The 72,089-nt window shown below is 37.9% G+C and overlaps 1 protein-coding gene and 2 long non-coding RNA genes across 4 annotated transcripts; 1 reads left to right on the top strand and 2 right to left on the bottom strand.

Annotated features, from left to right (window-relative positions):
- Window positions 1-4,724: 4,724 nt before the first annotated feature.
- On the top strand, window positions 4,725-14,006 carry LOC107306166. 2 transcript variants are annotated; one of them, XR_004305688.1, is made up of 8 exons: window positions 4,725-4,883; window positions 5,702-5,815; window positions 6,736-6,851; window positions 6,979-7,041; window positions 8,093-8,238; window positions 9,796-9,866; window positions 10,405-10,477; window positions 11,503-14,006. It is a non-coding gene; the product is annotated as an uncharacterized LOC107306166 (long non-coding RNA). The 2 variants fall into 2 exon arrangements; XR_004305687.1 differs by lacking the exons at window positions 4,725-4,883; window positions 5,702-5,815; window positions 6,736-6,851; window positions 6,979-7,041; window positions 8,093-8,238 and having other exon boundaries at window positions 8,255-9,866.
- Window positions 14,007-17,003: 2,997 nt separating this feature from the next.
- LOC116652537 lies at window positions 17,004-29,211 on the bottom strand. The gene is made up of 3 exons (XR_004305684.1): window positions 27,724-29,211; window positions 22,533-22,617; window positions 17,004-18,283 (listed from the first exon to the last, which is right to left on the bottom strand). It is a non-coding gene; the product is annotated as an uncharacterized LOC116652537 (long non-coding RNA).
- A 20,864-nt stretch (window positions 29,212-50,075) lies between these two features.
- CRLF2 (cytokine receptor like factor 2) lies at window positions 50,076-65,939 on the bottom strand. The gene is given in 11 exon segments (XM_032441488.1): window positions 50,076-50,679; window positions 52,974-53,058; window positions 53,532-53,646; window positions 55,753-55,915; window positions 56,641-56,780; window positions 58,089-58,184; window positions 58,187-58,251; window positions 59,283-59,394; window positions 64,719-64,814; window positions 65,424-65,640; window positions 65,840-65,939. Coding segments are annotated over 9 exon segments (939 nt in total). The 5' UTR covers window positions 64,795-64,814; window positions 65,424-65,640; window positions 65,840-65,939; the 3' UTR covers window positions 50,076-50,592.
- Window positions 65,940-72,089: the final 6,150 nt, after the last annotated feature.

Here is a 72,089-nt window from a genome sequence, read left to right as displayed (position 1 = left end):
GCATGAATTACCCTGTATACAGGGGCTTTCCTATATGTAATGGGAAATTACAGTGTATCTCTCACTCTCTCTCTTCATCCTTCTGCTGGACTCATAATCCACAGCATCTTGTATGTGCATTTGTCAGTACCATCTCCTGGTATGAGGCTTACTGGAGTATGCATGAGAACCTTAAAGTGTAAGAACTTTCTGAAAAGAAGATATAAACTCACTTTGGACATGATTGGCAGCTAATGGGATATTTTCCATTACTTCAGGTTTTGCAGGTGTCTTTTGGAGAAGAGCCTCTGATGACCATCAAAAAGATCTATTCTGCTGTAAATCAATGTAGTTTCATAAGAAATATAATTCCATGGTGCAGAAGCAATAGGTATTGATGCCAGGTTCTAGGTGTGAGCACTGCTGACATTTTTACCTTTTTCCTGAATGACTAGCCCAGCTAAATTTACGTTAACAGCAACATTTCCTCAGCAATTCAATTATCTGCAGGAAAATAATAAGGATTTCGAACAACATTGATGTAGAATATAGATTGACAGCCCATGAGGGTTTTTGTTACTATGAGAACCTATGAAGCTTTCCAACTTTTGTGTGGGCACATCTGTTAGTCTCCACTCCATGTGGTAGATTCTGAGTCAGCACAACTCAAGCCATCCACTGCCAAAAGCCACATAACTGCATGAATGCAGTGCTGAGCTTGACCTTACAGGCCCAGCTGGCTTGTGGGTTCCTTGGAGGATATTTTTATCCTAACACTGATATTTGTTTTCTTTCAGTATATAAATCTCTCCATGTGCAGTCCTTACTTACACTGATGGTCATTATATTATCATAATGTATAGTGTTATTAGCTTGGCCTCTTCTCTGTTATTCAGTATTACAACTTTGAACTGAAGATGGCTCTTCTCCCACTGGCTTGGAGCACAAAAATATGCATGAATGTCTCTCCACAGACAGCTGTCTAGGCATGAGCTGAACCTACAGACAAAGAAGCCAGTGGAATTACCAATTTAAGCTTATTTCAATTTTGATCACATTCCTCTTTCATATCTTCTGTGACTGTGAGGTACAATGTAGAAATCTAACTCACACCAATCTTTTATGATGACACCATAAGCATAGCATCTAATGCATGTTTATTTCTCAGTAGTAAAGAGTTACACGGTTTTAAAAAAACAAAGCCACTGCTCTCAAATCATTTACTATGAGTGAAAAAAAAAACATTTTTCTTTATCATATAATCTTATTTCTTACCCCTTCTACAACTCAACTGCATGAGTTCTTCTCAGCAACAGTGTTTTGGTAGCACATCACTACAAATGAACCCAAAGCCTTGTACCTATTCTGCTCTCTATGACCTATGGAAGAAAAAATAAATACTTCACCTATATTTTTAATCAATTAATTAATTTAGTAAGAAATGTTGATGAGGCAAACTCTTCGCATATTCAAGATGTAAGGAAGAGTTTAATGTTTGGGAAAGGGTGTGTTCCAATGCATATCACTGGAAAGCTGCCAGGAGCAGCCTGGAGCCAGTGAGGAGACAAGTGTTTATTGTGGTCAGTGTGGTAAGATAGAGGACAGCAGGGTCAGACAAGGAGACTGAAACCATAGCAGCTGAATGTGGAAAGTGCATAATCTAATGATGAGCCTATGACAAGGCAGGTGTGAAGAGGAGATGCTTGATCACTGGAAAGGCTCAGGTAACTAATTTCAGACACTTGATGGAGACAGAGCAGTTGCTGTGGCCTGAGCAGAGATTTGTTCCTGACCTTCACACTAACATCAGAGGAAGGGGAAAAGGCACCTATCCTGACACCTCCATAGTTGCTTAAAAACTCTGACCTCAGTGTCTTCTCATTTCTGACTGAAGCTGTACCTGACAGCAAGCATAGCTGCTCTTCTGTGCTATCCCTGCAAAAGGGTTTTACAGTTATTTTTCTGCTTCCTTGTAGTTTCTTTTCCTTTTTTTTTTTTTCCTCTTTTTTTTCTCCCTGTCTTATTTTCCCCTTCGTAATGGAAGGAAAAAAGGTTAGATTAGAAAACTTCAATTAAGCCTTTAAAAAGACCATCTGCTGAATGCTGACTGGGGTTTCATGTAAACAAAATGCCTGTGCTGGTTACAAACAAATGATCTTATCTATTGTATTGTGTTACAAATTAAAATTAGATTAAGCCACCTACATGGTACCGCCGCTGAATCTTAAATTTCTTATGGAAACTGAATGTTTGCTGCAAGTATTCATTCGGCCTGATGAGAGCCTCATTATTTTTGTACCAGCAGTACACACTGGGTATAGCATAATCAAAGCCTGGGGGTACGTATTAATTATCCTTTTGAATAGTGATGAAATTTTAAAAAGATCTCCTTTAGGCTCACATCATCAGCAGATGAAACAAAGCTTTGCACAGCTTGTGAGCAGTGGCTCACATGTGTTTTTACATCTGTTCAGGATATTTCAATTTGAAGCGCAACAAGCCAAGTCTGGGATTAAAGACCCGGAGAAAGAGGGGGGAAAAATCTGCAACAATAACCAGACCCCACCCCTTCCTGTCTGCAGCGGAGAGGGAGAGTGTATCCTCAGTTAAAAAAAAAAAAAAAGCTAACTCCATCTTGCTTTTCATTTTGGATATAGCCATGCTATTCAGAAGATGAGTGCAATGCTGTGAGCTGACCACACTGCCTGCAGGTACCAGGACTGATTGCCTGGTCACCTGTCCTTGCAGCCCATAACATCATCTAGAGAGGTGCTAGTTTGTGCTGTTAGTGCTGGAGGTGCTCATGGGAGTTCACTGCTGCTTCCCTCTCCAGGATGGTAAAAGAGAGGAGATGGTTGACAGAAACTGCACATCCTGTTGCTGCGAAGAGTAAAAACAACAGTGGTCAGTCAGAGTGCAGATGTATTAACTTTCAGATGGAAAGGACTGCTGTAGCTCGGAGCTCCATCAAAGGGCTGGATTTGCAGGCAGCCATAAAGCTAGAACCACTCTGAAGTCCACGTGAGCTCTGTCTTGATAGATACTCAAAGATCAAGCTGATCGTGTTTACAAGTCAGTAAACATATTGCTATTTGGTGGACCTTTGTTTCATTTATTTATTTATTTTTCACTGCATTTCTTAAGAGAGAGTCAATGGCCATTCAGCCTAATTAAAATAACAAAGGCAAGGGCAGAACATGAGTAGAATCTGTGCTGTTGAATATATGTAAACAAAGGTGTTAGGTGTTGTTTAGGTTAGATGTCATTCCTTTTAAACAAAAAGAGGTTAAATCATTTTTACATAACACAAGGCAAATTCTGCAAACACCCATGCTACTTTCTAAAGAGGAATGATGGTTGTAGCACAGAACAGCACACAGAGCTTAATCTTATGACTGGACCTGAGTAAAAGTGGTATCAAACTGGTTGCAAATAATCTCTTTTACAGATTAGAGCACAAACCTTCATTCTTTATCATAAATAAATTTTAGCTAATTGCTTAGAAATATACCAAGGCACCATTAAAGGTGAACTGTAAAAGCTATTTAGTATTCTTATTTCCTTGGTCATGTACAGTGTTTCTGAAGCATAATAATCTTATAAGAGGACGTAGCTTATAATTCATGTGGTGAACTGAGACTGGAAGAGTCATCTCCCTCTAGAAATCCATTTTGAAATACCATTAGTATCTCTGTTGGCATGCACTGCAAAACAAACAGGTCTCAAGGAGGCATCCAGACCCACTGAAGCATCTTTATCCTCTGGGCCAGTGCAAAAGTCAGGGAAAGCTGCACAGACTGTGAGAGACAATGATTTTCTTCACAAGTTAGAAGTGAAGGATGTGAGCCCTTTCCCACTGACAGGACAACACTGACTTAACTTTGTCTAAGACAGGCTCTTTCTAATTAAGAACTGGAGATAGAAGGACCTGTGGTCTACTTTTCAGGCAACAAATGAATGTTGTCATTATTAAAAATTAATTATGCTAATGTGTTGAAGACTACACTCCAAGTTGTGCGCTTGTTGTAAACTAACAGCTGTTGCAGTTCTTTCTCTTTGCTCAAGCCTGCATGGCCTGTCATTTACTATTCCTTACAGAGTCCGGAGTATGGATCATAACAATATAAATATGGATATATGCTTAAAAACATGATTAAAAATAGTTACTGCTCATGGACAGTAGCCAATTTGCCAACATGAATAAAAGCAACTCTATTTTTAAAAATGCATCGTGACACATAATGGACAAGCCTGAAAAATTTAAATAATGAATTTTATTTTTTATTTTTTCAGAGGTAGAAATGAGTGAGTGCTAAAATCTTCTTTCCAACAAAATAAAAAGTGACCAAAATGGTTTTTTTGTTGTTTTTTTTTTCTTCATATTTATAAAAAAGTGCTTGCAGGCTGAGACTTAGCATGCCAAGTTTCAGCCTAGAGCGAATTTTTACAGCTGAGTTATAAACCCCTGAAAATAGGGTTTATAATGGAAGTGCTGACACAACCTTAACTATCACAATGAGAATGGCACAGCTATAATCAAAAGTACATAGTGTACTTTGCCTTTGACTAACATAAATAGTTGTCAGGATGGACTCCAATAGAGCTCTCCATGTTATTTTGACTCCAGCACAATGGAAGTAATTCCTTATTATGGTGAGTAGAGACAAATTATCTAAAATTATAGAGTCACTGGATTTGTCTACAAATAGCAACCAAACACCCTCACATGTTGCTGTCAAGTGGCACCAAGAGCTCCAGCTGTTCTAAGAGATCATATCTTGACTCCGTCCCATGGAACTAAATTGCTTCTTTTCCTGCTTCACTTCATTAGGTGGGTGATCAGTGGGTTTCCACTGGAGTATGAAGATAATATCCTCCAACTAGACCAAGCCTTTGATGCTGAGGTACCTTTAAATTGCTGGATACTGCTGTGGCTTCTTGTTTTTGTGGTGACTTTTATATTTAATAATACGTTATTGAATAGGTGCTATGTAATTAAACTTTTCCGACAAGACTTCGTGTTTCTTTTTCCAACCCTTCTGTTACATTTCTAGGAAAAAAAGAGGCGTATTTATATATTTCATGACACTCTTAGCTTTTGTCTGTTAAGTCACCTTGTTGGTTGGTTTTCTCTCCCACCTCTTTTTCCTGTTTCTCTTTTCTCCCAGTGCACATTACTGCTCTTCTGTCTCTCTTTACCCTCATCTCACATTGTAGGGCTCCTTTTCCCATCTGTTTCTTTCCCCTCATACTTTGTATATGTGTCTGGCTTTTTCTAGTGGGGCTTAATTCGGAGGTTCCTGTACATTCAGCTCAATGAAGTCACTATTCTGAGTCAGTGACTGCCTCAGAATTCTGTCTCTCCTTCCCTAAGGCCCTTAAGGAGTTTATGGCTAATGGATGAAATAAATAAATAAAGTCAAGCACCTTATTTTGCAAACAGTTCCACATGTATAGCTCCATGTGAGTTGTGGCTGTTAAAGCTTGAGTTGGAGAGGCTGAAGCTGAGGCACAGCTTTGTGAAATACCACTCGACTGCTTTGCAGCACCAAGTATTCCTTTGTCCTGGTATAACTGTTGAGATATACCACCATCTCCATAGGCTACAAAGGTTGGCTTTAAACATGAATTCTGCCTAAAAAGGAGATTCCTTCCACTGAACGCGCTTGCAGTGCACCTCTCCTAATGCAAATAGGAATGACTCATTTTGTTTCTCTTCCAGGATATTTAACTGATTTTACTGTTGCTGTAGAAATTGAACCAGGAGGAATGTTTCAGAGACAAACGTGGGATACACATTGCTTATGGTCAGGTGACAAAAGACAGAAAACAGACAGTAAGAAAAATAATAACATATCTGACAAGAGAAACATGAAACAACTTCCTTTTACTAAGTAAAGTGCTCTGTAGCTAGGATGAAAGCTTTATTTTTAAGAGCCATACATTTTCTTAAGCTAAAAAAGAAATACAGGAAAGAAAGAAAAAAAAAAAAGCAGAATTGTATTTAGGTGAACTTGAAACTGAAATGTTGGTAATTTTAATTCTATCTTCTGTGAGTTTAGTTTAGAAATTTAGGTAGAAATTGTAAACTATTTCCAAAATATAAATGTAAATATTTGTGAAAATAGTGAAAATAGGATATTAGGAGACTGTTCATTCTAAATTGGTATATATAAATCAATATATATATATATATATATAATTTACATATATATAAATATAAAACTTTTAAGCCTTAAGAGGGAAAATTTAAATGAAGATTAAACATGAGATGTATTGCTTCTTGTATGACAAAATGGCAGATATTTTTAACTTTCTGTGTTTCTGCCTTATTCTTTCTTTTCGTTCAGTTCCACAGAATAATGTTAAAAAACACCGTGTTCTGGGACAGCTCCCACCTTCAGGTGGCTCTTGCTCTTGGTTTTCGGCCTCGTGCCTAACACAACTCACCTGAGGCATGGTGATATCCCAGCATAACACAAACCTTGTCATGTCTTATTCCTTAAATAACACAATAAGGAAATTAAACGGCTTGCTGGTTATGATTTTCATTGTTAGGGCTTAGGAAGTCTTGAAGAATTTCAGGAAATTGATTACCCCGGGAGGGGTGATGGGGGTGGTTGATACCTATGGCTGAGGAAAATAGAAAAAGAAAAAGAAAGAAAGGAATAAAAAAAGCACATATATAAAAAGAAATGTTCTGAGTAAACTCCTTTGAAATTCATACAATATACGTACACTCGTCCATGTCCGCAGATCATACTCGGACCGTGCATGCCGCCGCCTGGTGCCGTAACGGGGTCTGACGGATCGGCGTGGGCTGAATGCCCTCTACCGGGGGAACCCGGGGGTTACCCACGGCCGCACCATCGGTGAGCAAGGAGGGCTAGGGGTGGGTGCCACCTGCGTCACCTGCGTTGTCTTTGCATCAAAACACAATGAGGGGTAAGGGGGAAAAAAAAAAAAGCTAAACTCTAAATAATGCCGACGTTCTTTCAGGAGGGAGCAGTGGGAAGGAAATCAGTGGTGCTCTTCGCAGCTCTGATGCTTCTGAGAGGAAAGGTGGGAAAGCATGCCAGGCTTGTCTTCATCCTTTATGGCCCTGACAGTGCCCCCAGCACTGCTCCTGGTGTTGCCCCTGGATGCTCTGCCACGTTTTGCAGAAAACACGTAGCCAGCACCAGGTCACACAGGGGTGTGTGAGGGAGCTCTGTGTTGGGATCTCTGAGTTTAATAACATCCCTGAGTTTGACTCTCAGGAAAGGAAGGGAGGGGAGGAGAAAAAAAGGAAGAGAAGGGAAAGGGAAGGGGAAGGGGAAGGGGAAGGGGAAGGGGAAGGGAAGGGAAGGGAAGGGAAGGGAAGGGAAGGTTGATTTCTCCTTGAACAGTCTATGAAGGGTGACAAAAATGTGGACAGGAGAACACTGTGGAGCTGCCCACTGTGTCTGTGCTGGGTCTGCCCTGCCCTGGTCAGCTGCTCAGGGCCATGGAACTTCCTATTCCATCACCACATCCCAGATGGATATTCAGGGAAGGCAGAGCTGCTGGATTCTGAAGGTGTAGCGGTTCTAGCCTCAAACCAGACCCAGACTAGGAGGCTGTTCTCAAGGTACATGCAGAGAGCACCTCTTGCCAGAGCAGGGCGGCCTGAGGTCTTCTGCAGGGCAGGATGGGCAGTGTAGTGGTGCAATGAGAAATATGAGAAATAAGGGGTAAAAAAAAAAATAAATCAGTGTTTTCATTCAACGCTGCTTGATGAGGATGTTTCCATTATCCCAGCTTCCCCTCTTGCCCTAAGAGACCATCTCGGCCATGGCTGCCCTGCTTGCACGTAGCAGTGCCCCTACGTCCCCTGCTGCCAGGTTTCTCCAGCTGTGTGAGCAGTCTGCTTTAGAGCCACATAGGCAAAAAAAAAAAAAAAAGTTGGTCTTCTTGAAGGAATGCTCTTCCAAAGTCAGCAGCCAGTACAGTGAGTACTGCCAGCACACAACTGGGTGGGATGAGGCTGCTCCAGCTTTACCCCAGGATCCGATCACTTACAAAGACTTCAATTAGATCCATCATGTTATCTGAATGGTTATTTTGTGATTTAATTCCCCCTGCTTTTTCACAGTGGTAATTAAACGAGCAAGGAAAAAGAGACAGATTAATTGATTGAACTGGTTCCAGGAGAAACCATTAGTCCTGTTCCTCTTCTGCTCTATATGGTGTTTAAACAACTCTGAAATGGAGCCCGGTGAATTCTGCCAACATATTTCTGTAAGCGTTGCTTTGATTTTCAAATGAATTGTCTTCATCTGCTTTTATACCCCCATTGCCTTAGCTTTATAGGAAAATTTGCACAATCTTATTGCTTATGAAAAAGCAAGAAAAAAAGCTAATATGTTTCAATATGATTGAAGATGGGTTTTTCTTCTGTGAGCTCAAGAGTTATGTGGCAACAGGACCAAAATAATGTCATGCAACAGACCAATAATCACTAATGACATTGTTCAAATATGCCACCGTGCAAATGAACTACACTATGTTGTGGATCGAATATAGGAAAATTATGTAACTTATATCACAAACAACAAACTCTGTAGGAAAAAAAAAAAAAAAAGAGAGGGAAATGTACCAAATACTGCAGTTTCTGCCAGTTATTTTATTGAAACAATTAAGAATATTTTTCTTTTAAATTGCATTCAGTTAATGTGCATTTATGAATGTGATGTCAGTAAGAATAGAGTGTATTAGTCAAATCTGTGTTCGAGGAATATGAATAGTATTTATTAACCATAAAATTCCCATGATGTTAATAGATATACTAGCATAGTTTTTTAAGTATTTTGAAAAGAAGGAAAAAAAAATTATGAAGGAGTGACTTCTAAGTGAATTTTACAAAAAAAAATCAACATTAAATAAATGCAATTTTTCATCTGGATCTAATCTAAAGTTTCATGAAATTTTTCTGTTGAACAATTATTCAGAGAGAGGTTGAATAAATATAGTGGTAAAAGCCACAATGAAGTTTTCCCGATGATTTGAAAAATAAGCAGAAAAGACACTTCTATCTCCATCTATAAGAAAGATTACTAATTTCGTTTGTATTAGTGTTCCACTTTTCTTTTTAATTTCTTTTATGGAACATTTCAGATTATATAAGACTGCAGAAGGGCTGAAATTTTCAAAGCTACTTTTTGAATTTATTGTCATTATTATTATTATTTTAATGAGCAGATCTGAAGTTTGGAACAATTCATTTTCCTAAATTACAAGTCTTTGGTGTGATAATGAGTATGGGGATTCCTGTTCCAGCCCAGATAACTGTTCACCTCAGGAATGCGCTATAGATCCTCTGCCCTCCCAGGAAGACCTACATGTTTAGAGAATGCACAGTTAATTTAAATCTATGAGGAAGAACACAAAAGGCAGATGATGATGATAAAGAAATAGTAGAGGGGAGAAGAGAGGTTTCTTGCAATTCTTTCACCCAAGATGTAACTGTGTTTACACATAATATATGCTAAAATCTCAGTTTTAATAAATATCTGGCTTCTAATGATGTAGAAAACAAGATGCACCGTGCCAGTATTTTACAGCGTGTGAATGTTTTATGTAGTTGTCTATAAAATGTAACCAGAGAGTTACAAAAACTCATTATGGGTATGAGCTGAAGGGAAAAAAACGTGGTTTAATTTTGGGATGTGCTAATGTGAACGGAAGTCACAAGAGTAGTTGTTTTACTATATAAGAAAGGGTTTTTTTTGTTTGTTTGGTTGGTTGTTGGTTTTTTGTTGTTGTTGTTGTTGTTGTTTGTTTGTTTTTGTTTTGCAGTGTCATCTCATACACACCTGTTGGAGAATGATATAGCCAAAGAGAAGAAAGCCAAAGAGGAGAGTTCTGTGGTCAGTCCATAATCTTCCATCTCTGGCACCACTCTGTCCACTCTCAGCCCCAACTCCACATGGGTCCTTCCCACAACACCATCCTTCTTGACTCCCTGTGGGCTTCCCACAGTTTTCAGCCTTCCCAGCACTGCCCCACTGCTCCCATCCTCTGCTCACCAGAGGATTCCCCTGCAGCTCTTCTGCTACCAGAACCTCACCATGTAAGATCAGTATAGCATGGCACCCACCCGGGCCTGGCTGTGGCACTGGAGCTATGTGATGAAGCCATCAGCTCTCCAAGGTGCTTATTCAGTGGCAAACCTATGAGGTCTCTGGTGACACCCAACAGCCAGGTTTCTTTAATTAAACATTTTGAAGGTTTCTCATTTGTAGCAAATACATGTTTGTTAATATATATATATTAATATATATTATACATATATATTTATTTTTGTATTTATCTCCACAAGAAGATTGAAGTGTTTCACTTGTTTTTCTTTTTTTCTTCTTTAAAGAAAAATAAACATTGAAAATGTGTCTGTCTTCCTCTCCACAGATAAATAAATCACCCAGCCCCACTGATTGGACTCAAGTGGGAAGGCATCATGGTAGTTGGCACTGTGTAGGAGGTGAGCAGAGAAGATGTGGGTTTCCCATCCCTGGAGGCATTCAAGCCCAGGTTGGATGGGTTGTCATAGGCAGCCTGAGGTGGTGGAGGACAGTTGGGTTGTCCATCCAACTGGACAGGCTTTGGTATCCCTCCCAGCTCTAGCCATTTTATAATTCGATGATTCTATGAATTAAAAAGTGCCGTTTGGAAGTACCTGGTAGCTTTCTGACTATCTTTGTACATGAGAGCTAATAAAGTTATTGTCACACAGCAGCACTTGACTGCAACCTAATGGCTAGAACAGTTTCCCAGCCAAAAAGCAAGGAAAAATGTGGCAGAGCACAGCTACATACATGGAGAAAATAGTTGTTATTTCAGGTGCTCAGGTTCCCAGTAGAAAATAAGTTTAATTAATTTATTTATTTTTCTAATTTGTGAAAATATGCCTACAGTGACCTCTAGGAACACGTGCAAAAGCCATAAAACCAGATTCATTCATTAACCATCTGACACGATGTCAATTGTAGATAGTCAAATAAACAAATAACATGTGAGGAAAACTCAAACCTCTCCATTCCAGCTTTCCATAGGAAAAAGCCTTGGAGAGCGAACACACTTGGCAGCATGCCTTGGGATCCTCACTTAGTGCCTTTTTTGGGTGACAGAGAAAATGGAATCTGAACTGTAGTGACAAACACTCTCATTTTTTATTTAATATTCATGCCTTTCAATTAAAATCCACAAATGTTTATACTTTTTTTCCATCTTTATTTTTTTTTCTTTTGAATATGTTACACTGGCAATAGGAATGAGCTACAAAATTGAATGTGTGAAGTGTTTTCATCTCTGGGATGGGCAGAGAACTGGAAATTAGGGTTTCTGGCTCCTCCTCCAACCTCTGCCACTCTTCTGCAATCTGATCCTGGGGCACCTACTCATCCAGAGTGGTTAGATGTGCAAAATTCATTACACTGGGCTTGTCAGCTCCTTGTGATTCAGCATGTTGCTCTTGTTCTGATCTTTGAAATTCTCTTGTTGCTGTAGGATGCTTTCAACAGTGAAACTATTTGAGGAAAAAGCAGGTGCACTGCAGTAATGTAATGACAAAAGTAATGGAAGGAGCCCAGCCTCTCCTTGAAGCAGCAGAGACTGTCAGCCTCCTATGGCCAAGTGACAGCAGCACTGAGATCTTGGTGCTTTATGCCTCCTCCAACACTTCCATGTGATTGAAGTGACTTTGTCCTTGCTGGTGCCTTCAGTCCCTGAAGGAAGGTACCTTTTGGGACCTGAAATGCTGTCTTTGCTGCAATGCCACCAGCAGCTACAGTTTTCCTCCTGCTAAATCCTTGTGAAACAATATGTGTTATGTTTTGCTTTATAAATAATCAGTTTTCGTAAACTTATATGTCAGCTGTTTGACAAGCACATTGTTCCACGGTAATAAATACAAGTCTGTGTCCAAACATCACAAGTAAAAAAAATAAATCCTTTGGGGCTACAACTTCATGTTCAGCAGATGAGGTTCTGTTCAACCTGGAGCTCTGTAACTGTGATGAACACAGAACAGCAGAGGAGGAAATCTTCCCTCTACTTTGCCCCCCTCGACAACGTTTTCAAGAAAAGATCAGACAGTTTTTTAATGCCTGGGGAAAAACAGAACGTGACCCACAGTCTATTTAGGCAGTTCCATTTCTGCTTGCTATTTTTAAAAGCATACACAATATTTAAAAATAATTAGCTCAAGCCCATTTGTGTGCAATGTATATATTGCACATATGTCTAGACAGAACAAGAAACAACATAATCACAACCTTACTACACTAAAGGCCTTGGCATAAGAACCACTGAGAGAGTGAAAGCCAAAGAGATTGTACCTGTCATATGTATTTCCCTCATCTAAATGTATTAAAACAAAACAAAAACAAACTTTTATTTTGCTCAGAGTTTAACCCTGTGTACATAGTAGTTATTTCAGTCTTTACTACAGTTATTAATGTTCACGTACAGTAAAACATGAGACAGAAAACTGTATGTCTTCTTTTTCTGCAACTTCAAATTTCATCTGTTCCTTGTGGAAAGGAAATGTATCTTCAGATAAGCACACACATTTTTTTCCCTGAATGTCTCTGTGTGGCAAGGAAGGCTGTATGGAGCAAAAGTGGGTTTTATTCTGCAAATGTGAGCATGTGTATCTGCAGTCTTCTGTCCCTTTAAAATTTAATTACACAGTATAATAAGGTTGCTATGTATGTATAATATTATCATATTTAGTGAATCATAGGGCTGGATATAAGGAAGAATCTCTATTGAGTCAAAATCTCCCAGAGGCGTTACTAGAGCTTGGACTGGCACATGGCTAATGCTTTTCTATTTCTTTTCATTCAACACCAAGGCTAACTATACTTGCAAAGAAAAAGATCCAGTTGAATAAAATCCATAAGAAGCCTGCTGTAATTACATAATTTGAGTAAATTTATGCCTTAGGACTTCCTTAAGAATAGAAATTTTCTGAACAGAAACAGTGTATTTCTAGGGAGTGCAAGTAAGGAGCTTCAAAGCACTCCTTATCTCAGTGATCTTGCAGGAGTTGGGTTAGATTTTCCCTGCTATAGAGTACACTTCTTCACTTTGCAGCACACTGTAAACACACTTTTCATGGCAATGTCTTGTTTTGTTTAGTTTCACAGAATATGCATTGGTAATTTGTGCATCACATGCTGGCAAGCAGTATCGCAGTGCACACTTGCTAATGTGAGACAGAAACCTCAGTGTATTCTAGCCCTCTTCTCATATCTTGTTAGCATCTGTTATTGGTAGGCTGAGGTGATGAGGTGCTAATATGATACAGCAAAGGAAGTGTAATCCATGAACATTTTTGTGTCACATTTGTGTAATATATTACACTAATCTGACCAGACTTTCATGTGCTCTTACCCAAGGAATGCCATTCCACCCTCCTCCCTTCCCCCATCAATACCTTTGAAGGTTTGTGAACGATTTCCTGTACACAGCCCGTGTAAGAATGTGCACACATTCTTTCCATGGTTGAGGAAGGAGTGCTTTTTATTCCTGCTTGCTCTCAGTGTAACAATGTTCATGAACAAATTGCACTAAAGAGCAAAGCATGTTCAATTATATTCTTTCACAGCTGAGAGGTAAATGAAGTAGAAGGTGCATTCTTTCCAATAAACTTCAGATCCATTCAGCATGCTTCATGCAGTGTCTAGGGGCAATTTTTTAGCATAACTTTTATAAGGCAACAGTGTGCAGGTTGTAGAGCAAAACAAGTGGGATATGTGAACTGGCAGCCATTGTGTTTTTTTTCTAAGAGATACAGTCAACCTGTGGCATCTTGCAGACCTTATTACCTATCCTTAGACAATTTGCCAGGTCTGTTTTTCAGATCCATGATTAGTTTTGCCCTAGACTATCCATTCTTCAGCAATAGCTGTCTCTTCCTATGCATCTACACAGCTTTAACACATTGGTCTCCTACTCCCAACTGAAACTACTTGTCAGTACTGCAATCAAAACAAATGCAGTAAAAAAATAAACTCTTTTTTTTTTTTTTTTTTTTTTTGCACTATGACTACAATATAAAATGTGTTTCTTCCTGCTGATCTGAGTTCATCAACGGCCTGATCGAAAGATATGTAATAGGAAAATTGTTTTGGCAAGTTGTTGAATATGTCTCTTCTTTGTGAATCCTCGGTTTAACATAAAATTTATAAAAAACAGTGAAAAGAAGCTACCTAATACTGAAATTTGACTGCATAGGGGAACTCAAATATCTGTAGCCTTCTGGGTGTTCATCTGAGATGAGAACGTCCTTAAATCCATCAGATGGTGTAACCAGTCATCCTATAACCTTTCAAGAGCTGCACATGACACAGGACCTTAGCTTGACTGTCTGTGTGGTAGACAATGCAACAGATGCTCGTTCCATTATATTAGGATCAGTTTTACTGTCTGGTATTTGCAGTTTTTGCTTGTTAGAGGGGTTAGAACTTCAGGAAACATCAGCTCAACAGTCCTGGCAGTGGTGGAAAGACTATTCCTGTGCAGAAAACATGATGGAAAGAAGACTCCGTATGTTCTAATAAAACAATCAACTTTTCATAATACCAAAACACAGTCTCATATACTGCCCTGACAAGATACTAGATTTCTCTTATGCTAAAGAACAGCCCCAAAACAACAATCACAAAATCGAGTTGGAGGACCTACCCAGTCCAAGAGGGTTAGCACACTTCAGCTTTGGATTAGAAGTAGTTTTCTGAACTCCTTTCCTGGTATTCATATTTAATTTGCTTTCTATTTCTAGGTTCTAGTGACTTTAGATGACATTAGTTTATTGCCAAGTGTGAGTTCATTTAGGGATGTTACACCATTAGCATCTCACAGTGTCATTTGGCATAATTACAAGTCAGAAGAAACCTTAAAGGCTATGCCTAAACTGCATAGGCCTAAACTGCTTTCTCTGCTGCTTCTCCTTAAAACACTCTGACCTGCAATTTGTTTAGAATGACTCCCAGATACTCATAATCTTTTACTGAACATTTTGACTTGCTTTGGTTTTGTTGTGGTTTTGCTTTGATTTGTTGGGTATTTTTTTTGTTTGTGGAGGTGAGAAAGAGGCATGATGTTTCATCTGAATCAGCTAGTGACCAGGACTTCCATTCTACGCTTTAGTGCAGCTCACAGGATCTGGAACAGGCATGTCATTCAAAGGGAAGCCATGATGCTCTCTTGCCTAAATGAGTAAACCATATAGAGTAGTATTTTGGCATAATGAAACATAACATTGGTGAACTAGTCTCAAGAGTAAAAGGACTGAGACCCCAGGTAAAGTGTTTTTGGATTATACTGATGTCTAAAAAGAAGTCAGTATGTATTAACTGGTTTCTGAAATAAGGAAAAATAATGTATTCTTATTTCATGTACTGACTTCTTATGGGTATGCTAATGTTTTGAGCACAGCTAGTTTACTGAATGTCTTGCTAAAGCAAACATAAATTAAAGATAAAGAATGTATAAATTGAAAAGCAGGAAATAAAAGGATTAGAAGCTTTTAAATTACATGAGTATGTTTTTAAAATGATTTCTTCTGGTGCCTCTTTTCACTCATTTTGCAGAAGATTTGAGAGAAATAAGGATCTTGGTAGGTCAGAACTTGTGTTAGTAAGAATATAAGGACTTCATGGTTTCACAGAGAGCACTTCCAAAGCCATGTATCACGTGTGAGGGAGAGGTACAAGGGTAAGAAGACTCTTTTCAGGGTAGAGAAATGCTGGAAGGGTTGCAGACAGTAAGTGGAAATTGCTTGTGAGAATTGGGCTGTTCTCTCTTACGTACCAAAGAGATGTTATGATGGCTGCCCAACTGAGTGTTGCAGCAGGGCTGGACAGCTTGCAGGAGGTTAATTCAGTATTTGTAAATGCTTTGAAAGGAACAGAACATTTATTTTGCTTCTGAACATAAAGAAGAATTTCAACTGAACAGGGAGAGAATGGCTGTATGATTTGGAGTACCAGAAATAACTATCCTTCGATTCTGCCCAGTTAATTATTTAAGTGGGGGAAGCTATTAAAAAACACTAATTTCCATGTTGCTTTCAGGCAAAATTTGTTCGCAAACTGTTATTTTGAATCTTGTGTTAGTAATATGTACCTACAAGAGAGAATGTGGATAGCTGTGTACTACTTTTGCGTATTAAGATCTGGGTTTCTTAAGGATGTCTCTGTTCTATGGCACCTAGCAAGAAATAGTAGAATTAGTGTATCATATCCACAAAGTCTTTTCTGTTACGGAAAACACGTTAAGTTCTCTTTTAAAGATTAGGCAAATGTCAGTATAGTTGTGGTTGACAGCATATAGTCAGTTCTGTCTGCTAGGAGAAGAGAGCTTTGGATATATTCCCTTGTCATTTATAACATTTAAGCATACTTTAGGAAAGGAATTTATGAAAGATGTTTATTAGTCTTACTGTCAACACAGAGTAAGTGATTTGCTTAACCAGTCAAACACTAAGTAATTAGTATTAGAGTATAACAAGTAGAAAGTTTTCAATTTCATTTCTATAAATATGTGAAAGACATAGGAAATTGGTCTTTTGGGGCACCTTCTAAAATAGAGCAGTCCAGTTAACTGAGTTTGTGCAGTAAATGAAATATAGTATATAGGGTTTGGTCTGCAACATATGCAGTCTTCATTGCTGTAGACTGGTGTCTGAATGAATAACAATTGATAATCCAGCATGATGTATAAGAAATCTTATGAGACAGACTTAAGGAGTTCAAATAAGACATCATTAGACTTCTTATGATGTTGAAAATAAGTGCAAAATTAAAAAACAAATAATAATTAATTAAATTAATTAAAAACAAACAAACAAACAAAAAAAAACACCAGTAAGGAGTGAAGAAAATGTAATTTCCCACCAGAAAATGTAAGACGAAAACTATTTTGAAATAAAATTCAAAACCCATTAGAATTTCAAAAATAAACCCTAAACTAAATATGTCTTCATGTAAAATTTGATCAAACTCAATATTATTAACAGAAGACAGATTATATCTCTTTTTATCAGATATCCTAAAACCTGAAAAAATGTCCAATTCCATGCACAAGCAATAAACTATTTATTTATTTTTTTAAGAATAGAAAGAATGTTCAATTTTTATAGATGAAATGAGCTTAGAAACATCTGTATCCATAAAATAATATAATTTGTTGTTTTATATTGTTCACAGTGGTTCCCTTGTGCAACTGAGGAAATGTACTGGAGAAAACTGTTGAATGAGTAGCCAATATGGGGATTGTACAACACTGCCATAAAAGTGAAACAGCTTCTCAGTCAGTTGAACTAATGCACTGTCTTTCATATGAAGAATGTTGGCCCAATTATGAAGTGAGTCCAGGCCAGATGAACTATTTATTTGCATAATTTTCTACTGGGGTCCTTATTTTATATCCCCAGGAAAACACTCTTCTGAAATGACAAAATAAATTTCAGCTTATAGCATCAGAGACAGAAATGAAGATCAAATTGAAAACTATAGTTTACTTGCTGAAACTAATATGGTTTACATTAATTCACATGTAAATTGTAATGTGTCTTAGCCAGTGAAAAATTTAGCCAAAGCTATTTGGCTTCAGTGGAAACAGAATCCTCACAAAGGGCCTGTGACCAAGTTTCTATAAGAGAGAACTATAATTTATTTGTTGTGGTTTTAATAAGGATCTTCCTTGTGATCTTTCCTCACTTTTACATTTGGTATTGTTGGAACTGAGCAGCAGAGTTCTTGAGCAAAAGGTACCAGATTAAAATTTAAACCATTCCCACTTGTCCTATCACTATCAACACATGTAAACAGTCATTCCCCCTCCTTTAAGTACTGGAAGGGTTCTTCTTAGAGCATTTCCTTCCTCATATTTCTATCCTAAGAGTTTTTTACTGCAGTAAAATCTGCCCAAGTTGTATGAATGTATAACCTGCACAGTATTTTTATACAGACAACCTAATCTCTTTGTGGACATTATTTTATATTCCCAGTCAGATGGGCATTGTGCTGTTCTTTCTTTTCTCTGACCATATCTAAACATATTTATTTACACATTTTTATAACAACTTCATACAATTTTCATAACAGTTCCACTCAGATACAATTTCAAAAGCTTTGTACCAGTCTTCTTGTTGTATAGGTTGCAAGAGGATCCGTCATCTCAGCTAGCTTCCCTGCCATGAGCCATTTATCACAACAAAAGGCACTGTGTTAACGACATGGCTCATCAACAGTCAGTCCCAGTGCAAAAGATGTCAGATCTGCTGATGGAGAACAAGGATAATTTGGATTTAGCTTTTTGAAATGGAAAAGTGGCAGGGGCTGTGAAAAAAAATCACCTGTAAATTGGATGACAATTGACAATTTTCTACTTCTTTTTATATAAATATAAATTTTGGACTTCTTTCTCTATCCCTCCCCCCCCTTCTTTTTTCTCTTTCTTTTCCTTTCTTTTCTTTTTTATTTTCTATTCTCTTTTCCTTTTTCTTTTCCCCTTTCTTTTCCTTTTGCTCTCTCTTCTCTTTCTCTTCTCTTCTCTTCTCTTCTCTTCTCTTCTCTTCTCTTCTCTTCTCTTCTCTTCTCTTCTCTTCTCTTCTCTTCTCTTCTCTTCTCTTCTCTTCTCTTCTCTTCTCTTCTCCTTTCTCTTCTCTTCCATTCTTCTCCTACCTCCTCCTCTCCTCTCCTCTTCCTCTCCTCTCCTCTCCTCGTCCTCGTCCTACAATCTCTCCTCTTCTCTCCTCTCTCTTCTCCTCTACGGTAACGGACATGTCCGTACTCACTCATCCCTCTCCTCTCCTCTCCTCTCCTCTCCTCTCCTCTCCTCCTCCTCTCCTCTCCTCTCCTCTCCTCTCCGGATACAGAGCTCGCGTTGACGGTCCCTCTACCTCTCCTTCTCCTCTCCTCTCCTCTCCTCTCCTCTCCTCTCCTCTCCTCTCCTGTTGTTTCTGTCTCCTCTGTATTTTTTTTCTCTCTCTTTCTCTCACTCTTTTTTTATCATTAGTATTTTGCCTTTGTAAGACACTCTAAGTTTATCAGCCTCAACAATTCCACTTACTCTGAGATCTTAAATATGAAGGACTGAGAGATCAGTACTAAGGAAATTGAAAATATGTTTGTTGAAGTCTCTAGAAAACAATAATTCAGCCAGCCACAGACATATATCTTTTAGTGTGTTGGTCTCCCTTTTGATAAGTTTAAAAGCAGTGTTGGCAAGAATGCTGCCATATGTTCTGATAAAACAACACCAGTTTTTCAAGTAATTGAGCTGGAAATAATTGTATAGGACTTTCAAATTGTTGGGTTTTTTTCGTTGTGGTTGTTTGTTTGTTTGTTTGTTTTCTCAGCCCAATGTTTATTTTCCAGGATTTTCAAAATACTTGATTACTGAAATGTCAGATTATCTCTATCTCTTTTAATGCTGCATTCTTTTTGGTCTGTTTTTTTCTTTGAATGTACTTCTAAGAAAAATTAAAACCTGCCTATCACCAAGGATTTCAGTACAATATACGGCTGTTTGAATTGAACTTTTGAGGAGTACTATTTTTGGAGATAAAGAACTGAAGCACCATAAGACCCCAGATTTAAGGTAACCATTTTTGAGCCAGGTATTTAAGCTAGCAGCTTGCAAGCACATGCGTAACTCATTTAACTGCAAGTAGTGTTTACTTGTGCTTACTTTAAACACATGCTAAAAATTAAACATGATCATTAGTGCTGGAAGAATCAAGGCCTCTACAGATAAAAAGAAAAGTGAAACATGTAAGTTATTTGCATTCAGCTAAAGCATTCAAGATGGAGTCTCATGAAAGTTGGAGTAAAATATTAATTCAGTTTGGTTTGAATCTACATGCTCTTCTGTGGTTTGCCAAGTGTTCAAAGGAGCATAGTAAACAGTTAAGTAGCAAGTATCAAACTAGGTTAAGGTGTCTAGTGAGGTACCACAGGGATCTCTATTAGGGTTTATTTATTTAAGTGTCATTAAGAACTAGGAGAGGGATTCTGTTAGTGAGGCATATAAATTGAATGTTAATGACCAAAGTTTAATTAAATTCAAGGTTGACATTATATTGGAAAGAAATTGCAAGCATTAGGAAAATAATAAAGATGGAGATAATCGTATAGACAGGAGAAAATAAGCTGAGGATCAGTTTAAGAAAACTGATACAAGTGGGGAAAATTATTGTAGTGGAAGGCAGATGTTACATAGATGACACCAAGCTGGGACGTAGTGTGGATTTGCCTGAGAATAGGGAGGCCCTTAAGAGGGATGTAGATAAGCTGGACTGGTGGGCTGAGGTGAATGGGTTGAGGTTCAACAAGACCAAGTGCCGGGCCCTGCACTTTGTCCACAAAAACCCCATGCAGCACCATAGGCTTGGGGCTGAGTGGCTGGATGACTGTGAAGAGGAAAGGGACCTGGGGATGTTGGTTGATGCTCAGCTGAACATGAGTCGACAGTATGCTCAGGTGGCCAAGAAGGCCAATGCCATCCTGGCCTGCATTGGAAATAGTGTTGTCAGCAGGAGCAGGGAGGTTATCATGCACCTGTACTCAGCAGTGGTGAGGCTGTACCTTGAGTACTGTGTTCAGTTTTGGGCCCCTCCCTACAAGAAAGACATTGAGGCCCTGGAACATGTCCAAAAAGGGCAACAAAACTGGTGAGGGGTCTGGAGTACAAGTCTTATGAGGAGCGGCTGAGGGAGCTGGGATTGCTTAATCTGGAGAAGAGGAGGATCGAGGGAGACCTCATTGTACTCTACATCTTCCTTCAGGGAGGTTGTGATGAGGAGGGGTTTAGCCTCTTCTCCCAGGCAACAAACAGGACCCAAGGAAATGGTCACAAGTTGTACCAGAAGAGGTTTAGATTAAACATAACGAAAAACTTTTTCTCTCAGAGAGTGGTCAGACACTGGAATGGCTGCCCAGGGATGTGGTGGAGTCACCATCCCTGGCAGTGTTCAAGAGGCATCTGGATGAGGAGCTATAAGAGATGTGTTTGCAGTAGCAGATGGTTGGACAAGATGATCTTGTAGGACATTTTCAACCTTGTGATTCTATGATTCTGTTTTCCTGGGATGAAGAAGCAATGCAGAGAATCCTAGGAGTGACAGTCAACAGTCAAATGTTCCACATAACTTTTTCATCTGAGTCTGTATTCAGAAGGTATTCCGTCATGGAGTAGCTTTCCATACTACTTCTGAGCACATTTTAATGACTTCTTTTTCATTTGATGACATACTTTTATAGGGAAGATGTTTATTGATATGCTTAATGGACTATAAAGTAGAACAGCACTGTTTGAGATTCTTGAAAGACACAAGAATAGAAGGGCAAGCAGTCACCTGAGACTATGAATACCTGAAGACATAATGGATTTTATATTTTGAATAGTAAAGAACATCTTCTCTACTGGTAAAAGGCTGAAAGTATAACAAAATCATCTGATGTATGTTTCCTTATACAGTGGTAATACGGGTGTCAGCTATGAGGCTCTTCTTGGACATTTGAAAAATATAATCTGTAGAACTGACAGTGATTCTACCTGACTGAGAGACATTACCCTATTTAAAAAGTAGTGCTAGCAGTGCTTGACAGAAGATAACTCTGCAAGTAAACCTTTTCTGATTCTGATTCTTAAGTTTCTATGACAAAAATTGTTCCTTCTAGTAACATGCTGCTGAGGAATCTGTAGTGCCTACTTTATGTGCCTCAATACTCTGTCAGGAGACAAGTTTTCCAAACGTTTAATCAGTTTGCCTTTGTTAGTCAATGATGTGTTCTCCAGCACTTTTAGCTGCCTCACTCATTTGGGATATGCAAAGGTGCACCTCACAAACTTTGAAAACTCTGGCAGAGACGTGATTGTTTTCCTTATTCTGCAGCTTTCAACATAAAAGAATTCATTTGTTATTTTCTGCATCTTACCAATGTCCATTCCTTCCATAGGCCCCTCTGATTTATCATCCTAACGCTACAGAATGGCTGTAGTTGATGTTCTGTCAAAGCTGCAAAAGGAATAGCTAACAGCTGTGTGTGGATTGTATTGAAAAAAAACCCACACATCCTATGATTTTACTTGTTCCTTTCTAGTTGCAGTTGGAAATGGCACTAACAGATGCAGTTTAGTAGTCTGTGCAGTTTAAGAGTTTTTTGCTTCAACCATAACTTTTGTCCAAAAGAATATTTCAACCTGATGGTTAATACGAGATAGTTAAGCCTAAATTTATGAGCTGAAATGTATCTGATGTTATGTAATTAGCTCTGTGTTTACTAGACAGTCTATTTCTATTTTATTTCTCCATTTGCTTCTAGAAGTCATGAGTCTTGTATGTGTGGATATATCTCAACATGTTTTCCTTCCTTTTTCTTTGGAAGGGTGGAAGACCCAGCTTCCAAAATGAAATGCTAGCCAATTAAAGTTAATTTAAAAATGATTAAAGATGTTAACTCAGCCACTCGAGCTCTGAAAATACTTCAGATTTTTCTTACTGAAGAAAAAACAGGAAGCACCTTGGTCTTGACAGCCCAGCTTAGCTCCATCTCTCACCAAAGTCTGAGCAGGATTCAGGGGGTAGTCTGCTTTTGCTGAAGGCACCTGCAGCAGGCAAGTAAGAATGTTAACAGTAAGCACAATGAAATCACCTGGAAAAAATTCATCACAGATCACAGAGTGGCCATAACGGGAGATGGTTTGTATTCGTCATATAGCAAGAGTTACATAAAAGCATTTTATTATTACATGGAAGGTACAGATTCAATTTTGGTTTACTTCTCCATATTGACTGCATGAAAAGGTTGCCCTCTTTAAGTATTTTAGCTAACAACAGATTCAGGTAAAAGCACACAAGTAGTCCTTTATATCAAGCAATCACTGATCAAAATGTAAATAAGTAGTTTTAGGTTCTCAGACTGGAGTCCAAGACTTTTTCTCTCTCTTTTCCTTTCTTGTTACTGATACAAAAGGTTGGATGGAGTTTCCCATAGGTGAAATTCAGTTTTAACTTCTTGAAAGATTTGTTATGAAAAGCAAAGATGGAATGCCTGCTATTTTATATTTTATGTGGTTTTATGTAGTTTTGGCCCTGGGCAACCTCATCTAGTGCCTGATTTAGTGGTTGGCAACCCTGCCCATATCAGAAGGCTGGAACTAGATGGTCTTTAAGATCCTTTCCAACCTAAGTCATTCTGTGATTCTGACTCCATGATAAAGATGAAGTCACTTATATATTTATTGACTCCATTGCTGATCTAGTGAAAGTGCTTAAAAAATATGTCCTTTCTTATGAAATTTCAAGAGCCAAATTTACTGAACCCTCTGCTAACGGTAGTACTACATCTATATTCACACAGGTTTAATCAGCTGAGGACTTAAGAACACTCTGGAGAGCCTTATAGAGAGTATGCTGAACTCCCTTCTGTCACAGTTAGACAGCTACTGGTAATGGAATAATCTGGTTTGAAGTTAGTTCAGAGTTACTACTTTGGATCCTCTTATTCAGACGTTTGGATTACAAATTTAGAGATGGGACTTTCTGCAGGCAGTAGGCTGTCAGTTGCTTTGTTGGGAAGATGTTGCTAGCTTTGGGGCTGTGGAGTAATTCTTGTACACTGATGTTCTTTAACAAGAGCACAGTCATATCTCCTCCCAGAAAAATATGTGCTACGATGAGCCATTTTCGAAGTTTACCTTGAGGGATTTTCCATAAATTCTTCTTGCAGAAGCATAAAAGAGTAAATTTAATAGCATTTAACAGAAGTGAGGAGGTAGAGAAAGTTGCCTACTATGCCCACAAGGCATTGCTGTAGACAGCCAGTGAGGTGGATTTCCTTTACTTTCGCATTTCCTTTTGTTCCCTGATTACATAGACAAACATCCTTCCTCCTAACCATCCAATACAGAGGACATCACATCTGTGAACTCCCTGGGGGTGCACCCAGCACTGATGCATGGACCTGTCACACACCTACTGAATTTTAAATGAAGCAGTCTCTAAAAATGACTGAAGACTTCATAAGAAACAACAAATTTACAAACAGCAGTAGGTATAAAACCCGATTCAGTCCTTTAGATTTTACTTAAACTTCCATATGAAAAAGTACAATGGAGTACAAGGGAACACTTCACACCTCAATTTAAACCATTGTTTTTCAAAGGAAATATAACTTACCATGTATTTCTTACCAAGTGGAAAAAAGTGTTATGCAAACAGAGTCATGTGTGAAAGTAATCCTTATCTTGCTTCCTGGACTACTTGGAGAATAAAATAAAATAAATCTAAATCGGGTCCAAATAGTCAACAGAACTCGAACCTCTGTTGAAAATGCTGTAAATCAGGGGAAGTCAGTTGACTGCAATAGGAAACATTCTCTCCTTGCGCACACTTGTAGATCAGGACTAACAACTGCACTATTTAAAGCAACATTCTTACTTCATTTTTAAGGACTGTTTGCAGATCAAAGTGCTCTCATTATGAATGTGGATGTCATGTTTAGTCTCTGCTTTACTACCATATAAAGTACTCTCAAAATATTTCCTTTTTTACTGTGAAGTAAAACATTCTTGGCACTGCTAGTTCTCTCCTGCTTTAAGTATTGCTCCTAGTAGTACAAAAATGCATATATAAATTTTTTTTACTGTAGCTAATGTCATCTCAGGTGATCATCAGAAAAAGTCTTAGTTATGTCTTCTGGTTGTTTAGGACAGCTTCTGAACCTATTATAGTACTTAGACAATATTGTGAACTATAGATAGTTTCCTGAATTTAGCAAGAGTTTATACAGGGGTAGCAGCATTAATAAGAAAACTAATATGAGTCTGCAGTACTTCACAGGTGGATCTTCCTTTGCCTGAAGTCAGTGTCTCCATTTAACTGAAATCAGGAAATGCACCATCTTCTCCTGCTCCTATTCCATGTAATATGTCTTCAGCCAAACTTTTTCCTAAGTGCCTTCCCACTCAATCCACTACAGGCTGTATGGCTGTACAGGTTGTAAGCTATCACATGCAAAGGAGCTCGGAGCTCTTGAACCATAAATCAGTAAAAGCTGTGAATTTATTGCCCAATATACAGTTATCCATATTTTTTTTTCTTTTTTCCATTTTATGATCTTTTAGAAGATATTGGACTGATTGGACATTCGATCTGATGTGCTCAGACATTCTTAGTTTGTGGTGTTTTTCTTTGTCTGTCCAGCCCTCATTGATGTACAGCTCATCTTACCAAGCCCGACAGTTTTGTGACATGCTCAGTTGCACAGTGTTTTGCTTCTAAATAACCTAGTGCTGAGGTACAAACAGCAGTAGTAATAGCAAAGTTATTTGCTATTGAAAATTTATTATTGAAATGCAATAACAAAGCTCTTCCTACCAATGTTGTTCTGTGTAGTCTTTCCCCTCCAGAAAATGTGCTTCAGAATCAGCGGACTTAGCTGTGTGTTTCAAAGGTGGATGCACACAGAACTGTGTGAACTAAGACAGGAAACAGATCACTCAGTTGGGCCATCTGGTGAAATCTATCTTTTGTCACTTGACACTTCGGCATGAGGTTGTAGCTCAACTATCACAGTTTGGAAGAGGTAAGCAGTCAGGACTTTCTGGGTTTTCCACAATTTAGAAATAAATAATATTTGAACTGTTGTTGGACCATTAAATCATCCCATTTCAAGAGAATATTTGATAGTAATGCTTTCCTGACATTTGAAGCCTCAAATCTTCTGTTTTTCAGAGTTGGTTGTATCAGAGCTATCTTTAGTCTGTGGTGTTTAAGATTTGTATAGTAGATGTCATTCCATGCATTTCAGAGTATTTCTAGTACATTTTACCTGCCAAAAACACCAGAGACAATTATATTAACTGAGATCAAGAACTTGAAAAGTTTAATTTTAACTGCAGTTATTCTCTACTGTAAATCTACATCAGGAAAAATGGGGCTGGAGTCAATATAGTGATGCATGTTTAAAAACTGCATAACATGAACAAGCATGAGGCTGACCTACAAGGTATTTCCGCCAACGTAAACTATGATGCTTTCTCTCATGACTAATTTGAGTTTTTCTTTTATTTTGTTCTTTGTGATTGTCTTAGTTACTCAATGGTGATATAAGCACAAGTATATTTCTCTTGTCACTTGTAAGATGCACTGTGGTGAATAGGTTTTTTAACAACTGAAATCACAAAAGCGGCCAAGCAGAGTTTAGTCAAACTTAATAAGCAAATATTTAGGTCTAGATAATGCTGTATTTATCTACAGATAATACCAACAGTCAGCTCAGGTCATGACCAGTTCAGAAATGTAAACAGAAATGCTTTCATGCCATAATAATAATGCAAGGGAAATCAGAATCCTTTGGAACTATGAAACATCTTGGAAAAAAGGCGCGCAGGAAAAACTGGCCATTGTTCTTACTAAGAGGGGCAAAGTTCCCATCAGTTTTGAGTTGACAGTATCTCACAGAGTCTGTCCTTCACACCTGCTTGTGGTTTCTTTCATCCTCCAAAGTATGGACGGCGAACTTTCATATCCTAAAACCTATTTTTATTCCCAGCCAGATGTTATGGGGCCAAACAAATATAGACATATTGTTACAGTGCTGCTCCAACTGGACAGATCAAATCTAGATCTGCACCATCTCCATCTTACAACGTGATATAGGAACAGGCCAATTGCTGATGGGCCAGTATTCTCCTGAAGCCAAAAAAATGTCCTAATAGGTTGAGTCCTGGCCCTCAGCCATCTGTTGACTAGTTTGGCACAAGGATATTCCAAATTTCTTCCCTTTATTCTTCCTGCTTCATGGATCTAAGTGATTAGACTCCAATCTCCTTTCCAAACCAGTTTTTTACAATGCTGGCACTGTTTCCACTAGTGACGTCCCCTTCCTACAAAATCATCTTCTTCCTGCAAATTGTTCTAAAAGGGTTTGTAATATTATTCTGGCATAGCTCCTCTAAACATTATTCTTTGAAACCTTTGCAAAAAATCACTCATTTCATTATATTCCTCTTTTTTTTTTTTCTTTTTCTTTCTTTCTTTCTTTCTTTCTTTTTTTTTTTTTTTTTCCTTGCCAATGATTGGGCTTTTTGTATTTTCCTTCATTTCAACTCAGATGACATTAGAAAATGTCTTTCTGAACTATCTCTCTCTCTCCTAGGAAAAAGGCAAACCAATTTTAATATCAATAGCTACAAAGTGTAGCTTTGTAGTCTTCTTTATTATTATGCCAGAGTAAATCAAAATAACCATTAAAAAAACTGACATTGCAATTAAATTGAATGAAAGGATTGAGAATCATAGAATCACCAAGGTTGGAAAAGACCTCCAAGATCATCTAGTCCAACTGTCCACCTACCACCAGTATTTCCCCACTAAACCATGTCCCTTAGTACCACAAAACAGAAGTGTCTGCTTCTGGTTACAGGAGTGGAGGGCTGTGCAGCATAACTTCACCAGCTGTACTGGTGATGATCTCAAAGATACCAACTGGATTTCAAAGGAGAATGAGGGGAGGCAGTGATCCCTCAATATGACAAGCTGGAAGTCCTTCAAGGAAAAGACAACTCTTAACTTGCTGATGTGCCTTGTCACTGCCCATTATGATTTATTTCTCTAACATTCTCCAGCCAAATATATTAATATCTCTAAAATAATGAAATAAAATAATATTATTTCTGAATATCAGCAAAGTGGGGACTTGGGGATACCTTGGTGGGGGTTCTGTAGGAGGCAAATAGGCACAAAGGAACTTCTGGAGTGCACTGTGTACTGTAACAAGCAACGTCTCATCAGATGGAGTGGCAAGATTTTCCTTTGCCTCCCTTTTCTTCTAGATCTTGTGCTCTGCATAATTTCCAGTGTTTATTACCTGTTCTTGTGACTCTGTATCTCTTGTCATTCCTGTATGTGTTAGAAAGATCCTGGAAGAAGATCCTGGAAATAAAATATGTCTTCTAACTGTGATGGTAAATCATCAGGACCACTTCATTACATCACACGGACTATTTAAGACAACTTTGATTATTTTTCTAAAACATTTATTCTATCTTAACCACACACACCACTTAACTTGGAGCAGTGAAAGAGTGTGGCTTGCGTTGTGCTGCAGCTCAGAGCCAATGCTTGTGTCACTCCTCTTTGAGTGTAAGGATCTGTGAATCAAAACCAATGCTTTGGTTTATTTCCAGAGAAACTAAGTAAAACAATCAGAGACAGCTCACAAACAAACAAAATTGGCTGCCTTTACCAGTGGAAGTAAATTCGCTTAAAACATGTTTTGACACCTAAGCTGAACACTGAAGAAAGAAAGCTTCCCTTTCATTGGTAAGCTCCACCTCACCTGCTTAAAAATGTTGCCACAGATGAAGTTTCCCTTTTTAACAATAAACTATTTAGTACATTTTGAGCTTCAGCTTTTCACTTTTACAACCAAATCATTAATTATGACCTTTTTAGTGTTGTTACTAAGCAGTTACCTTCTTTTCCTTCAAATTCTTTTCTAACAGTGAACCTTCTGTGTCAGTGGCTCATGGGCTGCAGCAATCGTAACATGTAAGTAGCATCCACAGATCAAAGCATGGAAATGAGGTTTGCTGGAAAGAGGAAACACAGCCAGGACAGGAGGAGTACATGAACAGGCAAAGCAATGACTCCTCTTTATTTGTTGCTTTTGTTAGCCACAATGGCTAGAGGGTGGCTCCATAAGGAAGGCATGGGTGTTTGTTGTAATGTAGAAGTTGAAAACATGCAAGACTTCATCTCCTTAGGTTGGAGGAGAAAGCTACAGGTACCTCTCCAGCAGGCAAGCACCTACAGCATGATGACGGGCGACCAGTGGCACTGGCTCTGCTATGCTATGCTATGGCCTGGGCACGGCTATATGGCTCCATGGGCTGGAAAGTGTGGGTGGGCATGGGGGATTCGGCTCTGGAAAGGGGTAAAGCCTGCATCACTCAACAGCAGCTCAGTTACTGACACACCAGGTTAAATTAAGTGCTCTCACTGGTTCACTAGAAGTGAAGGCTGTACTGCTGACACATTTATCTCACAAATGCAAGGGGTGCATATGTGAGCTTCCCAGGCTGCCACTTGGCCTGATAGGGATGTGATCCCATCTCTGCTGAATCCTCAAGGTACCTTGTGACAGGGCTGCCTTTTCATTAGTGCACTATGATCAGCAGATCTCAGAGGTCCTCTCGTAGGTCCTCTCGTACCTGTGAAATTAGAATGGATATAGGCTTTTTCCTCATTAAGTTAAAGTTTCTTTCTTCCCTCTTTCCATTCTTCTTTCTCTCTTCTTCAGTTGCCACTGAAGATTAAATCACCTCAGGAGAAATGAGGCAGAGATCTGCTGCCACCTTCTGCTCACACGGAAATCCTTCCCTGGTCCCCAGCGCAGAAACAGTGCAGTGCCAGGGAAGGGGCTACACCTCACGGAAAGGTAAAATATTGCACTGTGATCTACATCTGCACACGGCATTGGTTGGAATGAAAAAATGCAGAGAGAGCTTCAGAGTGAATCCAGTATTGAGTGCAATATTCAGAAAAGGGGTCCCACTTCTGTACGTACGGCATCTACAAAAGCACTGCATACTAAACTCCAGTGAAGATGCACACAGTGATCTCTGTCAGAGTTAGAAGTCTAACTAGTTTTGTGTATTTTGCCCCAGACTGGAAACTGACATAGAAACCAGCTTTTTTTTTTTTTTCTGATGAATCACAAAAACTTGACGCCTCTTGCTACCTTCATTTGTTAAGAACCTGTCACTTCTCTAGTTCCTAATTATCATGGCAGGGACAGCTCAGGACGTAAGCGAATGGCAAAGTTCTGCAGATGGAGATTTAAGACACATGGTAGGCTAACCCAACTTCTCTGTTATTGCTGATTCAAACCTTGAATTAGTCTGGTATGTATATATAGATAAGACTTAAATATAACAGAAAGTAGCCACATACACATGTATTCCACAGACATTTGCTAGAATGTTTTTCTGGATCTTCAACACCAAAAACCTGACCTTTGCCACTTGAAATAAAGGCTCTTTTGTCTCCGAGCAAAGTTGAAGGCTGAACAGTAGTTCTGGCCAGCCACAATAATGATGGTATTAAGAATTTGCTTCTCAGAGGCATCAATATTGCTAATGATTTCACTCCCTGACTCACACCTCCTGAAACCATTAGACGAGCCATACAATCAACAGAGCTTAAGACAACAGTAAAGATGTAGTTCTTTCTCTCTTTTTTTTTAGTATTTTCATCTGCTTTTTGAATCTTTACAAGTCTGTGCTTTGTGCTTTTGACAATCACCTTAGCAGAAGGTTTTCTGCAGCAACTCAGGTTTTCCTATGATTACCTGGTTGCATGATCTGGGTTTGGAGGGGACGGAGAGAAGAATAAATAACCCCACAAAACTGTAAGTATTGCATTCCTGTGAAATCAAAGAGTCAGAAGTGTAAGCCATTTGCAGTCCACACAAATTAGAAAATTACAGAGCCTCTAAGATGTCATTTAGCAGCATTCTATTATGAGGATGACAGCAGCCCTAGCTCACGCTGACAGTTCAGGCTCACTTGTCATCCTGAACTGTCCACCCAAGAAGCAAGAAACCACATGCAATGTTCCAAAGTCCCTTTCCTCCCCCTTTCTAAGCATCAAGCCCTTGCTCCCCTGATGTGAGAGGGGCTCCTTGCTCTTTTGTGACCCTGGGTACTCTCCTGGTGTACTCTTTCCTGAATGGCATTACTGTCTGGAAGGGAGTAGGGTACTGCTGAGGCCATTGCACACACATTAACAGTACTGGGGGAAAATAAGAAGGGAGACAAGTCCTCTTTTTCTTGAGAGCAATGCCAAGGTTCTCAAAAAGGAAGGCATGAGCTACCCCAAGGCATGATCCAGGGGTCTCTGGATTTTTGATGCAAAGTATAACAGATCTTGACATTCAGAAAATGCAGAGCAAATCAGGACTGTGATGATCCCTAAAAGTAGAGCTCTGACAGGATAAATCTCTTCTGAAAAAAAAAAAATATATATATATATATATACATATATATATATATATATATATAACTCAGCAGAAGTTTTTAATCAGGGTCAGCCTTGTAACGAATAGACAAGTAATGATTTCCTATAGTCTGTAAAATACTGATGAGGGTAAAGTAAACATTGCTATTACAGGGTTACAGAGTCAATTTCCTATCACTTTTCACTAGAACTATTGTAGGGAAACATTTGGGTAACCACATGTTGTGCTAGGAAAAAAAGAAAAAAACTGAGCACTAGCAACATTTCCTTTTTAGGAAGAGAGACTTGTGAATGATTTAAAGCCTGATTCTGTAAATTGGGCCCTCCTTTGCTCTGAAAAGGAACGAGGAAGAAGGGGGGAGGGTGCCAAAACTATATTGCACATTACCAGATTTCCAGGATTCTGCATTTTCTTACTCATTAAACTTCACATTGAATATGCATCACTTCTCCATGCTCAGTTCCAGCCCTAGGGACTGCACAGTCCAAATGTATTTTAATTACATTATTTATTATTTAAATTAATTTAATTACAAAAAATAACAGACTCTGCACATGTTCGAAAATGCCATGCTGTACAACTAAATCTTGAGTAATTGTTAAATTTCTTGCAGGCCTCCTGCTAGGAAGTACTGTTTTTCTTTAAAAGTGAGAACACTATTATATCCGTCAGTGGAAAGTTTACACATTGTATTTCTTCTTTCATATGCCGTTAAACATGAGGCTCTCTCATTTCCCCCTTTCTTCAGAAGGCAGGAGACCCATCTGGTAATATTCTGCAGATCAGCATTTCTTATGGAGAGTTTGATTTAAGTGGTGGTTTTGTTGAAGGCAACGAAAAAGAAACTTATGAACCTGGGTTACAGCACTACGTCTTGCGTTGTTATTAAAGTTCCTCCATGCTTGTTCCATGCCAAAGATAGAGCTGTCTTTACGCTGCAGAGAATAAGTAAGAGGTATTCTCTTAGTTTCATTCCACTGTGCTTTGGACTTGTAGTAAAGAAAAAATAATCAGCACTTTCATAGCTCTTACTTGACAGCTAATTTTGTTCTGAGATTTGAAATCTGATGTGGATAAAATACAAGGATTGAAAATATTTGATCAAGTTTAAAGTTAAAAAAAATAAAAAAAAATAGATTTTTAAATGTCTTCTGCTTTCTGGCTCATGCTGAGTATGTGAGTGTTGAGATGCTATAGAAGGATTTTGCCATCTTTCTTCCCCACACCAGATTTAGGAAATAGGTTTCCTTGTCTTTTTGTCTCTAAGCAGAGAATTCAGAGCAAAATGTGTGAAAACTGAGAATAATTCCTGGCTCAGAGGTTGCAGCTAAGAGGATTTGCTATAATGTTCCAAAAAAGATCAGGAAACTTCTCAAAAGTTTTCTCTTGGAAAAAAGAAAAACAAACAAAACACACACAAAAATCAATTGACCAGAAGTTGTGTTCATAAAGCATTCTCAAACCCTAACTGTCCACAATTATTCCATATTTCTTCATCCTCTTCAGCAGGACTTTGATTCTGTGAAACAGAGCAATGCATGAAATCCACTGAAGAATTTTCTGCTGCTGTTGCAGGTGTTTTGTGTGGATTTTAGTCAGTAGTGATAGAAAGAAATTGAAAGATCAGTATAGACATCAGGGACTGAGAGTGCTGTACAGGCAATACCAAGTCAGACTTGCAATCTATATAGCTCGTGTTTTGATTCCAAGAAGGCTGGAGACAGATACTTCAGTCCTGGTTATTTAAGCAATTGTATCCTCTACAACTATTACCATTTCAGAGCACGGCATCTGACATAAATGACTGGTATGTATGTGTTAAACAGTTTTACTTGAACACTTTGAGGTAGCAAAATGCTAAGGTATGCAGTGATGAAAAACGGACTTTTAATTTAAGCCTGGATTCAGGCAGACTACTTTTAGGAAATTAGCTAAGGCCCAAAAGTTTAAGTACACTTTAGGCTGTCTTTGTAATTACTGTAGAGATAAAAACACTTCTAGAAAGAGAACACATCCAGCTAAGTGTCCTACTCTATAAACAGTCTGACTTGGAACAGACTACCTTTCTCTCTCTGTGAAACAATTCTCTTGGCAGTATGCACAGGCTATTTTGGATTATTTTTTTATTATTATAATCAATCCACATCGTAAGGTAGCTTATTTGATGGATAGGTTTCCATCAAAGACTTAGACAAAGACTTTCTGAAAGCCCCCGAAAAGGATGTTTATTTTTTGCAATTTTTTCTCTCCCCTTGGTATATGGAAGAATAGCAGTGGATGTTATCTCCTTAAACTTAGTTAGGCTTTTGGCACTGTCTCCCATAATATCGTCATATAGAAGCAGATTAAATATGGTCTGGATGACCATGCAGTCAAGTTAATTGGAAACTGGCTAAACTACAAGGTCCAGAGAGTGGTGATTAGTAGCAAGTTTTAGTTAGAGGCCAGTAATGAACAGAGTATGCCAGGAGTGAACACTGAGACTTGTCCTGTTTAACATCACCACTAATGTTGAGGGTGGTGAAGCAGAGTGCCTTCTCAGTATGTTTGTTGAGGACTCAAAGCTAGGAGGAGTGTCTGAGTCACTTGAAGGACTCAAGGCTGCAAGGAGGACCTCGTTGTAACCTTCCAGTATTTAAAAGAGGATTATAAAAAGGAAGGGAAACAACTTTTTACTTGGGTAGATAGTGATAGAACAAGGGGGAATGGTTTTAAGCTCAAGGAGGGAAGGTTTAGATTGGATATCAGGAGGAAGTTTTTCAGAGAGAGTTTGGCACAGGCTGCCCAAAGAGGCTGTCGATGCTCCATCCCTGGAGATGTTCAAGACCAGGTTGGATGGGGCCCTCAACAATCTGGTCTAGTGCCAGATCTGGAGGTTGGTGAACCTGCCTGTTGCAGGGGGTTGGATCCATGGGGTCCCTTCCAACCCAATACATTCTGTGATTCTATGATTTTCTAGAGATAGGATAGATGCAGATGTGATACTTGATACCTTTGGCTTCTAAGTACAGTGGCACTGCAGGAGTTACAGTGGATAATAATGGAGTCATCCTTTAAAGAGAGAGAAATATGTTTGACCATTCTCAAAGAGAAAGAAAAGGCTGGGGAAAGGGGAGGGAAGGATGAATAGGGGGAAAAAGTGATGACTCCACAAAAAAGTGACTGGGCTTTGCTGAAAATGAGGTGAGCCTTGGGGCAAAGCAATAATAGAATAGTAACTTAAATTGATAAAATACCTTTCAGCGTAGTCTCAAAGCACTGCACAATTATTAAAACCTAATGCCAAATTTAGCACTACAATAAAAAGACAAAACAAAAGCAGTTCCACAGTATAGTAGAATACATATGAAGTACCAAAAATAGAGTAACTCTAAACCCTGAACAATCTTATTTTCCCCCTAAGTTTGAAAATATGAAGTGATTTTCAGGGCATTGAATACTGGGCTATGTTGTTTAACAAAGAGGGCCATAAAGTAATCAGGCAGTACATTTTTGAGTAAGGAGAAAACTGTGGGCAGAAAGAAAACCTTTAATTCTGTTTTAGAAACAGGAATAAATACTTACTATTGTGTATACACTTTTAATTTAAGGTGGACTAAAATTTTTATCCCAGAGAGGTAAGCAGGGAAAAATAGCCTCTGTCAAGCAGAGTGAGGGGACCTAAGAGATGGGTATGAATGGAAACAGTTTTCTATTTGGCATCACAGGAAAACACCCTCCCTTCCTAGCTCACCTTCCTAGGTGCCCTTAAGGAATAGGTTTGAGGCTCTGAAAACTTGAGGGACAGGTAAGTAAGGATGGAATACAAAGTCCACCCAGAAGGTTGTCTAGAGCAGTGTGGTCAACTGCACCTCAAGACTGCCTCCACCAAGATGAAAAGAAAGGTAACTGTTGTAAAGGACTCCGTTCTGAGGGGAATGGAGGGCCCAATGTCTGCCAGATCATACCTGTAGAGAAATCTGCTGCCTCCCTGCAGTCTGGGTCAGGGACATTACTAGGAGACTCCCTATTCTGATTCACCCCTCTGATTACTATCCCTCAGTGATTGTTTATTCTGGTGGTGAGGACAATGGCTCAACATCTTTGACAATGCATGCAGCGTGGACAATTAGCAGAAGGAACTGGAAGCCATTGTGTGACAGGCAAACTATGACTTAGTTGTCATTACTGAAATATGGTGGATTCACTCACACAACTGGAGTGCTGCAAAGGGTGGCTACAAACTCTTCACAAGGGATGAGCTAGGAAGGAAACCATCTTGCATCCATCTAAATGTATCTGTACTCTGCTTCCCTAAATTGCTGCTAAATTGCTACCAGTGCTCACAGGGTGGAAAACAATCAGGAAGAACTAGAGCTCTGTGGGCAGTCACGGGGCCATGATCTCATTGAGATCATGGAAACATAGGGGGACAGCTTAAATGACTGGAATGTTGTCATGGATGACTCTTTAAGAGAGACAATTTGATGAGGTGAGATGGTGGAGTTGCTCTTCATCTAACAGAGCATCCAGAATGTATGGATCTCCACCTGGGGTTGAAAGATGAACAAGTGGAGAATTTATGGGTGAAAAGTAAGGGGCAAGTTAATATGAATGACGGCATCGTGGGTGTGTACTACAAGCCATCTGATCAGGACCTTCTACAAACAGCTGAAGGTAGCCTTGTGATCTGGTAGCCACTGGTTCTTAAGGGATACTCTCCTCTCCTCTCCTCTCCTCTCCTCTCCTCTCCTCTCCTCTCCTCTCACCCCTCTCCCTCCCCCATACACCCCCTCAACCCCCCCCCTGCCTCTCCCTCTCTCCCCTGCTCTCCTCTCCTCCTCTCCTCTCCTTCCTCTCTCTCCTTCTCCTCTCCTCTCCCTCCTCTCTCTCCTCTCCTCTCCTTCCACTCCTTCTCCTCCTCTCTCCTCTCCTCTCCTCTCCTCTCCTTCCCTCCTCTCCTCTTCCTCTCCTCTCCTCTCCTCTTCCTCTCCTCTTTCCCTCTCCTCTCTCTCCTCTCCTTCCTTCTCCTTCCTCTCCTCCTCCCTTCTCCTCCTTCCCTTTCTCTTCTTTCTCCTCCACCTCTTCTTCCTCTCCTTCCTTCCTCTTCTCTCTCCTCTCCTCTCCTCCTCCTCTTCCTCTCCTCTGCCTCTTTTTCCTCCTCTCCTCTCCCTCTTTCTTCTCCTCTCCTCTTCCTCTCCTCTCCTCATCTGAGCAGGAAACAAAATTGTGGGGAATGTATTGAAGAAACACAGTCTATTTTAAAACAAACTTTCCTTATTGAAATACTCAGAATGAAAGATGCTGTCAGTTATATAAAAATGAGATTCGACTTCATACTACTTAAGTAAATATTATACTGTGACTCCTAAAGCTGAAGAAAAATGCACAACCTGGAATCCCTTAAAATGGATATATTAGAAAAAAAAAACACCACACATGTGGCCTCTTCCTCTTGTGGGCTTAACCTCAGTAATCTGACACCCAAATTGTCAGAGAAATCGTAGGTTTTAAAACCCAAGTTAGAAGGAGCTGGGAATAGAACAGTGACCTACAGATACTATTAAAACCACAAGATCTATATTAAGAATGTATTTGGAAAATAAAATCAAAGTTAATTTAAAGACAAAGGAAGAAATAGTCTAAAATTAGCTTTTTTTGTCTCCCAAGAGATATAGACTCGGGAAAGATTTGTTTATCTACTTTAAGTAATCAAACACTATCTTCTGCATCTGCAAACAAAGCAACAGTAAGCCTTATGTTCATAGAGGTCTTTAGTCTGCCTTCATCCACAGACCTTTTCAAACAGTCCCAGAACCATAGTGGTAAGATCGATCAAAATACCAAACTCTGAAAAGGCCTGGAAAGTCTCAGAGTCTGGAAGGGCATGAGGAACAAGTGTATCATGACCCTGGCCCACAGTCTTACTGTTTTAAAATAGCTGGAATTTTAAAAATCTAAAACAAAAAAAGGCATAACAGAATTAAAAAAAAAAAAAAAAAAAAAAAAAAAAAAGGAAAAAAAAAGGAAAAATGGCAAATAAATACCATAGACTGTTTAAAAATATCATACACATTAATTATATACTCCCCTCTCCTCTCCTCTCCCTTCTCCCTCTCTCCTCTCCTTCCTCTCCTCTCCTCTCCTCTCCTGCTCCTCTCCTCTCTCTCTCCTCTCCTCTCCTCTCCTCTCCCTCTCCTCTCCTCCCTCCTTCTCCTCCTCCTTCCTTCCTCTCCTTTCCTCTCCTTTCCTCTCCTTTCCTCTCCTCTCCTCTCCTCTCCTCTCCTCTCCTCTCCTCTCTTTCCCCTTTATTTTTTTCTTCCCTTCTCTTTTATAATCCATCTTCAATACAACATGCAGCAAGGAAGTTATTGGGTGGTATTTAGAGCATCTCATAGCAGTTTTTCTACATGGTGCAGAAACAGAAAGTTACCACTCGTTTTTATTTTTCAGAATCAGTTTATGTCACTATGTTTGAAAGCACAGCAAGATCCCATGCATCTTCTCACTCTTTCCCAATTAGCTCACAGTTCAGATTCTGACATCTGTATCCATGATGACTTCCAACTCAGTTTCCCTCAGTGTAAAATAAAAGGACCCATTTTAATATATCTTCCCTCTTGCATAGCAGTTGTTTTTAGTTAGATCAGAAACACCATTCTGAGCCTAATAAACAATGGTAGTACTGGAGCCTAATTTTTCCTGAACAGTCCCCTTACTTAGTTAGACTCTTTTGTCACATCATTCATCACAACTATTGGTTTTAGTCTTTAGAGAAGTTTAGCTAATTAGATGGTCTTGTACACAGCAAAAGTTTTGTCTCGCGAGTTGTTTACCGAATTAAAGTTTTATGACTAAGCACCAATGACCATCGCTATATGGCCTCCTGACAAGAAGGAAAGCTACCATTTACACTATTTCCCATTAGAAATGGAGATCATTCAAGAAATACGCCATAGAATTGCTGAATGATCTTCTTTATGGTGTGAAATTTAATATACAGCAGAAGTACCTATTTAAAAAATATAAAACAGTGACAAAAAGTATGCTAAACTAAAAAGTTCCCCTCCTGTATACTACTTGGAATCTTGCTTTGGCAGTAACTTACTTAATCAGGAAGGTCAATAAAGAAATGTTCATTTTATGCTGGAAAAGTGTGTCTGTCATTCCATGTTGCAACCTTTCCACATTTCAGCCAGCACTGGCCTTTGTCAGTCTCATATAGTACTGAATTTATTTTGACAAATTCTAATGTTGTCCAAACCACCAGGGGTACTTAACTTGGCTACTAATACCCAAAGTAATAAAGGCTGTTCTTCAGCAAAGAGTGTATGATCTTTATTAAACTTGATGACTAACCAATGTGTTACTTGGTAAAATTAAACTCTGTATATATAATGCATATTCACATACATATATTCAAACATACATTCATGCACACTTTTGTTTGCAGACAACAGTATATTCATTTCCTCCAAAGGAAAAGTAGGACTCATGACAAATTATTTTTCTAGAAATTGTTAAATTCATTTAGCAGAGAAATTGGTTGCATTTTCAGCAGTACTATAGACTACAAAATACTCCAAGTATAAGAAACTCCACAAGAACGTACTTACAAGGAATATTTTATCAACTCAGTTTCTCAGTTGTTTGGGGTACTGGAGGGAGGGAGATGCCAGAGGACTTTCAGAAATGTTGAAGCAGCTTCAGTCTCTAAAGAGTTTTTGTTACACCCAGGAGGTTAGTACATTACCTGTAGATATGTATTTGTGACTATAAATTTGTTTCTACAGCATTGTAGAGCTAATATAATGCAGACTTAACAGTGTGGGGAGAACCTTAGAAAGTACAAAGCAAACAAGTGATAGTAATGATTTGCCCACAGCATCCAGTGCTGAAATTCTACCATCCACTTGTACAAAGACCCTCTTGTGCTTCTACCTGAAATTTTTTATTCATACGAGAAATACAATGATAACTCTGGAAATGTAATTTAGCCCTTATTCAGTGAAAGATAAGGTGACTTTTTGACCTTAGTCCCGTCTCTTCCAACTAGTAAATGGCCAAATGCCACCCAGACACTGATGCTGGAGAAAGGGCTGACAGCTCCCTCAGACCCTATGGTGGAGTGGATCAGAGCCAACTGATGATATCTTTGGTGAAGTCAGTGGCAATTTCTTTTTAGCGATTATAATGAGCTTTGAACTAACTTTAAGGCAGATTCTGAAATACAGTTAGTGTAGTAGAGATGTAATCATAAGGAAGTTTGGCAAAGCAATCAGCTACTGAGACATAGGCAGAATAGCGACATGTACTTGGAAGGCCTTGGATCTACCTCATAGATGGTATGCAGCGTACCTCAAGGCTTTTGCGCTGTTTCACAACAGTCCATGTCTCAGGTTGAGCTGTCAGTAACACAATTGCAGGTTTCTACCACCTTATCTGGAAGCTTGTATTTTCAGTGACTTTGAGGCCTGCTAGCCTATTTCATGATGTGTGTTGTACAGGTTTTCACACCTCTTCAGTCCAACCAAATTTTGGGCAAGTCTGATGAAGAGAATCACTGTAAAATTAAGTGTTTTATTCAAATGATTGAAATGAAAATAAGAATATCTTTACTGCCCCTAGTCTATGAAAATGATTTGAAATTCAGAAGGAACTATTTTTATACAAACTCAGCTTCAAAGAACTCTTTGCCTTCATATTCCATGAAGTATGCTCAAGGCTCACAGAAGCTCTGCTCACCTTGCTCAACTTCTGAGAAATTCAAAGATTTCTTGGATTCTATGGATCCATGCAATTCACATGGCTGACCTGTGCTTCATTTCATTCACAAAGCAGTCAATACCAGTACAAGGAAAGGCGTAATGTTCATGAAAGTTCATAGCATTTTCAAAGGTGTAGAAATGAGCATCCTTTTGCTTCTTTTACTTAACATATTATACTGGATTAAAAAAAAAAAAAAAAAAAAAAAAAAAAAAAGGGGAGCTCCATCATTTCTGAAGATGGGACCTAGTAATCTCCTACCCATAACATTATAACATTCAGCAGTTTGTTTCATATTCTAAACGTACATTTAGCATCTGAAAAGATACTTAGCAAAGAAATGCTAGGATTAGAAATTCACAATACAATGGGATACAGAAGAGAATTTCAGGGGTCTTTGTGCATAGATTATGATGCTGTCTTTAATTATACAGCCAAGTCTACCCCCAGGACCACTGACACATTCAGTGCACAAGACAGACTGTGCTCACAAAATGAGCAGTCATACAGTATTTCATTTTCTTCTCATCATTTAATATATGGCCCCATGCCTAATTTTCTGCACACCATCCAAACCTTGCACTGAATACATAATTATTCATTTTCTAATGGGCTTTTCCCTGGTGTGGCTTTTTTTTTTTTTTCATAGTATCCTAGTTATTAACAGAAATTAATGAATTTATCTTCATAATGTCCCTGTAGTATCATTCTCCCCATTTTACAGATAGGGAATTGTCAAAAGTGCCGGCTAATTTGGGGTAGTAATTTGAGATGCCTGAGGTCTGATTTCTCAGAATATGTATCAGTATGTGTGCTGAGAGTAGTGTTCTATTTATCTTAGTGGCTGCAGTGAAAGCTCAGCCATTCTTCAAGAAAGATTGCAGGATCTCAAATTATATACCCAAAACACAGGAAAACAGAATTTGTATGATTTTCCTAGGAAATCTATGACAAGGGAAGATGGATGCTGGTTTTCCAGATACAAATACTTTTATGACAGCCCTTTTTGTTAATTTTCCTCATGCAATGCAAACTGCCAAAGGATCTAGTTATCTTCAGGCTTGACACAAAACTCATCCACTTTTATACTGTTAGTCCTGTACTTTTAATGAAGAGAGAGTCCTGTGATCTTTCATTTCAGCACTCAGACATGACACATTTTCATATACTGATTAATTCAGTTTAGCTGAATTTGAACATTTTCTAACTTGAACAGAGCCCATACATGCACATTTGCCCCCACAAACAAACTCAATGAAGCAGAATTGAGGTTGGGGGTTGTGCAGAGCAGTTGTTTTGTTTGTTTGTTTTTAAATTTCAAGTACAGTGGAAAGTGGAATGAGGAAATCTTATGTGAACCTCCACTAGAGGGGGATGGAGGTACACATTTGACCAGTAACTTTGAAGCCACGTTACAGAGAGGATATTGAGGTTAAAAAACTGATTTATATAGGTGTAATAATAAGGAGGTGTGGATGTATTGGAAAAATATCAGGGAAGTTGTGAAACTCTTATTTTCCCCCTTTTCTGTGACATGAATTACATATACCTGATCAATGTGCAGCTGTACAGTAGCCATATCTTCCCTTCATTGTATTTAATTGTACTCAGCTTCACTCTATCCACAGTCATAAGGGAAATATATCTAAAGGCTCCAATATATTCTATATTCCTGCTAATCCCTAGCTCCAGGTCTTTCTTTATTTTTCCTTCCTTTCCCCATTTCTTGCTAATTATCACCTGCTTTTAAAGTTCCTCTTCAACACTTTCACAGTCTCTTCAGCATTCAGGTCTGGACACAGGCACATACTGGGAGAGGAGTGGCTGGAGAGCAGCTCAGCAGGAAGGGACTTGGGGGTGCTGGTGACAGCAGCTCAGCAGTGTATTAGAGAGCAAACTGTATTGTCAAGTGCATTAAACACATAATGGCCAGCTGGTCAAAATAGGTGATTCTCCATCTGTATTTAATACTGATGTGGTCTCATCTCAAATATTTCCTGCAGTTCTGGGATCTGCCATATAAAAGGACATTAAGGTGCTTGAAAGCCCCCAGAGGAGGGCATCAAAGCTGGTAACAGGGCTGCAGGCATGTCCTGTGAGGAGAGGCTGAGAGTGCTGAGCTGCCCAGTCTGGAGAGGAGGAGAACAAGAGTGGAGCCCACTGCTCCTTGCAGAGCCTTGAGGAGGGGAAGCAGAGACAGATGCCAGGCTCTGCTCCTGGGAACCAGTGGTGGGAGGAGAATGGCACAAAATCTGTGCCAAGGAAGAGTCAGTCTGGGCATTAGGAGACATTTATCTACCATGAGGGTGGTCAAACACTGGAATAGACTTCCTAGAGAGGTAATTGATGCTTTATGGCTGCCAGTATTCAAGAGGCATTTAGATAATGCCATTAGTAATATGTTTTAACATTCTGTTAAGCCCAAAGAGGTCAGGCAGTAGGACTTGATGGTCTTAGTATATCCAGTCCAACATCTAACTTTTCTAACTCTCGTCACCTTCTTTTTCACCACATCTTTCAAACACTCCTTCATCCCACCTTCCAACCCCTCTTCTCATTTCCTGCTCCACTTCCAAGTGCCACTCTCCATCAGCATGCTGGAGGGACAGTGAAGAGTGCGCTCAGAGTGGGAGCTGACAAGAACCGTGGGAATCACAGGCAGAGCATAAAATTCTGGGCTTGTGATGGATGCTCAAGGAGCGGTAGCAATGTGGGCAGGAAGGATCTTATTTGATCAGGAGACTTACAAAACCTTGCAGAGCATACTTGAGGTTTTTGATAGGTGTGAGTTATACATTTTTTTTAATACATTTATAACTTTGGACTTGGACTGCGTAGTGATTTGAATTTTAGCTAACATCATTTTTTTTATTTTTATTTTTTTTACCTACTGCACTATAAACCCTCTCAAAGCATTAGCAGAGCTCCAGTAGAATCTAGATAATAAAATTCAATCATACTTTGTGTAGTTAAAGCAAGACATGAAGTAACATTATTGACACTTGTTTCCTTATATAAGTACTCAGTGATTTGTCTACTGATGACATGCTCTTAATTCTTACGCTTAAAGTTGGGTTTAGCAAAATGCTTTATATACTTATGCCTCCTTCACACTCTCAAATACTTGCAATATCCACAAAAATATAATAATAAACTGTTTGTTGCTTCATGTGACACAGTAATATGATAAAATATGTTAATTAACACAATCAGTGTGAATATGGCACTTACAAACAGGATACACTTCTAGTAAGAACAAGACCCAACACTCAAATAACCCTGAGTACTTTATGCACTCATTACTTTTATTTTTGACCAGAAACTTCTTTTAATATTTGAAAAGTATTCCAGCTCTTAAGTCATGGACCTAGTTTTAGATAGCCAAAAATGGATGAATACTCAAAAAAGGTAGATGCTGAGATTTTAAAATTTCTGAATGGTTTTAAAAGCTTTGAAAGGTAAAAAAATGTTTTTGTTTTTGTTTTGTTTTGTTTTTTAAACTGAAGCAGTTCAGCCTCAAAAGATCACAAGTAAAAATAATATGAAATGCCTCAACCCACATTAAAAATATTCGTATTTGGTATGCTTTCATTTACTATTTTTTGTTTTCTTCTTTCAGAGAATTGTATTAAATTATAATAGTGTATTACTTCCTGAGATCAAAATAATCTGCATTTAATATTTAACAGGGACAATTGTCTGTGTGGTCTTATATTATCTCCTTGGAACATCAAATCTTGTTTTAGATTTCTGCTAGTACATTTCTCAGTAGATCTTCCATGTTCACATGGAAAATACTGGTTGAGATTCAGGGATGACTTTCATGTGGTGGGAGTTGAAAAAGACTCATACCTATAAATGAACCACCAGAAGAAGCTTTGAAGATGGGATAGAGGCAAAACATGCAGTATGTATAAATGATAACTTAAGAACTTCTTCCAAATGGCTGATGGGAAGCAGTTTGTTTCTAATGAACAAACCTGATGATAGATCTAGTCTGGCTGATAAAGTCAGTAGAGTCTGGAGGGTTGTTCAACTCACACTGAAGTAAGCATCTAAACTGAGTCCCCTAAGTGCTCTAAGTTGCTTCCCCAGATATCCATTGACTGTAGAAAGAACTTGGAGACTCAATTCCCCTTTGAAATATAAGGTCAGACACACTTCAGCTACATGCCATTTGAGATACCTTCTGATATCACAGACATCCACAAATGGTAGTCAAATATGATCCAGGATATGTGGGAGAACACTGAAGTCTGGCCCGAGAGCTAGAGACCAGGTACTACACTGTGGGCATCTCCAGTGATGCCAGAAATCCATGTGGACAACTGAAGCATTGAAACCAGTCCCGACATTCAATGACTACATTTAGATACCTGCAGTTAGAGGCTGAACCTGACCTGTACCGCAACCTGGCATTACAATCTCAGAATGACCCAGCTTGGAAGGGACCTCAAGGAACATTAGGAATAAATGTCCATTGTCCATCATTTTAATGTTGATTATAGAAGTGTATAGATCCTTTCAAAGACCTAAGGGTATCTGAGAAAGAATTCAACATAAAAAGGGGGCTTCAGGTAGCACCAATATTATCTAATTTTACAGCATGCATGCTCACTGTGCTCACTGCTTAATTAATTGTCCTGAGTCCATATTAATGTCATTTGAGAAAGGAAGATCTCTGGGTACAATTCACCAGGCCTACTTTTGTTGTTTTCTTAAGAATGAAGTGGGTAGTTCCCTAGAGTGCTGGTTTCTCTGTACTGACTCTAAAGAAGGGTGGAAAAGTGACTGAGTGACTAAATATAGAGTAATATCTGCACTGCAGATGGCCACAACTGAAAGCATAAATGACACCTGCTCTGACCAGCACCCACTCTGCAGCACTATGCAAAGGGTTCCTGAAACAGCCTACTTTACAGTGGCGTCACTAGTCATGAAAGGGGAGAAGGAAAGTTACCACAGCTGCATTCTTGCTGTAGCTAAAAGTTATTGTATCAGCTCCGTAAAAAAGCAGAGATTACTGTATTTGTCCAGTTCGGGGGGATGTGAAGGGGGTGGGGGCAGCTTCTTCAGGGATTAAATTTTAGGGTCTAATTCATGCACAGATTTACTTACATCAAACTCTGCAATTTGCAGTGTCAGTTCTGCTCAGTATGAATATTACCTTTTGTTCTCAGCTATCTGATATTTTACATCTCTCCACAGTATGACATGTATGCTCCTATCCTCTAGTCTATATGACCCTTTAAGGATTCTTACACTTATACAATTAATCTGCTGACATAATCAACTGAAATTATATGTGAAAGAACATAGGATGTTGTGATGATGTATTTTTCCAAAATACCCAAAGGCAGTTGATTCTACTGTCAACTTCAATGACAGAAACCCATCTGATACTACTAAGATGCCTCCTGTGCTCTTGTGTGGCCCAATAGCTTATCTGCATCTTAAAGGACGTATTTCTATTAGATTTTCTAAATAATTTTGGCCTTCAGGCTGACTTTGTTTGTAAAGTTTCTTCTTTGTCTTCAAAGATGGAATTGCAAACTCCCCTGCAAATGCTAACAGAGTGAAAGGCATCAGTGGATTTGTATTTCATCCTCAAATCTTGCTTCTCTTAGAACCCTGAGAGTAAAATCAAATTGAGAAATCAGAAAGTATTTTTTTCTACTATATGAAAGTTAGGTTTGCTATAGCTTGTGTGCTATCACCTTCTCGTCTCACCTATTTCCTTGCTTCTATTTTAGTTCAGAATTTTGACTTCTATAAAATATAATGCCTATAATTCTGTGCACTCTTCATAGTCTTGAGCACACCAATTTTCCACACTTCTGTATGTTAAATACTGTCTTGGTAAACATGATAGAAAATAATTTATTATGGTCTTTTTATAGCAATAGGTGTTTATCAGCTGTCACTCTTCACAACGTACCATTTCTTGCATGAGTAGAGTTCAAAAGAATGGATGAAACATACGTCTTGCATTTACACAGAAGTGATGTCTGTGCAAAAAGAATTTATTTATACAAGAAATATACAAGACTTTGACAGGCCGAAGAAATTAAGCAGCAGAAACTCAAGAAGTTCAGCAAAGGGAAGTGCAAAGTAGTAGTGCTGAGGTCAGTGCAGGGCTTCCCACGGCAAGATAGGCATGGACATACTGGAGACAGTGAAAGGTCATGAAGATGATCAAGGGGCTGAAGAACCTTTCATACAGAAATAGTCTGAAAGAGCTGGGACTATTCAGCTTGAAGAGTCAGGGAAATCTTGTCCTTGTGTATGAATACCTGAAGGGAAGAAATAAAGAAGATGGAACTATGCTGTGCTCATTGTAGCCCAGTGACAGGAAAAGAGGCAATGGCTATGTACTGAAACACAGGAAATTCCAGTTAAAACTATTCCATTGGGAACATATCTGTCATGGCAGGTGATCAAACACAGAGACGTTGCCCAGAGAAGCTGTGGAGGATCCTTGTAGGTGCTGAGAATCAGACAGGATTTGGTCCTGGGCAACCTGCTGTTGATGACCCTGCCCCGGGTAGGATTAAATGACTTTTAGAGGTGCTTTCCCAGCTCAGCCACTCTATGACTCTGTGTGGAACTGTGATTGTTCCTGTAGTTAAACAAGGCCATAAGTCTGAAAACAAAATATTCATTGTCTATTTACTGAAGGAGAAATAAAGGAAGAGGAACTTAATCTTTGACCGTTTTTTCAGGTTCTGTTATTTTCTAGCAGTGATTGCCTACATGTCTTGTCTAAACAACTCTGGAAGTCTAGAATAAAAGGAAAATTATATCAGCTAATGGAAGGTATCAGTATTGTACTGATTATAGATTTTCTCACTGTGCTACAGTGGTACAGTACTTGTGGTAAAAAAAAAATAAATCACAGAACTTCATATAGGTGAGATTTTTAGGCATCATTTCTAAAAATCTCTTTTCAATCAGATCACTCTTTCTTTTCTTAAAAGAGTCATTTCAATTATTTCCAAGAAATTCCCTGTAACTATATAAGCAGCATTGGAATAAAAGGTCATGTAAGTTCTCTGCCTTTCTACTCCTCTGGTTTCACAGTTTCAAAGTGTCGCAACAAAGCAACTTCCAACAGAACAAATAACTGGATATTCTTTCAGCATTCAACAGATACCACATTCTGCCCATTGCTGTTTTCTTTGACATTCAAGATTCCCCAGTACTAAGGGAGCTTTATGGTTACAATATTTCTTTGCTTGCTTTTGCATCAAACCAAACAGTTCTGTAAGAGGATGATACACAATATTGGAGGTTAAGTCTTATTGTTTGAAACACATCACTCTGTTCTCTGAACTTTGCTTCTTTAAGATATAGTGCTTTATTTGCCCATTTTCTCTGCATTTCCTTGAATTCATTGCTGATGACTGTCTTCCCAATATTTCCCTAATTCCCAGCAGTACCATATTAGCAAAAGCAGCATTGCATTCAGGGTGTAAGTTTTGAAAACAACTCTGATTTGACCAGTTTCAACACAAGAGATGGTGTGACCACACAGTTGTGAGTTTAATCAAAATTAAGAGGATCTGCAGACTCTTTTTTGCTTCTATTACTTCTTGTTTTCAATCTATACCACATTAATGCTGCTACCTGTTTTAGTCCAGAAGGGTGTAACTCTTTGATACTTCTCTGATGTGGAGATCTTCTCCAGTACCTGGGTGTTCAATTCATTTATGCTGTTGATTGTGATCTAACATCTTCTGCAAAACAGCAAAACGGTATGCCAGTGATATGAAACATTTGCACGCACCGCGATAACATGAGCGATAACTTTGCTCTCTACTGTATTATAGACCCTTTGTTTACTGATGTTCTTTGTACTGAAGTTCAAATATTTTGGAATGAAAATTAATGGGGGAAAAAATGCACAAGAAGGCCCCCATCTCAGCCTTACTCCTTTTATGAACAACATCTGCGGAACATAATACAAAACAAAAACATCTGTTTCCAGTGGCTTTGCCATTATGAGCCTTTCTAGAGACTCATAAAAACCTGAAGTCGGGCTCTTTAGGAAGTTCTCTCCTTTTTTACTACAAGGAAAGCCCTGGGCTAGCTTCATAAGCAGAGGTAAGGTACAACGAAGTGGAACAAGTATCGGTAGACTGAACTATAGAAAACTTTTCAACTTCACTGTTCCTGGATGAAGAATTTTTGGGTTGAAGTTAAGATTGCAGTCTTGGATACCTAACGAGGCAGAAATCACAAAACATTTCAATTTTCCAGTAGCAACACAAATTTTCACACTAAAATTTGTTGCAAAGTCAGAACAAACTTTTGAATGTACCTATTAGTTTAATCTAGTCTATGGAAATGTAATACACTGGAGATATGATTATTTACCTAGCAAACCTGTATGCCAGTTCTTCTGGCCTACTTTCTATTTCTCCCTACAAAGCTATCAAATGCTGGGTAACATTTCTGTGCTATGGTAAATAGCTGGTGTTCAATGCCCCTATGAATGCATTTATCCTTTAAGAATTTCAGATTAAAAAACATCATTTTCTGTTATTGTTGACAAAACATTTCTTTAGTGTTTAGACCTCTTGCACAGACAAAATTTCTCAGTGACTAAAGTGCATGAGCAACATCTGAGTTTATGATCAGGCAACAACACTAACACCATAATTGAGAGAGTTTGCATACTGGAGGTATGCTTCCCTTTTCTCATATACAGAAGCGTGTGTGTGTCCTGCCTCTCCCGCCCCCCGTGACTTGTATAATTGAAAGCATTTTAGAGAACACTGTGCTTCACCAAGCACTTTTTACGGAGTTCTCAAGCCCTAAAGATTTCCCATCATCAGAAATCGGGTATGTAGGAATTGATTCTCTACCTCACAGTTCAGCAGCTAGAGGACTCACATGGCTGCAAAGAAGTCAGTTTCTCTGTGTTTTAGTGAGAAGGACCTCTCATATTCATTAAGAACCACTGTTTTCATGTGTGCTGTCTTCATCCTTCTTTTGAAATTCAACCCTTTCACAAAAATTAAGCTCTTTCAGACTGGCTGACTCAGAGAAGGAGGAGGGTATATGGCTCTGCAGCCCACAGATGGCCTACCAAAATTAGGAATGACCCTTTTTTCAGGTACTACATCACACTAAAGAGTTGCTGGATAAAACATCTGTCTATGCCAAGATAAAAAAAAAAAAAAAGTGTGGATAATACATACCCCTGTCCATCTCACTACTAGCAAGTTTAAGCTCTTCTTGAGCTTTTAAAATGAGTCATATGGGAGTCTAATGGTCTTTCTAAAGGAGTCATATGACTTATATGTATAAGCAAGCTTATGTAATTGGCAGATATTCAGGATTCCTCACCTTATGTGGGGATTGTGCTGAAATGCTTCCTTTGGAAACTTCTGTAATTGCCTAGTAGTACAGACAGTTAATGCTTGGATCAGTCTCCCTCTCTTTCTCCTTACAAGGCCTGTTGCGCACAACTTATAAACCCATATTGATTTCTTATTAATGCTGAACATGACTATAGTCTTCCGTTTAACAACCAAGAGCACAGTCTTAGAGGCTACTTTTTAACAGATATCTTTCACAGACCAGTATCGATCAAGAAACCATTTATCAAAAAAGTTGTAGTTTTCATTTTCAGGCTGCTTAGGTATATACAGAGAGATTTGTTTAATATGTTGCATGTTATCTCCTTCTCTTTTTCACACATCTTTAAGACCAGAAAACCAGAAGTTCCGGTCAAAGAAATAAACCCTATCATTAATGCAAGAGATTTCAGTTTAAGAAATTACATTACTGCACTAGGAAGCAGATGCAGGCTCATGATGCTGCAGCCCATGATGGAGAAATGAGAGCACACTAGCAGGTTTCGGGGAGAGGACTGTGTGGGTATGCTGGCTCTGCTGCTGCCTCCCACTGCTCCTGCTCCATGACTGCTGTGGTATCTGAGTGCTGAGAACTAGACTTATTCGTGATGGATCTCTACTTAGTGGTTCAGTGATAGAATTTTGTGGCCATGTTTTCTTTTCCTACATGAAAAATGACTATTTTTTTTCAGTATTTGGGCAAATATAGACCTGTATGGTTTTTCCATAGAAAATTACTGCATCTATCTCTGTCTTTCAGGAGCTCACTGTGGCCCTCCCATCATTATCCTGTTGTTTTCAAGACAAGGGTGAAATTATAGACTGTGTTGTTGTAAAAAGATAAGCCAATAACAAAAAGCAAAGATGGTTTTGAAATATTTTATGACAGTACTGTAAGAAACTTTTACATTCCTTGAAAAGGAAGCAACCATTTTCTGCTCGTAGTTGCACGAAGTTTATTTCCCAAAAGACTGATAAACACTAATATGATAAAAATAAACAACAACAACAAAAAGGGAAATTATCAGAAGTTGCAAAACTGGTTTCAATAAGTTCTGTTATTTGTTTTTAAAATGAACAATGTGATTTCCTTTTAGTCTTCCCCTAATTGAAAATCATATAAAAAGCCAAACAAACAGTATAGATGTTCAGTGTATCATTGCAACTTGGCTCAGCACTGATACAGTGGGTACATAAATCACACGAGGTATAAATATACATCCTTTTTATTCTGCTGTTGATAAATGCAGTTCGGTTAGTCTGGACTACAATACGATATGCTGTCTGTGCCTTTCTGCAGGATATAATTAGGAACAAACTGTAGTATCTGAGGGACATCTGCCTTTGAAGAACATAACAACTCTGAATAAACAAAAAGGGAACTTGTTAAAGGTGCCATATACCCTTCCTCTCACTGTGTGGAGTTGAACAGGCCTTTTTCTAGATGTCTAAGTTGCTCTTTTATAGCTTGGTTTGCATGAGTCTCTGAAAACCTGATTTGAGACAGGGTGCATGGCTGTGTAACCATCAGAGAACTGACAATCAGGATGAGGAGAGGAGAATTTTATTATTTCATTAATTCCCTATGTTGCATTATGTATATGTGTGTGTGTGTGTATGTATGCATAATATTTTCAAAATAAATGTTTAGATATTTGCAAGTTTTATATTTTTAATTTTTTGTCTGTTACATACTATGTAAATATGGTGGCATACATATGCAAAAATAAACTTTATAACTGTAAAATATAATACAAGCTATGGTTCTTACTGAAAACTTAAATGACTGTAAATTTTCATTTCATGAACACTACTGAAACAACAAATTTGCACATATCTTTCTTCTTTTTCTTCCAAAGTAAAATTTCACAACAATGTGAAACATTTTTAATTCAGATAGAAAAATATTTGTTAACAGAAAATGGTTAAGGCATCTAGCTAGCTCTTTAGACAATCGTATGTATGTGTAGTTCAGACATGAAGGAGATAAGCAATGCATTCAAAGCTTTACTTCCCACTTTATTGCTTCATTCAGGAACACATTTATATCAAGTGTAATTTGGTGTAAGTTCTTTGATTCTCATGCAACACCAGTTTATATTGTCTAAGAACACCTGAGCTAAGGTACACTCTGCAGTTCAAATTATATAAAGTTTGTATTCATTTAAAATCATTGCATTCTTAGTATACTATTTAAATACTGCATCATTATTTTTATTTAAAAATCAATTTGAAAAGATGCACTAAAAGTGTACAAAAGACCTCAAAAGGTTGCACAATTCTGATTTTGATAAGAAAAGGCAGAAAGATTGTCAAGATTTCAGGAAATCCTCTGTTAGCTTGGTTTTCTTGTTATGGTGCAACTAAGTCTAAGGTAGTGTCAAGAGAAACTAGAGAAATTTGTCTTCCCAGTTAAGTTTGGCAGTTATTATCATGCAGTTACTGGATTTGCCTTTGGCAAACTGTGTCATCAGAAACCAGTTCTGGAAACTAATATATCTACATTACTGCATACAATTCCCAATTTATATACAATTCCCTGTATACAATTAAAGTTTTTTAAGTGGAAAGATACTTTATTAATTTCTGTAATTTTCTGATATGTGTCATCTGCAAGTTACAGTATGAATTAGTTCTTAAAAGTATGCAGCAGGCAAAATTTATTCAACTGATAAAATCATTCAATGACTGATCAATGTTCATGTAAATATCTGGAACTATTTCACAACTGCAGAAGCAGCCTACAAAAGCAAGCACTCATAACATAAGGAGATACAGTAAAACAGTACATTATCCCTATGCAAATGAACAGTGTGCAGTATGGCTTTTGTGAAACAAAGTACATTAGGAGACAAATATCTTGATTTTCTTTCTTCATTTGAGAAGAATAATGATGTAGTTTGCAGTACATAAGAGGAAGGACTGAGTCTCAGCAGTTGAAACTGTACCATGGAACAGCTCCTGATCTCTCCTCATCATAACATAAAAATAGTGCCGAGTTAATTCCTACATATAAAAACCAACTAGAACCAAGTAGAATCCCAAATCTTAACTCTATAAAGCATTAGACATAGACAAATATTGAGCCTGCTCATAAGATCATAAGTTCTTGGAAAGAACCAATCTGGAACCAGAGAACACAGACTTGTATCTTTCTTTTTGTGTGTCTTGTGATAGCATTCTCTATTCATCCTCTCCACTAAACTCATCAGGGTCTTACATATCATTTTCTCATACCTTCTGAATTATGCAGGTCTTATAGCATCACATATGTGTCATCATTCACTACATTCTGGAGGCCAGAAAAGGAAACCATATTATTGAATGTTGGCATCGGGCAGGCATTCTGAGCTGCTTTGGGACTGTTATTTCCAGTTGCTCCTGAAAAGCTGAAGACTTTTTCCCTAGGTTCCTGTTTGACACTTTTCTTCTTGTCTATTTGCTGATATTCTTCCTCAATGATGCATTCTAGCTCTTCATATTCTAATTTGGTTTGCACCACCGCATGATCAGTTTTATCTATCCATTCCTACGAGAATGAAAAGGTTGATAGTGGCAGGTTCTAAGTGGTCAATCAAAGGAAATCTGTCTGTATAGACCTTTCCTTAAAGCAAGATTTTCCTTAAAGCAATGGCATCTTTCTAGGGACAGACACAGTGGAGAAGGTGAAAAGGGAGTAACATACAGAAGCAGAAAATATAATGCAAGGAACCAAGAAAGACAAGAATCTGCAGCAACATCAACCCAGAACAAGTGTTGGTAGCTGCTTTCAGATTACTCACAGCATTGCAAAGTTCATAGATTTGTTTGCTAGGAAGGGAATGCTTACCTGGAAGTTTCCATTATGATTGTTGAAGAGATCAGTAAATACGTATTTTGGATCTGGTATAGTAGGCATGACAGATTTTTGAAGTCTGCAAAGAGAAAAGAAAAATGCAAGAAACTGTTCTGTTATGGCATTGTCATTCATATGAACATCTACTTCAACACATTGCTGAAGTCACAAATAAGATCTGCATGTCAATACCGTCAGCTTAGTTTCTTTTAAATATGTGACAATGGCAAAAAGTAGTATTGCTACACTACTACCATATAACAATGATGATGAGATTTATGCAGTATAACAGAATGATAAGCCTAGTAACATCTGGAATTCCTGCAAACTTGCAGCTGGGCAGCAAGCTGTGTTCTGCTCAGTCAAAGCTGTACATTCTCTTGTGTACATTCTCCAGGATGGAGAAGGTGTTGAATCAACCAGATGTGTTTGCTGTGTTAGTGAATACAAATGTAAACACGGAAACATGGAGGGAAATATATATATATATATATATATAATTTGGAAAGGTATGCATTTTATAGTAGTAGTAAGCAGTGAAATCATAGTTACCTCTGCCATTTACACAGAAGAATCAAGAGGATAAATACCATTAGAAGTAATGCCATCAAACAACTTAAAAGAATTATTGTGTTTGACTGGGTTTCTATTTCATCATCACATGAATCTAGGAATAATCAGAAGAAAGCAAGTGAAAAATTTATTGTTTGCTCTAACAGCAAATATTCCTAACCATGCTAGAACACTGATTTATTTTATTAATAAAATAAAATAAAATAAAAAATTTAGGAACAAATAAGAAAAAAGAATCTATTATCTCTTGAAAGAGAAAAGAAAAACCTGCAAACCTGCAAATCAAACCCTGCAAAAAAATAAAATCATGCTCTATTTATTTAAATTGACCTTTGTCCTGTAATATTAAAAAGGAAGATGCATTTGTGCAAAGAGTAGAAGCATTCAGAATGATGATTCTCATGTTCTCCCACTGCACTAAGGGTCATACAGCAGTTCTCTGCTAAGGCCTGTCTTACATACACAAACCTACAGACTCCAGAGCTGCAACTAATTCCCCACAACCCCCCCCCACCCCCACCGCCCCAATACCAAAATAGCCCACAAAATGCAAGTGCTAACAACCAGAAAGTAACTAGTGACAGGATTCAACAGGTATGTATCTGATCCAATGAATTTTTGTAGCTTTTGGCATTCTCAGTGTTTTTCTTGCAGCTTTTGTAAAGGCACCACAAAAATGTACTTCCCTGTACTGAACTTCTGCTCTTCAGATAAATACTATGGAAATTTAGGTTAATTATTCATGAAGGACCAATGGTTCTCTAAATCGCACTCCATAGTCACTCCTTTCCCATGTCAGCCTGTTTCACTTGCTCGCTTTGTTTAGCCTGACAAAAAGCCACAAAAAAAATTGTGAACATCCAGTGAGGTTTCCAGAGGCTATGAAATTTCTTGAGAACAGCTTTCTTCATGTCTGTCTGTAATACGGAGGCAACAACTCTTTGAAGTTCTGAAATGAAATGCTTGCTCCACTCAAAACTACTGAACTGTTTTTCTCTTCTGCACTTTCCATCCACATACATGCCTGCTGATATCTCCTGGTCTAATGGTGTGGGTAGGGCTGCCATGTTTTCACTTCTCAAAGGTACACATTGTCTTTTGTGTTTCTGAAAGACATTGTCCTCCACAGCAGAGGTCAGCAGGTTCACAATCTGCATGGTGCTGTAGATTTCTCTGGAGATCAGCACTGATCTTACCACAAGTGCACAAGTAGCACCTTCTTATGCTCCAGGTTTTCAGCCTGGCTGTATGTATACTTATTTTCTTTGGGTGAGTTAGTTGTGTTACGGAAAAGTCAGATCTGGGTAGAATGGACATTTGGGTGTCTCATAATTCCAAAAAAAGTCTAGTGGGTGACATTCTGTGGTTAGTTGATATGAATCATAGAATTATGAAGGTTGTAAAAGGCCTCTGAGACAATCTAGTCCAGCCATCATCCCATCATGTCCAGAAACCATGTCCTCAATTGTCACATCTGCATATTGCTTGAACACCTCTAGGAATAAGGACTCCACCACCTCCCTGGTCAGTCTATTGCCTTGGGATAGTGTACATTCTGTTCTACAAGAAATCTGTCTTTTTGTTTTGGTAACCAATAGAAATAGTTTACATCAAAGGTCTAATTGAAAGCAATTATATACAGTTAAGTGGGTCTTCCTGGTGGGAAAGCAATGTTGATAATGACTTAGTTCTCATTTCATGTTTCCCCTATTTTCAGCAAATATGAGCACCAGACACTTACAACATCTGGTCCTGTAACTTTACTAGATGTATTTTAAAGCAATTGGTCTAAAAGGGTTGAGCACAAACATTTTTCTTAGAGTTCAGGTTTGATGTTAATGCACCATCTGTCACCAGAGTGCCTGTGTATGTTTATGTTTTACATAAATATGTAAATCCACATATATTTGTGTATATGTGTATATAAATGTATATATACAAAATATATGCACAATGTGCATCAGATCGCTGTCACTGGGGGATCCTATACATTACTGTAACACAAATAATAAGGGCACTTTTAACTTTATAGATAAATGCAAAAATTTGTAGTGTTATGAGTCATCAGGAACAAAGTTTCTTTGATAACAGAAGATGGAACATGGTGCAACATAAAACTGATTGCACATTCTCATTTATTTCGCAATCACCTCTTACCAGTTTGCACTTAAACAATATATGAATATAGCACAGCTGTTACCTAGTAATGTTCTATTCATCCAAAATGTTTCTGCTTCCCAGTCACTGCTGTAATCAACTACATTGCAATAGGGTACTATCCTCTTCAGTCTGACCCGGAAAGAATAGCATTTCCTTGGATCAAATCCTTGCTCTCCAACTCTGCAACACTTAGAAGTTCTGGACTGAGAAGGAAGGTGTATAATCGTTAATTCCAGTTTTCAAGACAGAGCTTCAGAATGCTACACTCCATTATGAACATGACTAGGACAAGGAGCAGACCAAACCTAAACCTCAGAAATAAAATTTTGTTTCTCTGAATTTTGAGAATTTATTCTTTTTGACCTATTCTTTCCCATTCATCCCCATTGCGCATTATTTAATGATGAGCTAAAGGGTCTAACAGTCATCATACTGAGTACTATGTTACAGTTGCTGCTTACAGTATACAAAAAGTAGACTTTAATGCACAATATATTTACAATGTTTACATGTGCCTGGAAAGATTAAAGAAAAGATGAAGCCTATCAAATAATACTTCAGTAACAGCTAGACAGAATAAATAAAAATCCTGTGTTCTCTTTTTTCTTTCATTTTATCTTATGCAGTTTCTCTTAATTCTATTCAGCTTTCTGCTTTTATCTTCCAAGGCTGTTCTGTTCTGAAACTATGAACTTTCCTTTACATTGTCCCCAGTTCTTTGTGTAGCAAGTAGATAAAACTCAAAAAGTAAATGACTTCTGGTATGGTAGGGTTTTATGATCAGAAAAAAATCCAACAGGGCTCTCCTACAGACTGTTTTGAATGTAAGGAGAGGAGAAGAATTAGATAACAACCTTAGTTTATATTCTATGGAGATGATATTTCCGGCTCCTTTCAACACTAATTGAACATGTCATGTTCAACTCACTTGCCATCCTTTGTCATATTTGCTTTTGTACTGAAGCTCAAGTCTCAAGCACTTCACACCTCTTTCTGGTTTATTACATGTAATAGTAACAGTGTCATCCTTCCAGAAGAAGGTCACATTTTTTGGTCGATTGGGCTTTACTAAGGAAAAGAGAAAGAAAACATGCAATAGCTTCTTAAAAATGAGTATTTTAAAATTAATTCCTTCCATCTCGCCACATTTCCTTGAGTAGTAAGGTGGAAAGTGATGCACTTTCTCAGCTGACCTTCTTACTAAATATCAAATGTACCACTATGACACTACTTGTCATTGGAGGTGCCATGTTTAAGGGTAGATGTCATCCCAGTTCAGGAAAATACTGAAACTACTCTGATCTTTCATTTCCTTTGGTCTAGAGCAAGGAATATTCTTCTGTATTGGAAAGAGACTGACAAATTCAGTACCACTAAACTTACAAGACATATGTTCATCCTCTGGAGGGAGCGTGGGATATTCTGAGACATATGGCAAAAATACTGGGGTACTACCTGTGCAACTGAATCCATCCCTTGCTATTTTCAGATGGTCCAAGAGAATGGAATGGTTTGACTCATGTAACTGTGTAGTATTTAAAGTGGGAAATTAAGCGTTGAGAAGAGTGTTATTTGCTTTCTCAGTCCTCAGTTCCTTTTCATGGTATGAAGCCTTGACTTCCTAGTTGCAAAACTGATATCAGACTTTCATGATTTCTGCTTTGTTATCTGACACTTTGAAATTAATTTTGGTGTCAGAGAGAGTTTAATAGCCAAAATTCAGGAACCAGGCTACAATTTTCTATAGTTCACAGATGAGATACAAAAAGTATTCTCAAAGTTAAATATTTTAACAGGTTTTAGATTCATCTTTTTTCCTAAAACAATAATTAGTTCTAAATGTATATTTGGAAGATAATGACTTCTCCAGATTCTTTCTTTCTGCCTTATTTTCTGCTTGGTATTTCTTAGGAAAAATAATAATAAAAAAAAAAACATCCTTCACTTTAAGCACTCTATTTATGTGTAATACCAGGAAATGTAAAAACAGGAATATAAAATCTCTTCTAGTAACACTTGAAATTAATAAATTGCATTTGTTTTCTGACATGAACACTGAGTAGGCCTACAACATGCCAAGTATATCCATATATTTTATTTTAATTCCAAACTTGAAACTGCATTTTGGGACAAATCTTACTGTCCAAAGTAATCCCACCGAGCTGCAGCTGCACATGATCCTGTATAACTATCCATTGACAGAAAGGGATGAAAATCAGCATCCATAATTCCAAATAGTGATAGTTTGCTTATTGTATACACTAACAGCATTTCATTCTGACAGATAAATGATTTCTTCTCATACTAAGCACAAACTGAGAATGAATGGGGAGACCAGGACTGCCAAAATATATAGTTTTGATTTTACATACTTACTATAGAAATCAGATTTCAGTCTTTTATTAAAAAGCTCTTCACTTCCATTGCTGTTCATGATTGAGAAAGAAAGGGTGTGTCCCTCTGTCTCAAAAGACATCCTGAATTATAACCCTGCGTCAATAGATATGTGGGACATGTTTTCCGTTTGCCTTCTTCAAATCTAGAAATTAAAAAATGTCAATGAATAGAAATACTCACATCAGGACAAAAAAGCTAATTCATATTTGTAATTATATTTTTGTTTGTTTTATTTTCAGTGGTCCTACAAAGACAAATCCACATACAGAACTTGAAGAAGGAAATTTCATTATGGTTTGAGGCAATTCATTTGCATGACCTCACTGACTTTCCAGTCCTTGGATCTGGTGCAGTCTGAAACTACCAAGTTTCCTTTTTGTTAGTTTGTTTTGTTTTTCTCTAAAAAGAAAAGAGCTTATTCAAACAGATGTTTTCATAAGCCTTTTTTCAAGACTGTGTTGTTAGTTCTTTCATGTATATCAGCCAGAAAGGAAATGAGATATGAAGCTTTATGACTACCTTCATCCAAAACACTGAGTTTCTGTTACTTAAATGGCATCATTTTTGTATATAAAAAATATATATACTTATTGACTTAATATGCATAATATACATACTAAAATATATGCAGAAGAACACTTTCAACAGTGTAATTAACATCAACATTTAGGAAAAAAAAGAGAGAGAGAGATGAAGGTTTCATATCTATATCACAGTCTAATAGGATAGGACAGAGGAGAATGGCTCCAAACTAAAAGAGGGGGAGTTTACGTTAGATGTTAAGGAGAAATTATTTACTCAGAAGGTGATGAGACAGTGGTACAGGCTGCCAAGAGAAGCTGTGGATGTCCCATCCCTGGAGGTGTTCAAGGCCAGGTTGGATGGGGCCCTGGGCAGCCTGAGCTGGCAAGGGGCAGCCCTACCAATGGCAGGGGGTTAAAGCTCAATGATTCCCTCCAACCCAAACCGCTCTATGATTCTACATCTGATTATTCAGCAGGTTTACAAGTTTATACAACTTTGTAGCAGGATAGGAATATAAACAAGCTACATCTTGAATGATTGCAAAAATTTTAATATATGTAGTTCAGAGATTACTGAAATCACTTTGATATTTTAGCTTCCCAAAGTGAATTCTTTAGGAAGAGAAGGATAGGTGTTATCAATACTCACATATAATGAAATGACACATTCTTGCCAGGGAATAGTTTGCTTGTTGCCCATGTGATCTGCATTTTCTCATTATTGAAATTGATTATTGTGGTGTTGACAGCATCTTTCTGACCTGTCCAGTACATTTACAGAAAGTATGAATTCAGCACTGACTGTGAAATATTCCATATTTGTAGGCAATTGGTATTTCAAAAAATGCTTATGCCATAGGCTCAGATAATCATAAAATATAAATATAAGAATATATGCAGTATATATGTTTATGTAACACTTATTATATATGTGACATGAACATTCCTAAAATGCAAGGAGACAGAACATAATACCCTAGAGAAGCTGAAACTAGAATTTCAAAACAAAATGAAAGCATGTGCAGAAACATCAGAAAGAACCCAGTGGTTGCTGGGCCAAAAGGTGTAGGCTGGTTCACAGATGCGGAGTGCATAGCGCCTGAATAACGAAGCCAGCTTTACTCCATGGTATCTGACAACATTTTCCTGCTGAAGAGAACTATTTGGGAACCAGTGCAACATGGATTCTCTGTATAAACTCTGATCTTTACTACAAGAAACAAGCACTAACACCCTAGATTAACAGCAGATGGATAAGGTAGACACACACAGGATCCCAGGGTAGATTAGCAAAAATTGGTGAACTGTACGCTTAGTCTTCGTGGTCTTGGCCAATTCCAGATTGTAGCCTTTCTCAAAGCAAAATCATTTTATGTCCTCTGGCTGTACATGGATTTTTTTTTCTTCTCCTGACCTCCGCCTTGTTATAACTCTCACTGTGACACAGGTGTTTTAATGTCCATCAAGATTCCACAAGTAAACACTGAAGATACTCTGACCTTGAAAAATGAGAAGGTAGAAACAGTAGAGAACCACAACAGAAATCTTTTGAGAAGACAAATTATTTATTTTCAGTTCTATAACATGTGAAATTATATTTTGTTATACGAAAAACAAACAAACACAAAAAACAGAGAAATATTAGTATCTAAGGAGAGACTATAAGAAGGAAGGGGAATGACCCTTTAGCAGTGTCTGTTGTGATAGGAAAGCATAAATGATTTCAGACTAAAAGAGGAGAGACTTACACTGGACATAAAGTAGCTTTTTACAATAAGGGTGGTGAGGCACTGGCACAAACTGTCCAGTGAGGTGTTGGATGCCTAGTGTCCAGAGACATACAAGATCAGGCTGGACAGGGCTCTGAACAACGTGATGTAGCTGTAGATGTCCCTGTTCATTGCAGAGGAGATGAACTAGATGACTTTTAAGGGGCCCTTCAAACTCAAATGATTCTATGATTCTGTGAAAATATATAATGAATATTGCATAAAACCTTCTGAGGCTAAAATTTGCAGGCTTGTCTCAAGACACGGAATGTCTGCCACTAAAAACTTCTGGAGGAACATTCCTGCCTAGAGGAAAACAGAGGATTCTGACTCTGATTTCTATTTACATTTTATGCTTTTGATGTTTTTTAAAGTACAAAAATGTTTAAACATTTCTGATGACCTGTTTATTACACTTAATGATTCTGAATATTCATGGTAATCAGGCCTACATATTTTCAAGTTTGCTATACTTTTGCTCAGTAATCAATGCTAAGAATGTGAAAAAGGCATGTGGTAACACTTGGTTTCAAATAATTGTGTTGTCTAACTGTTTTCAAGGCTACATTTCTGCTTAAGAATTCTGCAATTAGAGCTTATCAAGACATTTCTGCATAGGTGTCATTGTATTCTAACATCATTCTCTCAAAATCTCTCTTGAAACAGGTGTGACAGAAATCCAAGAGCAAATGTACAGACGTAGATGCAGATCCCTACTACACTATAGAGTTCTAAGAAAAAGAGATGGTACTCTTATGCAAGAGAAAGTCTTGACATAAGTCATCTGTTTCATAACTGGTGGCTGCAGACTTCTTCTACATTGCTTTCTCAAACTAAAATTTCCATGTTTTTCTGAAGAATGGAGAAGTCAATGCACTGAAACAAAACAGAACTTTAAAACTTCAAAAGCTGTCACAACATGGATTTTATCCAGACAATTTTACCTCTGTACAGGAAACTAGCCTTTGTTTCCTTTTACTCTTCAAGCCCCTCAGCAAGTCTTGGAGATCATCTCGTCTTTAACTGAACAAATATGATGGCAAAATGTTTGACAGTGGATTATTAGTCTACAAATACAGGAGCAAGTTTTAATTTTTATGAATTAAATTTTAGCATGTGTGTGATATGTAGTATATAATGTTATGATTAGTGTAGTATGACTGGTATGCAGTTTTTCTATAAAAATAGCAAAATGTATATTTAGCATATTTGAATATATAATTACATACACTTCATTAGACTAAAGTAGTTCTATAAAAAAATAGAAATGTTAGTGTATGGTACTAATTTCTGTATGGAACAGTAACTTTTGGATTTTGCAATGCATGTTTTTGGATGACAGAGAAGAATATCAGTATGACTCCAGTCCGGCAGTGATTTATGAGCAAACTCTGTACTTTCTGAGTAGTCCACTTGACGTCCACAGTATTACTCAGAGCACACCAGATTAACATTCTACATAAATCAGATCCTTTTTCAGTTCAAAACAAATACAAAACCAAACCAAAAAAAAAAAGTTGCATATTATGATTTGGAATTCTGAGAATTTAACATTTAAATGTAAACTCCAGTAACTAAAATGGAAGAGAATACATTATTGAATACCTTCACAATAAATACAATTATGTAGTAGAAATGGAACTCACGATGTAGTGCACACTTAGTGATATACACATATTTTTCTTATGTTCTGTCTTTAAGTGACTTCAACAGAAGTAGGTCTTAACATAATTTATAACTTTGAAATGCATTCAGCTATATAGTGCAGAAAAGTTTTTGAAAAAAAACTGTTATTATTGAAAGTTGTACTTCCACATCTCTAGTTAGTGCAATTTTTCTACTATGCTTTCTAATTTAGAGGGATTTGTAGTCATATTATTGTGGCACAATCTGCCTTTTGTGTCAGTGAACAATAAAAATTTATGTGCATCTTTCCAAAACATAGCATATAAGTGATGCATTATTTATATTTCCTTGCTATTTCAACTTGAAAAGATGCAAATCCTGACTAAGGTTTTTAATGTTTGGTTTAAGGTGGCATCAAACACTGAGGGTATGGGTAGGTTATATGAAATAATGTCTCCTACTGATGATCTTTCCTTTGCCTTCAAAAGGACAGGTTTTTAATTTCTTTCTTTATTTCATTTTACTATTTTTATTATTTTATGTTATTCTTAATCGCCTACACTTAAGGAGGCAGAATCACTCCTGTCTTTTGGTAGTGGTAAGAGATACAAAGAGCAGAGAGGACTACTCATCTCATCTTCCTTCCTTCAGCTGTAATAACCTGGATTGTTCTCAGCCAGTGTGCCAGATCTTTCATTCCCTAAAGGGAGTACAGCAGCACATATAATTATTTCTTGTGTTATGGTAATTTTTAGATAAAAAATAAAAAATATAATGAAAGGATTATCCTGGTCTAAAGAAAGATGGCAGAAACTTTCTGTCCAAGGATGAATTTTCGGTCTGTTTAGGAGACTAGATGACAGGATGTTGCAGAAGTATAGAATGCATACCAGAACTCTTGAGCATCATAGTCAGAAGGAATAATCATAGTCTAACTCTTCAGTAAAATCAGAGAGGAAATGGTAGGGCTTTACACTAGATTTAACTTCACATATGCTATTGGACACTTAGCTCTTCTTGGGACAGAGAAGAATGGAAGATACTGCTGCATGTACAGAAAGTACTATTACAGATGAAATAAAGGGAAATTACCTAGAGCAATACATTATGCAGAAATCACATGAGCAATTATATTCCTCCTCCAAAACACTTTTCGAACTTCATTGCTAAGAAAATTTACTATTGAAGGGGAACTTTGTAAAAAGCCCAAATGTGATGGAACAGATAAAAAAAAAAAAAAAAAAAAAAAGAATATCAATTTGCAAAGATAACAGTGGAATGTACACGTACAGGAACAGTTGCAATCTCATTGAAAGCAAACAAAAAAGAAAAATCACTTTTGATTTCCTCACACTGATGAAATCTGATAAGTAACCACATGTTGAACTTACGCATATTGCAGTAGTACTCTGTATAGAAACAAACAGAGAGAAATACCCAAAACTGAACCTACACCCTAGTTACTCATACATGAGAACAGTTTCATTTCGTTAACTGGAACACATGTAAGTGAAAGTGCAACTCCTTGAACACAAAGCTGCTGAAATGTGTGCTCAGGACTGACTGAGTAGAAAATCTATTTTCAGTAGAACTAATAGGACAGCAACAGAACTTTTTATAGACCTTTTGAAGCAAAGCATACTCCATATATTATAATTCTAGTAATTCATCAAATTGATTGGTGCAGGGATCTTTTGTTTGGTTGGGGTTTGAAGTTGTTGTTTTTGCGTTGGCTTTGTGGTTTGGGTATTTGACTTTGTTTATTTGTATGCTTGTTTTCAGTAGAAGCTTGACAAACTATGGACATCACCATATTTTGCATTAAATTAGAGCCAGAATGGTAATTTTCAGCTTTTATCTCACAAAGTCATAACATCTCAGGTCAGAATCAAGTCCCCTCACACACACACACACACACAAAAAAAACCCACAAAAAACCAAACCAAAACAAAACAAAAACTCTGAAGAATTAAGCAGTGTTGCATTACTTATACATACAGGAGGAAGGGATAGCTGTAGATTTCTTGAATGATGGGGTCTTTGTGATAAAATAATGAATGAATATTAAATTATCAGACTATGTTTGAGGATTTTTAATGATTTCTTCAAGATTCTCTTTAACTTTAGTGAGCTATGAATAACGGCACTGCAGGCAAACACATGAAACAGAGATGTCCTTGCATGTAGGCAGACAACAAGACTTCAAAGCTTTTATTAATTTTGCTTTTTAAAATTATTTTGTACCTTGTTGCTTTTACAGGCACAAAATATTGCTGGGTATTTCCCAACCTTTCATTCTTCCTGAATAGTAAGTGATGAAATCTTACCTGGAATCCATTTTATCCAACTTTTTTCAGTAAGAAAACTGTAGTCTGTTTCAGATTCAGTCCACTCTACCAGAACGTATGCATTTCTTGGATAGAAAGTAGTCCTGCTTAAAAATTTTATTATTTCTCTCTTTAACAGTAGACATAAGCTTACATAGTTCTTTCTTTATTTTTATTTAGAAAAATGAGTAGATTTCTCTTACTCTCATCATTACTCTTGTTGTTTGTTCTTTCTAAGAATCCACATTTACCTCATTTGGATCTCAGTTTCTGTTTTGTTGATTCTTTTTGGCAAAAACAAACAAACAAACAAACAAAAAGTTAATATATCAAATTCTTAAGCAAAAATGGATTTGAACTTACCAAACGATTGTGATAGAGCACCCACCAGGCTGACCAGTGTGAAGATCACTGAGCATTCTTGACAGGTGAGTCTCATGATTTGAATTATGCAACAGACTGTAAAGAGATGAATAATTACGGTCCTTGGTCTTTACTATTTGATCACTTCTTACAAGAGATGGGAGGGAACTAGAGGAAATGACTACAGGAAATTAAAAAATGACTATCTCTAGCAACAAACAAGTCAGAAGTGTAGGACTTCAGAATGCATACTTTCTTTGCACTATGTAATAATAATAATAGAATAAGTTCACAGAAATAAATTTTCAAACTTATCAATACTTTCTTTGCTTTATCTTGTCACCATACTACAGGCGATGTCAACCATGATCCAAACAAGGACTATGTAGTTGTGAGTAGCAGCAACCATACCATACACATGAAGACAGTGATCTCAGCATGCCCAGCGACCATAGGGTAGTTGAGGGCCAAGCAGCCTACCTCCTTCCCACTTACTAATAAGATTTGCTCCTGTCACTCCACGTGCTTGGCACATTTCACATGGCATAACCCATCTCTGTCTAAAGATCAGAAGGCAGAAGTAGTGGGCCTTCTGTGGCAGGGAAAGGTGGGATGCCAGGGGTGAGCAGGTTGCACAAGAGGTAGCACTAGAAGGTATTTCTTCCTGTATTACCTGGACATCGATATGCTGCTATAGACTCTTACCAGTTTTCTCACATCAGCAAAGTCCTCAGCTAGATGGTGTGGTACCAGTTGTGATCTGTCTGTTTACTTTTCTTGAGCTAGCTTCTTTCACTAATTTATCCATTACACATGCCAGGAAGATCTGTTCAAATTTCAACAAGTCTTGGAAACACATACATTACTCTTTCGCCTGTCTAGACCCTGCTTTCACCACGTTCCTCTAAGGAGGCATTAATTCCTGTAATGAAAATGACAAGAAATAGATAATTGAAATACTGAACTGGGTTCAGTTATTTTTGCAGCTAATGACAAGTAGAAGATTTGGAACTCGATGGCCAAATCTAGCAAGATCTGTGTACCTCAGAACTATCTCTCATGCCAGGAGCCCAACCACTTGCCCAAAAAGATTCTGTTTTCTTGAATAAATCTCTGATTACCTGGTGTGATTTTTCTCCAAATATGGATAATCCCAATCCATGAACTGAAAAGTTGTCTGTGAGCCAAAGAATCTATTCTCCCTTAGTTTGTGTCTTTAAATGTGTAATTGATTAACTTGACCACATCCTCAGGGTCACTGCTCCTGCGAGGACAAGGCCAAAGTGTACAAAACTGCACTCTCCTCGTGTCTCTTACACAATACAGCACTGGCCTGAAAAAATACTAACGCTGCAACTTCAGTCAGTGACAGTAGAAGAAGAGTGAGAATGAGCTGAGAATTTACAATTTGCAGTCAGTGTTTGTGATTTTGACTGCCAGTAGAGAAAACTGTAAAGAAGATACTCTGAGAAGGATAGAGCTTTTTTATTTATGACCTGACCTAGAACTTCTGCAAGCCAAACAAAAGAAGTGCTTTTGTCTTCATATTGGACTTTATATTGTATTATATACTGCACAAGTACTGTTTGGCCCTCTGCTGAGTCCTTTACCCATGATAGCTGCTCTCAGATGTGCTTCTTTCCTTTTTATACCTTTTGGTTTTTCAGTTCTTCTGTAATCAGCAGTGTGAAACAGGTCTTTGATCTTTGAGCTTTGATTGTTCAGCAAAGCAAATTGTCTGGAGTTTATTTCTTCCTTCACCTAGAACCTAAACAAACAATATCCTGTGATCAACTTTCATTCAATATTTACTCTTGGCCTTGATCCACAAGATGACACACTAAAAATACACAGATAATCTCATTTTTACAACGATGATCGCTTTTGATTTTTAACATTAGGAGATAATGCCAGTGTGCCTAGAGTATGTGGAATAAAGAACAAAGAATCCTATCACACCATAGCAAATCAGCTCAGTCCACAGGAGTCAGATCAGCCTATTATTCTCATAGCAGGATCAGGTTCCCTTTGGTAATCTGCTGAAAACTGAAGTGCATGTAGAAATCTCCACTGCGCATTTTTGGGTGCATCTTCCACCCATAGAAAGCTTAGGGAATTTAAAGTCAAAGTTCTCTGGCCCTCTACAAATTCATGCTCTTGTACAGTCACTTAAGAACCAGCAATGATGCCATCATAGCAGCTATGAAACGGTGGATCACCTCTGCTGGTGAAGCTTTGTATGAGTGCAGCATGCAAGCTCTTGTTCATCGCTGATGAAAATGCATTATTAATTGTGGTGACTATGTTAACAAATAGTGTTTTGCAGACGAGTATTACTCTATGAAACAGTGTTATTGTGCTCTTCATATCTGTTTTAGTTTCTGTGGAAGTAAATAAGAGGCATTACTTTCAAAGATACTTATGTTATCTTGAAACATAAACATTTGGGAAAATACAGCCAGGAAAGATGATAGGGCCACTAATGCTGCAAATATTTCCAAATATGTGAAATCATGTCCAACAATCTTTATGACATTCTACTTCATAGGGTGAATAAGGGTGAATAAGGGGAAAGAAGTGGGTACTTATTTTAGTAAGGCCTTTGACACTATCTCTCATAACATCATCATAAAAAAATTGACACTATGCAGGTTAGATGAAAGTTAGGTGGACTGAAAACTGGCTGAACTAGAAGGGCCATTGGGTCATGATTAATGGCATGAAGTCCAGGTGGAGGCAAGTAACTAGTACTGTAGTGTAGGAGTCAATAGTGTGACCAATAAAGATTAACATCCTTATTTATGACCTTGATGCTAGGACAGGGTGCATCCTCAGCGAGTATTCAGACCATGAAAAACTGGTAAAAGTGGCTGATAAACCAAATAGTGAAGCCATTCAGAGGGAGCTGGAGAAGCTGGAGAATTGAGCAGAGAACTTTATGAACCTCAGGAAAATGAAATACAAAGTCCTGTATCTGAGAATGCACAGTGCTAAGAATCAGTTCATGTTGAGGTCAAGTTGTTTGTCATTCTTCAGAGAGTGAAGCTGAGGGTACTGATAGACAAGAAGATGAAAATGAGCCAGTAATGCAAAGATCAGCAATCTCCTATGCTATACTAGGCAGAGTATTTCCATCAGGTTGAGAAAGGTAATCTTGCTTCTTGTCTCAGATCTGGTGAGATACCTCAGGAGTGATGGGTCCAGTTCTAAACTCACCGATACAAGAAGCTTAATGGATCAAGTTCAGTGCAAGCACAAAAATATGATCAAGGGATAGGAATATCTTTCATTCAAGAAAAGGCCTAGATATGGGACTATTTATTGTAGAGAGAGCTCAAGGAGATCATAGCCATGTGGGTAAAATAGCTGATTGAGGGAGTAAAGAACATGGAGCCAAACTTCTCAGCAGCGACCAGTGACAGAACAAGAGGCAGTGGATACAAACTGGAAAAAACAAACAAACAAACAAACAAAAACTAAATTAAATCTGAAGAAAATACTTTGTACTGGGAAGGTGGTCAAAAAACAGGAATAAATTGACTGAAGAGGTTTTAGAGACTCCATCTTCAGAGTTGTTGAAAATTCAGTTGGACACAGTCTTTTTGCAGAGGGTTGTACTAAATGTTTTTGAGGGATTAATTTCTAACCTCAATCAATTCCATGCTGTTATAAACAAACAAACAAACACATACACACACAAAACAGGCAAGATCACGCCTCTGGATCTGCATATCTGAAATTCTAGAGCAATTCCCAAGGATGTTGTACAGCTAGAGAAGAGAGAGAAGAGATACAAAGTAAAGCAAAGGGAGTGAGCAGTATTTGCTGGAGGTAAAACTGTAGAGTCTGATGCTTTGCAAATTAAAGAAAGGGCAACAGGGTGGGGAATTATAATGGTCTAGAAGTTCATAAATAATGAAAAGGGAGTGACTTTGCCTTTTCTCACTACTTGTGGTTTCCTAAAAAATACAGTTATGAGGCACCAAGAAGTATCATGTAATACTATTTCTGAAAATATATCTTTAAGAAATGGACTGTGCTCCACAGGGAGCAAGTTGCAGTTTTGCAAATAATGTTACATTTTTGGCAGTTCTAGGAATGTTGATACAGCTAACAAAAGAAAGCAGGAAATAAGAGTAGGTAGATGGTGAATGAGAAAGGAGAGAAAAATACCTTTTCAGTTTATTAGGAATAAGACTTGGTATGATCAAAAGAGAAATGATCAGGAACCTGAGGTTTTTCTCATTTTGGATAGGAAAGAAAAATGAATTGCATGAAATGTGACCTACAGATAGAATATCAGAATGTGATCAAGTAATCTGATTTTTCACGTGTGAATATAGCAGTAAATTTTATCTCATAAATCCCACGCTGACAATGTGGGCGTATTCAATCAGAAAAACTGAACTAACTTTTCCTTAGTTCTTTCTCTGGGAAGATATGCAATAGCTACCTCCAGGAACTTAGCATAGCGAGTCAAATACATTTCTCTTAGACAGTCAAGCTGATCTCTCTGTTGCAGGAATTCACTCTGAAGAAGTAAGGTTGTTCTAGATGAAGCAAAGATTAAGGTGTTTATGTGTGAGAAGGAAATTGTCTTTCTAACTTTAAATGCAAGCAAGCATTACTATAGATTCTATGCATGATTGTTCTACAGAGATGCATCTCTGATGAGCACTGAAGGTTTCCTGCTGCTTTGCCCTCATTTAAATGATATCATTGCAATCTGCTGAACAGCACTTACCTTCTGAACTTACTGGAAACTTTGAGCTTTCATTCACTCTCATGCACTACCTGTTGAGCTAATAGTAGCAACAGTAAAAATGCTCAAACTTTGAACTTGCCAAAAACACTTCAGAGAGCCACACATAAAAAAAGTCATTTCTACCAGAACCATTCTCATTCAGCATTGTCCTGTACATGTCACATACTTAATTACTTCTGGTGACAATGCCTACACTGAGAGAAATGTAACAACACTGAAAAAGTACGTAGGTATTGCGGAAGTAGATAAAGTCATACCATAAAAATTATTTAAGGTCACTGTTAGTTTTGAAAAGTGAAGTTTCCCGTAGTATTTTGTAAGCATCCAAATGAAGAGTGATGCATAATTTTAACCCTTTATTTGTCTCCTTTTCTGTGCATCTGCTAAAGAAATTGATCACAGAGATATGAGTCCAAAAGGTCTCCAAAAAGCTTTTGGAATGAATCACACCTGGATCCATGTTTAAGACATCATTTTATATGCTAAAGAACACAGAAGGTGTCCACAGAATGAATTTGAGTGGTATGGAATTAAGGAAAAGAGTGCCTTGGTACATGCTATATTCTGAAGTTCATAAATTTAATAAGGCTCTGTACTGACTTAAATGGCCACCACGACTGAAGTTAAGCAGCTTTAAGAATAAATCAGACATAAAGGATCACTTGACATAAATAAGAGTGACCCATACAAGTTACAAAGTGGTGAAGTGGTAAAACACTGTAAGCAAAATAAAATAGGAAGTACTGAACAATTAGCATCTTAGAGAGGGTTACCAGTTTAATAAAAAAAAATTATTATTATTTTCATGAGTCACTTCAGTCATGAATTCTAAACTTTTTACCATATCATTTTGTTACGTTTCGTGTTTGCCATGTGCATTCTTAATAATATGTGTAATAAGTACCATGTGTTGTTTTGTTGTTGTTGTTGTTGTTGCTTAATTTATTAATAGGTTTCTATTTTCCATGAAAGAGAAGGATAGACTTATAAATTCAAAAGTTGCTTTTTGGGAATATCTTAGATTTTTGAAGTATTTTGCACCTAATGCACATTTGACCATCAGTTACTTTTTTATTTTCTTTCTTTTATCTACTTACATTAATATCATCTGTGGGATCCTTCAACTACATACTAAAATATTGTCATATTGTCCTAGTTCCACATCCAGAGAATAAGGATGACAATGTGAGTTTTATCATATGGTCAATTAAAAATCTGTAGAATATGGCAGAATAATTGTGTACCTTTATTTAATTTATAATTTATTTATTTAATTATGTATGATAATAAGCAGTCTAAAGATAGCCACCAGTGATTCCAGTGCAAAAAGAAGATCCAATACAAGACCAGTAACCTTTACCCACTGAAAAGCTATTTCATCCCACGCATCTTCCTAGACAAGGCAGGAGACCACACTGGGATAGGTTAGAGCATTACTTTATCTTCTAAGGGCTGAACTATGTTGAGATACAACCAGCAATACCTGAAAGGCACAGTGGTGAAACACCAGTTTGAAATCAGGATGAAATGAGAGGAGCTAAATAGCTGTTTCCAGGTAAGTGAGGTCTTGCTAGTTCATAAGTTCTGTAAATCACTCAGTGGCTGGGGCTGTGTACAAAAAACCTGACGCCTTTTAAGTTGTGACAGAAATAACACTGTCTCTGAATACAAAATGTTCTGTCCCATGTATGTAGAAACTGTGCAGCAATGCACTTGAGGCAGAGATTCATAACTGTCACTGTCACAGTTTCACCTTCTGTGAGGCCAGACCTGGAGTACTGTGTCTTATTATCAGAAAGACATTGAGGCCCTGGAGTGTGTTCAGAGAAGGGCAATGGAGATGTGAAGGGTCTGGAAAACAAGTCTTATGGGGAGCGGCTGAAGGAACTGGGATTGTTGAGTGTGCAGAAGAGGCTCAGGGGAGACCCTATTGCTCTCTACAACTGCCTGAAAGGAGGTTGTGGTGAGATGGGGGTCAGCCTCTTCTCCCAGGTAACAGTAATAGTGTGAGAGGTAATGGTTCCTGGTTGTGCTATGGAGGTTCAGATTGGATATTAGAAACAATTTATTCTCTGAAAGAGTGGTGAGGCCCTGGAACAGGCTGCCCAGGGAGATGATCGTGTCACCATGCCTGAAAGTGTTTAAGAAACATTTAGATGTGGTACTTAGGGACATAGTTAGTGAGCAATATCAATGAAAGGTGGACAGATGGACTAGATGATCTTAGAGGTTATTTCCAACCTTAATGATTCTATGATAATGATTTTCAGTTCTTATTCATCTATGTGAGAAGGAACATTAATAAGCTTTTAACAAGGATAAGGGAGAGAAAGAAAAAGGTTTGCTCTTGATTTGCTTCTGCATTTCTAGAGGACCCTCATCCACAGAGGTGATGAGTAAGGGAAGAACCTGTGAGAAAGGTGGGTTGGCAGTCAAGAGCATTTTGGCTGCTAAATTCAGATTGCTAGTAGGGAGAAAGAAAACAGGATTTGTGCAGGAGCTGGTCTTATGCTATCTCATAAGGTTCTGCAGGTTTTGGTGTGTACTGGTACATCCACTGGGTCTGGGAAAATACAAGAAATGCATCCTGGAATTTTTAGCAGGCT

The sequence above is a fragment of the Coturnix japonica genome, chromosome 1, assembly GCF_001577835.2.
Source record: "Coturnix japonica isolate 7356 chromosome 1, Coturnix japonica 2.1, whole genome shotgun sequence".
Classification (NCBI taxonomy): Eukaryota; Metazoa; Chordata; class Aves; order Galliformes; family Phasianidae; genus Coturnix; species Coturnix japonica.
The sequence above is the reverse complement of the archived record's forward strand: the minus strand, read 5'-3'. Positions and strand labels throughout refer to the sequence as shown.